At 34.0% G+C, this 72,089-nt stretch overlaps 1 protein-coding gene, 1 long non-coding RNA gene and 1 other non-coding gene across 23 annotated transcripts; all 3 read left to right on the top strand.

Annotated features, from left to right (window-relative positions):
- Positions 1–23,690: 23,690 nt before the first annotated feature.
- On the top strand, positions 23,691–36,655 carry LOC104878355 (uncharacterized). Of its 16 annotated transcripts, XR_009466177.1 has the most exons (9): positions 23,707–23,865; positions 24,134–24,244; positions 24,376–24,413; positions 24,519–24,564; positions 25,133–25,234; positions 25,501–25,689; positions 32,179–32,731; positions 36,050–36,152; positions 36,392–36,655. XR_009466177.1 is itself a non-coding variant. In XM_059738288.1 (5 exons), exons 1-4 carry the CDS (start codon positions 23,757–23,759, stop codon positions 36,150–36,152), a joined length of 447 nt encoding a protein of 148 aa, XP_059594271.1. In that variant the 5' UTR covers positions 23,707–23,756; the 3' UTR covers positions 36,392–36,655. The 16 variants fall into 16 exon arrangements, 3 of the variants coding, with proteins under 3 accessions (XP_059594271.1, XP_059594272.1, XP_059594273.1); XR_009466176.1 differs by lacking the exon at positions 24,134–24,244 and having other exon boundaries at positions 23,693–23,865; positions 25,133–25,228; XR_009466180.1 differs by lacking the exon at positions 24,134–24,244 and having other exon boundaries at positions 23,707–23,842.
- A 9,853-nt stretch (positions 36,656–46,508) lies between these two features.
- LOC132254079 (uncharacterized) lies at positions 46,509–68,575 on the top strand. Of its 6 annotated transcripts, none has more exons than XR_009466170.1 (7): positions 46,509–46,667; positions 47,192–47,229; positions 47,335–47,380; positions 47,966–48,054; positions 48,321–48,509; positions 59,460–59,575; positions 67,765–68,575. It is a non-coding gene; the product is annotated as an uncharacterized LOC132254079 (long non-coding RNA). The 6 variants fall into 6 exon arrangements; XR_009466174.1 differs by lacking the exon at positions 46,509–46,667 and adding an exon at positions 46,674–47,048 and having other exon boundaries at positions 47,966–48,048; XR_009466172.1 differs by lacking the exon at positions 47,192–47,229 and having other exon boundaries at positions 47,966–48,048.
- On the top strand, positions 48,343–48,443 carry MIR535C (microRNA MIR535c). The gene has a single exon (NR_127828.1). It is a non-coding gene; the product is annotated as a microRNA MIR535c (primary transcript).
- Positions 68,576–72,089: the final 3,514 nt, after the last annotated feature.

Raw genomic sequence — 72,089 nt, 5'->3', positions numbered from 1 at the left:
AGGTTGTTAAACCCATCGCGGTACATAGACAACAAGAAGGCCAAGTTGATGAATTGTGGACATTGATGACGACACATGTACGACGGGCAAGGCGGGAGCGGTCAACTTAAAGGTCGAAAAAAGAGGAGGATATGAAAATGGTACCTCATCGCCTCTCATTATAGCGTTTATCCTTCCATTTTTTTTTTCAATTTTTTTAATGTCTTGTCTACCGCTGACTCTTCATTTCCTCTCTAGGTCTTTCCGGTATCTCTGAAATCTCCTGTAATCTTCTTCACAGGTATGGTTAGTACTATGTGATCATGAAGGTGATAATCTCTCTAATTCATGTTGTCCTTGTTGCTGGTTGTTCTTTTTGGGGGGTTTTGGGTGTTTTTTTTTTTATTTTTTTTATTTGTGTTGTTTTGGGTTTTGAGTTTAAAGTTTTGTTGGTGGTAGATCTGGGAATCAGAGTGCATGGTTTTGTTCATTTGATTTGTTTTGGTGTGGCTTTGATGAGTTTTTTCAGGATTTGTGTGCTGTTTTTTGTTCTGTTGAAGTGCATGCCTGACTCTACTTTATCGTGTTTGGTTGCGGAGAAAATGGAGGAAAGGAAAAGAAAAGAAATGAAAAATTGGGTGGTTTTTCATCCTCCGGGACCCTAGAGGAAATGAATCTTTTCCTAGTTGAGGTGACGACATCTAGTTAGCTTAGTTCATGTTTGATTTTTTTCTCTTTTCCTTTTTTGGGAAGCTCAACCCGGATAAAGCATGTGATTTTAGCATTTTATTTTAGTGTTTTTTACTTTCTTTTCTCAGGAACAAAGGGGATGGATACGAGTTTTTGTAGGCATTATGGTGGATAATTGTGATTGACTCCAAAACTTGCAATTTGAGAATGTCCTTGTTGCTTTCATACTGCCATTTGGGTTGTGTATTTGTTTTAACTTATATAATTGTGGAAAATTGTTGAAGCTTCTGGCAGTTTCAGATGATTGTTTTAATACTTTGGTAGCGATTCTTGCTTGGTTTGAAGTTTCATGTGATACTACTTCCTTTTATTTTGCTGTTATCATACATGTGATACCACTTCCTTTTATGTGTTGAAATTTAATCATTGGATTATTTTTCTGTGCTGGCTTTTGTCTTGCTTGTTATTAGTTACAGAGAAATAGGGTGCTAGTTAAGATTTGTATTTTGTTTTTTCTTTTGCCCCTTCATTTTTTGTGACTAGCGCCCTAGTAGAAAAGTCGAAGTTCAATTTTCCAATAGAGCTAAAGTTAGGCTTCTGAAGTTGAGTGTTAGCTTGCTGTATTTCATGTTATCTGGCTCTATTCTGAGGCATTTGTTGTTGGGTTTTTAGAAGTGCTGTTGCTGATTATTTGTTCTTTTGTTGTGGATTCAGATATCTTTTTTAGATTTGAGGCTAGGAAAGACTTTGAGTTAGTGAATGTTCTCTTGCTGCTTCGAAGATGAATAAGGGGGCTTGATCTCTTTGAGGGTAAAGGTGTTCCTACTAATTTTCAAGGACTTTCATATGCTCTCTTTGGTTGCTGTGGATAGTTGGGGAAGAGAAATGGGATGGTGTTTGTTTTTCTGAAAGAAAATTTGCAAGCTTTTGACAGCTTATTGCATTTTGAGATTAGAAAGCATCTTTACCCTCTTTGTCCATCACCTTTGTGAGAAAACTATGGTTGTGGGAAAATTTTCAGTTTAATAATTGTTTGCTAGTATATTTTCTTATTGTGTTTCCTTGCTCCGCAGATCATTAGTTCAAGCAGTGACATGTAATTGCTTGACAACGAGAGAGAGCACGCTAGTCAGCATTCATGCGAGGAACATGACTGTGTACAGGCGTGCTCTCTCTCGCTGTCATACAATCTTCTCATCAAGGCTGTCTTACATATTCACCTTGTTCGTGAGTGTTGGACCTCAAGGCATACTCACTAGCAGGTGATTCTTTCCGCTCTCCTGTAGCTGAAATAAATGGGTTCTTCTTCAAAATGGAAATACGTAGTATTTGATACAATGAAGAACATTTAGGGTGCAGTTTTCCATCAATGGATTCAGTAATTTGGCTCTTCAATTCTGCATTCTTGTGTCAATCATTCGCTATATTCCTGTTATAGAACTTCCTGATATGCCAAAAACCAGTGCTAGAATTTGAATCCTGGAAGTTGAGTGCAATCACCCTTACTTTTTTTTTTTTTAATAATTACATGGCTCCTTTGGGGATGTCTGAAACTACTCTGCATTTATTGACATTATAGTTTACATAATAGATTAAACATCTCTTAAAAATATCATGACCGCAAAAGAATTACTCTCCTAATCTAAGGAGAATCTTGAGCATAGATAGTTGACACTTAAATAGAGTGTTTGGCCTAATGACTTCTGAAAACCATGGCGCAATATGGCCAACACATGGACAGGAAATTACATAAATTGTTCTTTGCAAAAGTGTCAAAACTGATATGTCATTTGCACATTGCTTTGAACTTTGCATTAAGAGAATTCACTTGCATATCCTTATATTGCTACATGGTCATCTCTCCTTGCCAAAACTGGTGCTTATGGCTTTCAGCTAAAAATTGAACTATAGTTTATGCATATGTTGGAGATGCTAGGAAAGTGGAGTGGATTGCACATCAAAAGAATTAGCATAGTGACACAACAATGTATGACTGCAGGAAAAACTGCAACTATAATTGAAGAAACTTTACTCTTCACTTTCCAAGGATCAAGGAGTTTCATATTTAATGGAGAATCCTATAAAAAAAATTGATAGAAAGAGTTCTAATCATTATAAATATCCATATCTTAGGAGGTAGAGCATAAAATCATATAGGTTAAAAGTGGATTTGGAAATTGAAATAAAAACATTAGCTTAAGCCTACAAAAAGACTATCAGAATATCGTATTTGATGGTCAATAAGGGTGAACATTTATGTGTGTATTTTATGTTGAGATTGCTTATTCCAACTTTGTTGAGCTATTCCTGAAGTGAGCATGTGGAGCTAAAATATTGCAAGTAGTTTGGAAAAAAATTATTGGAAAACTTTTTCATTTTGTAAAAGAGGAAAGTAGAAAAAGTGAGTTAAAGTTTGTCCCTTGTCATAAAAGGAGTGAAGGATTTAACACAACTCACAACATACTAAATAATGATGGAAGACTGTAGATGGTTGAACTTACTCAAAGGATTCACTACCTTTATTCTTCTTCCAATATAATTTGGCAAGCACACATGTATATTTAGTCTTAGGGTATTATGAATTGCTGGAATGCAAAATTCAGGAGTTGATGATTATGTTGGTTAGAATTGAGAGAATTTAGGAGTATAGATTTTGAAATGAAATAGATTGTTTTCGCCATTGTTATCTTGCGGATTGGATTATCCAGATGAGCAGTATTTTGTGCACTTTGAGATTTGCTTTTAGATGAGTCACGAAGTACACACTCTAAGATTTACCTTTTGAGATTTGTCGAGAAAGCAGCTTTTGAGACACGGAGAGTTCTTTCAGTTTAGATTTTTAAGAGGTTGGTCATGATGTATCGATTTCTAACCCATTAATCTCAGCGAATGATTGATTTACTGGTTAGTTTTAGCAGTGCGAGCACCTTAGATACTGGGGTATATTTCCCTTCTTAAGCTTAGTAGTCCGACCCTTGGCATTTTGAGTATACGACTTTGAGCCTATTTACTTCCTATTTGCTTTCGAGTTGGTCTTCTTTATCTGTTCCTTTTAGACCCTGAGTCTTGTAGCCCTGAGCTATCCCTCTCCTCTTAGGCCTTGAGCCTCATAGCCCTGAGCTATCCATTCCTTCTAGACCTTGAGTCATATATCCTTGAGCTATCTATTCCTTTTAGGCCCTAAGTCTCATAGCCCTGATCTATCCTTCTCCTCTTAGGCCTTGAGCCTTGTAGGCCTTGAGCCTTGTAGGCCTTGAGCCTCGTAGCCCTGAGCTATCCATTCCTTCTAGACCCTGAGTCTTATAGCCTTGAGCTATCTGTTCCTTTTAAACCTTGAGTCTAATAGCCTTGAGCTATCTGTTCCTTTTAAGCCCTGAGTCTTGTAGCCCTGAGTTGCTCTTCTCCTCTTAGGCCCTAAGCCTCATAGCCTTGAGCTATCCATTCCTTCTAGACCCCGTGTCTTATAGCCTTAAGCTATCTGTTCCTTTTAGGCCCTGAGCCTCATAGCCTTGAGCTATCCATTCCTTCCAGACCCCGAGTCTTATAGCCTTGAGTTATCCGTTCTTTCTAGGCCCTGAGCCTAGTAGCCCTAAGTTATCATTCCCTAAGGACCCAGAGTCTTTCCAGCCCTGAGTTGAGCCTTCGTCATTTGGTTGCCCATGAGTAGCTTGACCTAGAGATTGCGTATCGCAATCTCCTTCTAACCGATCAGTCATAGAGCCTAGAGCTCATAGCCCTAAGCTATTCATCATAACCCTGAGTTACTCATTGCATCATGACCTAGAGTCGTTCATGCCATCCATGGCCCTGAGCTATTCATCGTGACCCGAAGTTACTCATTTCATCCATGACCTAGTGTCATTCATGGCATCCCAAGCCTTGAGCTCACAACCTGGAGTTGTTCGTATCCTTCACATCCCTGAGATGTTTCGTTTTCACCATTCTAACCACTTGCGAGTGGCCTTGACCTAGCACCATAAGCCGGAAAACATTATGATCGACTATCCATTTAGAGCCCTGAGGTCACGACCCTGAGTTGTTATTCTTATTTATGGCCCGGAGTCATTCTTAGCATTTAGATCCCTAAGCTCATGACCCAAAGTCGTTCTTTTCATTCGTGATCCAAAGTCATTCTTAGCATTTAGAGCCCTAAGCTCACGACCCAAAGTCGTTCTTTTCATTCGTGACCTTGAGTCGTTATTCTTATTTGTGACCTAGAGTCATTCTTAACATTTAGAGCCCTAAGCTCTGACCCAGAGTCGTTCTTCTCATTCATGACCCAGAGTTATTCTTAGCATTTAGAGTCGTAAGCTCACAACCCAAAGTTGTTCATTCTCATCCGTGACCTAGAGTCATCCTTAGCATTTAGAGCCCTAAGCTTACGACCCATGGTCATCCATATCATTTAGAGCCCTGAGCTCATGACACAGAGTCATCCATATCATCTAAAGCTTTGAGCTCCTAACCAAGATTCATCTATAGCATTTAAAACCCTAAGCTTCCAACCCAGAGCCATCCATATCATTTAGAGCCTTGAGCTCCCGACCCAAAGTCATCTATAGCATTTGAAACCCTAAGCTTCTAACCTAGAGTCATCCATGCCATCTAGAGCCTTGAGATCCAACCCAAAGTCATCTATAGCATTAAAAATCCTAAGCTTTTGACCCAGAGTCATCCATATCATTTAAATCCCTAAGCTTCCGACCCGGAGTCATCTATAGCTTTTAAAGCCCTGAACTCACGACCCAGAGACGTTCTACTCATCCACGACCCAGAGTCATGCATACCATCTAGAGCCTTGAGCTCCTGACCTAGAGTCATCCGTAGCATTTAAAGCCTTGAGCTTTCAATCCAGAGTCATTCATAGCATATAAAGCCTAGAGTTCCATCACCTAGAGTCATTTTCCCCATCCATGACCTTGAGTCATTCTTTTCATCCCTTTCCATCTTTGTGCTATTTATCACACTTTTCTTCCTTCATTGTCATCCCTCTACATAGAGTCATCCCATCCATGTCATTGCAATCCCATCTTTTGACTTGCAACTTCATGTGCTAGGACAAAACTTTTGGTCTTTTCCTTTTAGTTCTTCGGTACAGTTCACTTCGTTCCACTCATTATTTGTATTTCAACTCACATTCTCTACACTCATGATCTCTACCGAAGAGGGGCATATTTGTAGAACCTCCATGTTGTCTTTCTAGCACATGTCCTATTATGTGTTCGTTTGGTACTTTACAATAATTCCCTGGTGGCCCATTTTTACTAATGTAGTTTATCTTTTATGAGCCACCTTGGAGACTCTGATCAAGAGATTTATCTAACCCCATTGTGACCCTTGGCAGCCATAATTTAGACTTAGGCATTGTCCTAAACATCATAGACACTCTCCTACTTGCACACATTCACCCTAGGTCACTTAGGCATTTTCAGAAAAGGTCACTTGGACACTTGTTTAGGTTTGATTTCTTGATTGCTTGGTTCTTTAGGTTTCGATGAGTATTGGCCTGTTTTTTACTTTTGATTGCATGGGATGGTCTTTTGATACTTAATTATGTGAGTTTGATGTTTCGGTTTTCATTATTATTGATTGCATTAGATTGGCATTTCATTTCTTTTGATTGCATGCGTTTGATACTCATATTCACATTTTTGTTTATTTATTTATTTGTTTATTTAAATTTACATGAAGTTGATTCCTTTATTTTTATTTTTATTTTTATTTTGCATGAATTAATATTTTGATTCTCCTACATATGCATATGATTGTGCAATTTCCAATTTTATTCTTAATTTTATTTTTTTAATTACTATTGCATGATTTCTACACCCCCTTATTATTTTTTTATTTTCGCATTAGGATTTGATCACTTACCAAACAAGACACAGGTTGCATCCTTGAGGAAATCTCCAAGTAAGCCACGCATATATGCACAACCCATATCCCCATGCATTCAAAAAGGAAGCAGAATATTCAATGAGGGAGAGGCTGCCATAGAAGATCCCCACTTCCCATAAGAAGAAGATCTCTACAGACTGGTTGTACTAGGGGCAATTTTGGGGATCCTCACGCAGCCATAGAAGGAGTGGGCTACCATATAAATAAGAATATAAGAACAAGGAAAGGAGGACTCCCAAGAGCATGCATAGATTTTGGAGAGCAGCAGGGGACTTCGGACAGCAGATTCAGTTGCCACTTTGATGCACCAAGAGAGGATTTATGAGAAACACGCATAACAGATTTCTGGGCTGCTACAACATAACACGCATCATTGAGGCTTCTCCAACATCCATGCATTATCAGTTTTGAAGGGCAACATAGCACGTGCCATTATAGATCTTTCTAACACAACACAAAAGATTTTTGAGGGACTCAACACACATAGCCGCATAGAAGAATAATCCCCAGTAGGTAGATTGAAAGTTTAGTTTATGAATATTTTTTTATTTCAAGTTGATGATTGCATGCATATTTTAGTTTTGGATTTATTTCGATTCCATGATTCCAAGTTTCAATATTCTGTTGATTGTGTGATGATATTATAAATTTGAGAATTCGTGATCAATTGACTTTGGTTCCAAGTTTTGATTTTTATTGTGGATTTTGACTATTTTTTATTGATTATCCATGATTCCAAGTTTCATTTTTTTTTCTTTTCTTTTTTTTTTCTAGGTGGATTGATCTTAAATTTAGGAGTTTGATTGATTATGTCGATTATCATTGTTTCTATTCCAGGTTCCAATTGTATTTAGTTTGACTGGTTTTAGACTTAAGAGTTTGACTAAATCTCATCTTAGTCTATTGGTTCTAATTTAGTCGTTATTTTGATCTATCCCATATAATTTATTTTATGCTTCAAAGTCATTAATATTAGTTCTTGATTGATCCTATTTGAATTTGTGAGTTTTTCGGTGGAATTCAATGGCCTTGTAATTGAACTTTTGTGGATACTTTTTTATGGTGAGAATTAGTGGTGAGTTAGTTGAGAAATAGCAGTTGTGTAATGCTTGGTTTAGAGGAGAAATAATGGAGAATTTTGGCTCCATTCTTACCACTTTAGTTTGCTTGATTGTCAAAAAATTTACTTTGTGATTTTGTTTTCTTTTGTTTTGCTTGGTATTTTTGTTTCTTATGTTTTGTTGTTTTCAAATTAATTTCTTTTATTTTAAAATAAAATACTTTTCTCAAAAGATCCCTTTGAAAATATATTTTAAAAATTCATTTAGAGTACTTAGAATCAAAATCTCATTTTCTTAAATAATATACAACCATGTCTTGATCGATTCGTATTTTTCTTTGTTTTCAATAAGAATTCTGGTTTTGAGTGGAATACGAATCCAAGCTTGTGGTACCAAATAAATGGGATAATTCTAGGCTTGATTTGTGTATATCAATTAGGGAATTGGTGAAACCCCTACATAAAATCATTTTTTCAAAACTCTTTCTTGTTGTTAGTTTCCACTCAATCACTGACCCTTTCATTTTAAATTTCGTTTCAGTCAGCCCATTAGCCTCTTAGGGGGTCTGTACAAGCTTTTGGCTAAGGTGTTGACTAATAGGCTGAAGAAGGTTTTAGGAAAGGTGGTTTCCAAGGATCAAAATGCTTTTATGAAGGGTAGACAGATTTTGGACGCTTCGCTTATAGCTAATGAGGGGATTGACTTTTGGCAAAAACGAAAAGAGAAATGGCTGATTTGTAAATTGGACATTGAAAAAGCTTATGACAACATAAATTGGAATTTTCTTATGAAGGTTTTGCATAAGATGGGCTTTGGGTCTTGGTGGATGGAGTGGATTTGGTGGTGTATCTCAACTGCCAAATTCTCTGTTCTGGTCAATGGGGTGCCTACAGGTTTCTTCTCGAGTACCAAGGGGCTGCGTCAAGGAGACCTTGATTACTACCAAAAAGTGCTATTTTGTAGACCTAATTATAATGGTTTTAAGCACCTTTGAGTAGTAATCATATTCATTTAACCCAATGAATTCATTAAGGTCCTTAGTAATTGGTTTTAACCATTTTGTGGCAAGTTTACATGTTTATATCAGCTTGTGAGGAAGATATGGCCTTCGGAAGACAACTGCTCCAGGGGTGTTCGAAATTTTCGCACAACACCTTCCAAATTCGCACACCCCCTTGCATGGTGCGAATTTTCCCCTGTTTCTGCCGACTCCACACGAGATCTTTTCTTTTGGATATTTTTGTATAAATTTCCATTCTTCTCCTTGTAATCCACCAATCATAAGATTTCTTAGCTAGGAAGGTTGGAAAAACTTCTCTATTTATATCCCCTTGCATCCGTTGTAACAAATATTATGGAAATATTGAGATATTGATATATTGATATATAGACTTAGAATTTTTACAGAGCTCTCCCGTTTCTATTTTCTCAGTAGCCAAACAGCCTCTGAGGGTTTTTCCTCAAAGGATGATTGGCTAAAACTTTTAGTTTCTCAAAGTATGGATGTTATGTGATGGCTTGGATGCAATCCCATGGAAATTTCTCGCACCCGAAAGGTAAGGTAGTCGTTTTTCATTAATGGTTCATTAATGCAAAGTTTGACCGTGTACAATTTGGAGCTGAAATGAGGAAGATATGGCCTTTGGAAGACAACTGCTCCAGGGGTGTGCGAAATTTTCGCACAACACCTTCCAAATTCGCACACCCCCTTGCATGGTGCGAATTTTCCCCTGTTTCTGCCGACTCCACACGAGATCTTTTCTTTTGGATATTTTTGTATAAATTTCCATTCTTCTCCTTGTAATCCACCAATCATAAGATTTCTTAGCTAGGAAGGTTGGAAAAACTTCTCTATTTATATCCCCTTGCATCCGTTGTAACAAATATTATGGAAATATTGAGATATTGATATATTGATATATAGACTTAGAATTTTTACAAAGCTCTCCCGTTTCTATTTTCTCAGTAGCCAAACAGCCTCTGAGGGTTTTTCCTCAAAGGATGATTGGCTAAAACTTTTAGTTTCTCAAAGTATGGATGTTATGTGATGGCTTGGATGCAATCCCATGGAAATTTCTCGCACCCGAAAGGTAAGGTAGTCGTTTTTCATTAATGGTTCATTAATGCAAAGTTTGGTTTTTATTTCCTTTTGACAACTTCCAACGGCCAATACTTGATAAGCTTTTGGATTTCTATCCATTAGTTATCTCCTACGAGCTATTGGAAGGTGAGGTTTTCAATTCCAAGTTTTGCATTAATCCGTTAGAACCAATTTCAATGGCCATTGAAAGGTGAGTTTATCACCTGGAATGACTTTGAGTTGCCAATATTTGGTAAGCTTTTGGATTTAGACCATTAGTTATCTCTTACGAGCCATTCAAAGGGAGTCTAAGGTGAATAACCATTGATGAAATATACTACCATCTGTTTTGTCATTTTAAAGGATTAAAACTTGATTTGCTAAATCCATACCGGTTCGGGAAGCAAGCATCACCATAGTTGCAACCCCAACGCGAGGAGCCTATCCTGAGATTTCCAATTTGCATAAGAGTCAGAGCATAGCTATCCTATCTTTGAGAAACTTGTTTTTACACCCTTTCATTTTAGTCTTTAATGTTAGCTTAGATTAGTTTAAATCTTTCTAAAACATTTACATCTTCTTTTAAAGCTAACATCCATAAGAAAATCACCTATTTTCCTAATTTGAATATCACTTGTGTTTGCGAAAACCCTTCCCAGTGAACGATCCTAGAACCACTATGCTATAGTAGCTTGGCTACTTTAGTAATAGTATTCAAGGTATAAATTTTGTTGATACGCCTTTAAAGCTAAGCTACCATGAGTCAAATCAGACATTCTTTCTCTTTACCTTTTTGTTTTGGGAATGGAAGTGCTAAGTGCACTCTTAAGAAAGGCTGCTGATGAGGGGTTCATCTCAGGCTGCAGTTTTCGGGGGAGAGGTAGGATGAAGTTAAATATATCCCATTTACTCTTTACTGATGATACAATCATTTTATGTGAAGCAAGGAAAGAGAATCTAACCTTTTTAAGTTGGATATTGGCTTGGTTTGAGGCTACATCCGGTTTAAGGATCAATCTGGCCAAAACTGAATTAATTCCAATTGAAGAGGTGGAAGAGATTGATGAAATGACAGTGGAGCTAGGGTGCAGGGTGGGGTCTTTGCCCACTGTTTACTTGGGGTTGCCCTTAGGAGCCTATCACAAGGCTCCTTCTATGTGGGATGGGGTGGAAGAGAGAATGAGGAGAAGATTAGCTCTGTGGAAAAGACAATATATTTCCAAAGGTGGGAGAATCACCCTTATTAAGAGCACGCTGGCTAGTATGCCGATTTACCAATTGTCCCTTTTTCGAATGCCCAAGATTGTTACAAAAAGGCTTGAAAAATTACAAAGAGACTTCCTTTGGGAAGGGGGAAGCTTGGAAAGGAATGTCCACTTAATCAATTGGGAGGAGGTGTGTGCTCAAAAGGAGAAGGGTGGTCTAGGCTTAAGGAAGATTATCCTTCTTAACAAGGCCTTGCTGGGAAAATGGATCTAGAGATTTGCCTTTGAAAATGATAATCTATAAAAGAATGTGTTGTTGGTGAAGTATGGCCAAGAGGGTCTTGGGTGGAGGACTAATGAGGTTCGTGGGACATTTGGAGTGGGGGTTTGGAAGGAGATTCTGAATGAGGCAAACTGGTGTTGGGATAACATCTAGTTTAAAGTGGGTAAAGGGACCAAAATCAAGTTCTAGACTGATCATTGGTGTGCCAATGCAGCGCTGTCCCAAATCTTCCCCTAGTTATTCACTTTGGTGGTCCATAGGAATGCAATGGTTAATGTGATGTGGGACTCTAGTTTTGGTCAAGGAGGTTGGAACCTCTATTTCTCTAGAGATTTTAATAACTGGGAATTGGATTTGATCGGTGATTTGTTGATTTTGTTGAGGGAGTTCAGGTTATCTTCAGAGGAGGATTCAGTTTTTTGGAAAGACGGGGGAAGTGGTATTTTTGGGGTTAAGGATGCTTATTTTCTACTGGTTGCTCCCAACAACTTTGCTTTCCCGAAGAAAAACATTTGGGTGGATAAGGTTCCAACCAAAGCTGTTTTTTTTTGCTTGGGAGGTCACTTGAGGGAAGATTCTCACCCTGGATAGGCTTCAAAAATGGGGGTGGCAGCTCCCCAATCGCTGTTTTTTGTTTGGTTATGAAGAAGAAATTGTAAATCATATTCTTTTACACTGTATAGTGGTCAGGGTCCTCTGGGACATCATTCTTACCTTGTTTGGGGTTCTGTGGGTGTTCCCAGAGATAGTTAAAGAGGTGTTATTTAGTTGGAATGACCCTTTTGTGGGGGGAAAAAAGGAAAAAGATTTGGAATTCCATTCCGTTGTGTATTTTTTTGGACGGTTTGGAATGTGAGGAATATATTAGCTTTTGGGGGGGGGTCTTTAGCTATTCAGAAGCTAAAAAAATTCTTTTATTTATAATCTTTGGAGTTGGACTAGAGTGTATATTGGGGAGGAGTCCTCTTCACTCTTAGGCTTTTTGGAGAGGCTAGCGTCCACTTAAGGGCTGGTGAGGTTGCTTGTTTTTTGTGTCTTTTGGTTTAGGCTATTGTGTATACTCCCTGTATGCCTTGTGGCTTTTTTCAGTTTCTTAATCTATTGTGTGCTTATTTATAAAAAAAAAAAAAATTCCAAAACTTTTATGATTTTCCTCACTTCTTAAGCTTGAATTTAAAATTTCGTTTGAGTTAGAAAGCAATTCTGGAATAGAAGATATAAACGAGTCTTTAGGAGGGCTATGTTTTCACCCAATTCTAGACACTTGAAATATTTTTCTAAAAATAAAATAACAGATGACTTTTCAAATTTAATTCAATATTTTTTCTTAATTCTAGACTTCTTGAAATTGATCTTAGACACATAAAATATTAAAAAAAAATGTGCTTTTTCGAGTGAGATATGATTTTTCAAAGTCGTACCTACTATACATGATGGATTTTAGACATCTGATTAACTGGAGTGTTTTAAAAATATTTTTGAGTACTACCCGACCCTGGATTCATTTTTTATGTGATATAGACACTTTGAACAATATGTGTGATTTTTTGTACAATTTTATGTGATCCCTTATTTTTTTAAAAATTCGTTTATACATGTCACTATTTTTTTTACCTAATCTGGACCTTCTGGAACTTTTGGGTGTCTTTGCTACAATTTGTCATGTGAATGAGTGTTTGGCCTTTGGTATCTTGTTCTAGATGTGTAGAAGTTGTTTCCTGAAATTTTTCGTAATTAAATTCAACTCCAAGATATTTTTTTAGACATTGTTTTGTGATGCTCCCTTTTCTAATTGCATGTTGATGATCTTGTACTTTGCTTGAATCGATTATTTATTTTTGGAGTCATTTGACTTACCTTGACTCAATTTTGGCTTTCGTATTGTATATTTGACATAATAAAGATATTATGTAATTTATACTTGTCCTAACCACTCATTGGAGGAATCTTATAAATTATGCATGCTATCTAGGTATGCTCTTTATCACTTACTTTTTGGAATTTTATTAACATGCATGTTGTTGTGAACCATATCTATGTTTGATTCCATCCTTAGGTGCCTAGATGTCTATTCGGTTTGCTCTGATTAAATATATCTCGTGTGCTATATTTTTGTGCTAACTTTAATATCTTATGATAACGATTGAGAAGCAGTCCAAATACATATCCTAACCTTCTTTTGTGATTGTGATTTGATTTCTTTTTGGCATGCTAGTTTTGAAATCACCTTAGTCTACCTAGGTACCTTCAATATATTGATTAATTGCCATTTTTCCCTCGACTTAGTCAATAGAGATCTCTTTAGGGCTTAGAGGGGTGCTACCTCTTAGAGGTACCTTCCCAGTAGGTAACCTGATTCCCGGACCAAAACTCGGGTTTTTCAAGACTTGTTTTTCCAAAACTATAGAGTCACTTCTTTAGGGTTTTCTGTCTTATTTTATTTTTTCTTTTAAAATAAAATAAAATAAGTGGCGACTCCAATTTTTCCAAAACTAATTTTTCACCAATAAAAAATGAGTTTTGCCATTGAGTGGGGACGCACATGAAAAATGCAGGTCCACACCATGACATTAGGAGTCATACAGGTTGTACAAACTATCCAAAGAATAAGGAAGCAACAGAATCAGTTGGACAAATTGCAGGAAGGATTGGAAAGAAAATATTTCTGGGAAAACATTGTTAAACCTGGACTCTCACCTTAGCAGAACAGACCTTGACACTCTCTTTGAACCTGAGTAGCATCTTATTCAATACCTAAGAATAAATGTGGCTTATTTGGAGTCTTTCATGGCTGTTAAAAGTCTAACTCTGCACCTTAAAACCAAGAAGTATTGTGCACAGTGTATGCGAGAAAGGAATATAGAACCCTTCGGTGTTCAAGAACTGTCCCTTACTCCTTGTACAGCCCTACTCAGCTTCATTTTATAAGGTAATAGAAGTTGCTAATAAGCTAACTAGGACTATGCTTATCAATGAGGTTAGAAAAATCTAAGGTGAGGCCTTGATTTTCCCTCAAGAAACCCTAACTACCGCCTAGAACAATAATCTAGCTGAATATTAACTCTACTAACAAACTGGAAAATGACTCAAACACAAAAGATCCACTAAATTAGCAATAAAACAAACAAAAGATACACAAGAACAAACTGAAACCAATCATGAAGGTGGTGATATTCTTAATTCTTTTTATCTTTGGTGTTGGTTTTGTTTTCTTTTTTATGTTTTCAGTTTGAATTTTTGTTGGTGGTATATCTGGGAGTCAGAGTGCATAGTTGTGAATTCCCCAGATTTGCATAGTTGTGCTTTGTTCTGTTGAAGTGCATGCCTGAGTCTACTTAGTTGTATTTGGTTGCAGAGAAAAATGGAGGAAAGGAAAAGGAAAAAAGAATCTGATTATTTATGAGTGGTTTTTCATGGTTTGGAACCTGGGAGGAAATGAATCATATATCCTTTCATAGGTTAGGTGACTACATCTATTTCACTTAGTTGATGTTTGGTTTGCTTTTTGTGAAACTAAAACGGAGTAAAACATGAAGTTTAGCATTTTATTTTCATGTCTTTTACTTAATGCTCTCAGCAACCAGATAGAGGGTTAGAGTTTTCTAGGTATTATGGTAAATGACATTTTCTTATCACATATTCCTTATTTTACTCGTATGGAGTTTGAGCTAGTATTATGCTTTGTAATTTGTCATGCTGATGATTCAGGCCGTGTTCTCAGATTTCATGCTTGGAAGATGTTGGGTTTGCTCCCAGTGGCATTTTTGGTGAGTGAATGTCCTAGGTCCACATTTTTAATGAGAGTGATGGACAAACTTGCAGTTTAATATCTTTGTTGCTTTTATACCAATATTTGGGTTGTGTATTTGTTTAAAAATCCACAAATGTAGAAAATTTTATTGAAGCCTCTGGCATGTTTCAGATGGTTGTTTTAATCTTTGGGTAGTGGTTCTTGCTAGATTTGAGGTTTCATGGTTCAGAGATCTATCTTCTGTCTTGCTTGTTTTTGAGATAGTATATATCAGATTTAAGTTTTTTGCCTTCAAATTCTGTCTATACTTTGATAAACCAAGGTATGAAGCTTAACTGTTCAATCATATGCTTATTTGGTAAAGATTCATCTCATAGTTCAGTCTTACCATGCATATTAAGGTTAAGGTTTGTATGTTCTTTTTCTTCGTTTTTTTTTTCCCTCTAGTAGAAAAGTTGAAGTTTAATTTTCCAAAAGAGAGCTCTAAAACGAGGCTTCTGAAATTTAGTGTTAAGCCTATTGTGCTGTCCATGCATTTGGACTGGTATCATTTTGTAAGTGTGCTGTTGCTTCTTAGAAAATTTTTTTGCAAACAGTGACGATTATGTTAAACTCTTTATTGATGAGCAATCTGTTTATTATTTGGAATTTCTTGCTGGAAAAATCTGGGTGTCATTGGGCTTTACTGATTGTCTACATTTGTTCAGTACTTATTTTTTGTTATATGACGTATTACTACAAATATTATCAAAGCACTTTTTTATTTATATCCAAACAGTAAGAGATCTTCCTTAAAAGAATTTCTAATAGAAGCATTAGTAACAAAAGCCGAAAATATTAAAAATGTTTTCATTAGAACCACTCCGAAACATGCTTTTAGTAACATTTCCATTATATATGTTCTTACAAGTAAATAGTTAATAATTGAATTAAAAAAAAAAAATGTCTTAAAAGTGCTTTTTGATAATCAAGTTAGGTTGGTTAGGTTTACTGCTCTCTGACAATCAAGTTAGTTATGGAGAAATAAAAGGGTCAATAGATAGACGTGCAAATGTGTTCACCTGCTTTTTGGAGAGCATCGCTTTATTTTTATAGCTTCTTCATTAGATAGAATCATGTTCCCTAAATTGTTATCCATCACTGACCATATGAATGTCTAGCTGTTACGTAATCAATGTAGAGTTTGTTTGTCACAACATAAGTACACAATATGACTGTAAAAGGCAAGAAGAAACTATTCAAACAAAATCCAAGGGGTACTAAAATAGATGCTAAACATGGATGCATATCTATGTATAAGCGAATAAGATGAGAAAGCTAGGAAATGACTTATCTTGTGCTTTCGTTCTCAATTCCAAGGAAAATTGATTACTTAAGTAGATTGTGTGAAGAATATTATGTTAAGTCACTATGCTAAAATGAATTGCAATACACATGTTATATTTTCTTTTAATTTTTTAAGAACTAGCAAAGTTCAACTAGGATGATTGGAGCCCAAATATGTGCTCTAATCACAAATAAATAATTGAATGTATGTAATAAAAAAAGGTTTAAATCACTCAATTTAATTTGAGTTGGTGTTAAGACCATAGATATGGATCTAATAAATATCTTGAGTTTAATTTCAAGGTAAAGAGATGAAAAGAATGCAAAGTGAAAAAGTGATCTTCAACCAATATAGAGAAAGAGGATCAATCAACCATTCAAAATGAGATTTGAGATTTGTGGGGCATGATGAGAGCTTAAGAAAAGGCATGACAAACAAGGAATGATTATGATAGATGAGAACTTAAGGTTATGGAGGGATTTTGGATAGCAAGCAAACATGAGGGAGAAGGCTTGAAGTCGTGATTAAAAGCTCAAATGGAGATTCAAACTCAATAAGAGAATGTGCATACATACCTGAATTTGAACTAATTTATGGGATGTTTTCCAAGGAATTTTTGTAAGACATGCCACATATGGTTTTGAAGATTAAGAAGTTAGAAATTCAATACTTTAAATGGTTCATGAATCAAAGTAGAAATAAGGGAGATATGACAAAAAATGTGGAAAATGGAAAAAGTTGAGTTCGAAATTGACATGCGATTTTGAACTAGACTTCCCTCAATTGGAGTTGGCCTTTTTAAAATTGAACTAAGCTTCCAAATTTCAAACAAAGCTCCTCCAAGCTTTCCTACTTCAAATTTGAGGCCTTATAAGCACCAACTCACCTCAAAGTCAAACAAGCCTGGTGTGCAAAATATCCTTAGGTTAGATCTTTATTATTTAAACTCATTCATTCTTAGGTTTCAAAGGATAGAGACGTAATGAGAGATACTAAACTCTTGTTTTTCAACTTTTTTTTTTGATAAATTTTAATTTTCTTTTCTTTTCCATTCTTTCCATTCTATTTTCATAGCAACAAAACATGGGTTTTATAGAGAAGTCCTCCACCATGTTTGGTTAATTTTATGTGATATGGAGATGCTCACATAAAGGTGAAGAATTCAAAGGAGTATTAAAAAATAATAATTTATTGTTTTGGCTTATTTACGTTTTTATGTTTGACTCGGTAGGAATAAAAAATCCTCTTTGTTAGTTCTCTTAGATAAGGTACAAAAGATTCTTACCGAGGTACTAGGTGATTCTTGTAAAGTCCTTGATTGCAAATTAACTTGATTTATTCCTTTATTAACAAATCTATATCAAAATCTACAAGATGGTTATGAGCTTAATTTTGATTGGATAAACTTAAAACTAAGTTAACTAATATATTTAATTGGTGTAAGCAATCCATTTTCCATATTTTAAAACCTAGTTCTAAATGTGTATTGGTCTTAAGATTCAAATTCAATCTCAAGTAGATTTTGATTCTAAAACCTAGATTACATAATGCTCTGCTTGTCGAATCGATTCAAAAATGGATTGTGAAACTTTATTTTATTTTATTTATTTCATTATACATTTTAGATTTTTTCTTCATCATTTATTTTAGATTAGATTTTTATTCAATTTAATCAAACACTTAATATTTTTAGCTTAAAACAAATAGATATGTTAGTGTTGATCCCAAAGGATGAAAAACTAAATATTACAAAACGCAATAATCCTACTTCTAGTGTTTCTTGATTAAAGTTATTACATATATTAGGTTTTAATATTTTAATTACAACAAAGATTTGTAGTCAACCATTGGATTAAACTTGAAGCTTTATTATTTAAACTCGTGTTCATATTAGAAATTGATAGCCAAGAGAGTTAGTAGTGCCTCTTAAAATTTCAAAACTTTTTATATTGGGAAGTGTTTATTTCTTAGGAAAATTGTAGGTTTTGAGTTAAAAAAAAATATGTCTAAATGAGAAATTCTTCAACAAAATATGTTGATTGATTTTTCATGTCCATCTCTTCTCTTGTTTTTCATCAATTGATATAAAACCTAAATATCTTCATATGTGAATATCAAGAAGAGGAGAAGATTGTGTTTAGAGGGCTTTCAAAGGGGTTCCAGATGAATATAGTGGGTGATTGAGATTCTTAAGGTATCAAACTAGTTGCCCATAAGAGGATTAGAGGTTTTAGATTGGGTAAAACCTTATATTCAGTATTTTCTTGATAGTGGATGTTATAATTTTGATTACTTAGTAGTTTTTTATCTCTTCAAAAAATATCTAGGTTATATCATTGAGTGTGTCTCTCATTTCCCTTACTTCTCTTTTATATTTTTATTTTGGTTTATTTTATGACTTAAACATAGTCCGAAATACCATTTATAACGACCCACTCCCAACCATATAAATATTACACCAAAACAAATTCCTACTTTGGAATCCGAGATCAACTTCAATACCATTTATAATTACTCATACCCAATCATGTATATATTGGTCGATCTAGATCTAAATAGACTTTCACAGCTTTAAAATGCATCTACAAGGTTAAAAGGAGCTCATACGTATATACGACACTTTTTTCCCTATCCAATGTGGGATATCACAACCACCCTCCATGTAAATATAAACATCCTCATTGTGTCCTATGGGATTGCAAGGCTAAATAAATAGACACCCATTATGGGGTCAAAAAAAACTTCCACATGGGATTAGGGATCGACTCTAATATCATTTGTAATGATCTATTCTTAATTATATAGATATTGTTTGTTCTACACTCAATGAGAAATCTCAACTTTAAAACGCATCTACATGCTTAAAAAGAATTCATGTATATAATGTTAGAAAATATTTCCCCTATTTAATGTGAAATATCACAATCATTGTCAATGCAGGCACGGTATCCTCATTGTGTCTCATGTAGTTGTGGGACCAAACAAATAGACACCCCTTGTGAAGCCAAACAAACTCTCTCAATGGGATTGAGGATCGATTTTGATATTATTTGTAATAACTCGCTTTCAACCATGTAAACATTATCCACTTTAGGCCCGGAGAGGCTTTCACAATTTTAAAGCACGTCTACAAGGTTAAGAAGATCTCATACACATAGTACTAAACACTTTCTCTACTATCTAAAGTGGGATATCTCAATATTATATTTGATTCCAAAAGGTTTAAAGAAAATAGTTAGAGAGGAACAAAAGAAGAATAGAAAATATAAGAAAAAGTTAAAAATATTTTATTTTATTTTATTGTAAGTGGTATGTCCACAACATGGGAATACCCAAAACAACTATCATGTGTAATATCTCATTGATGAACTACCATTTCTATTTTGTTTCTTATTGAAAGTGCATATCCACTTAATAACAGAATGACTTCCTCTTGAATGGTCAAGAAGGAAACAAATAAAACAAATGAGAAAAATGATATATTCCTCTTTGTCCATATAAAATTTTCATAAAAATCAGTTGATTGAAATATAAAATTTGAAAGAAAATTAAATTTATGAATAGCACATTTTTCATAAACTGTGTCAACCTTTATTTTAAGGAAAAAAAATCTTTTAGGATTTTACTCCTCTTTTATCTTACTATTCTTACCCTTTATATATATAATATTTAATAAAAAATAATTTAAAAAATAATAATTTTTCTTTCTTTTATATTTTTTATAACCAAACATATGCTTAATATATACATTTTTTTTACCCTAATGATACTTCCACTAAGCTGCGGAATTTGAAATAAGAAAAGCAACATGTTATTTGGGATATGGGTCGAATAAGAAAAGCAATATGAATGACTCCATCGCTTGGGAAATGGGTCTTGATCAACCAATCAAGCTTTTCCAACCATGTCCCACCAAAGAAATTACACTTGATAGCCTGCTTTAACTCAGCCAATCAATCAGCTAAATGTGGAGCAAAATTATCATATTAGCAATACCAAAATGACCTAATCACATTGCATCATATTACCACACTAGAATATTTGTCACATCTATGATGATTTCAAAATCAAATTTGGTGGCTTTAAACTCGAAAAAGAAAAATCCAACGCAAGTCACAAAAGAAGACGGATTTCATCTACTTCTTGATGCTCAACAAGTTCACTCAGATGTGGTATATATGTCTTCATCATGTTTTTACCTTATGCTCATAGGGCACTCCTATAAAGGATTCCATCATCACTCAGCTACAATTATTTTTGTAGTAGTACTTTTGGATTATATATAATTTACCTTATGCCTCATAGGGCACTCCTAGAAAAGCTTCTATCATCATTCTCCTATAAAAGGTTCTATCATCACTAAGCCACACTTATTTTGTAGTTGTACAATTGCGTTATTCATCCTTCACTACAATATAAATAAAGTGAGTCATTACAAAAAAAAAAAAAAAATTGTAAATAATTATGGGTATTCCCACTTATATCTCATAATTTTGTAATCGTATAAGTCTAACAGCATTACTAGAAATTTTGTTAGAAACTAAATATGGTTATATATCAATCTCATCTACATGCATGTCTACTAAAACCATATTTCATGATCATACTATTAAGGTTCTATAGCTATCTCTCCTACTTGTGTCATAATATTGTCTATCTACTCAATCATATTATTAGGTTTATGTTAAAATATCAATTTAATCTACAAGTTAAGAGTCTGTTGCGATATATTTCTAGATTAAAAAAAAAAATAGAAACATGTATATAAATATAGAGCATCTTATATAAAAAGTATAAATTTAACTTGTATCTTCAAAAATCATTTTCAAAAAACTTAAAATTTAAGGTAACAATTTTTTTTTTAATATTGTAATTTTTTTTAAATAACTTTTTGAATCATCGCTTTTTCTCAATGTTAATCTTCAAGAATTCTTGTATCTTATACTAAAGCTACTATTATTTTTTTATTTTAAAAATAAAAAATAAAAAGTGTGTACAAATTGTTCACTAAGTTATTATATTTTCAAATTAAGATAAATAAAAAATTGTTGTTGAAGTTGATAAGTCACTCAACTAAGTATGATAGAATCCACTGTACATAGGTTTGGGATAAGAATGTTGAGTGTGAATATATATCGAGGTGTTTAATTTTTTATATTTCAAATTTTAGGATATAAGAATGGGTTGAAAAATGATATTTGACATAATCAAGAAAAAAATATATTTAGAAGTTAATTAGAAGTAAAAAGATAACATAATCTTAATAAATAAAAAACCCTCTCATTATTTTCTCATTTCCCCTAACTTTTAAAAATGAAAAAGAAATCAAAATAACCAATATTAGAGGGCAAGCATTATAGTAACCTTATATAGAGATGATAATGAATAAATAAAGAGCAATAATAGGAAATTTGGGAGAAGAAGATTGCAAACTCTTTTATAGTAGTTCAACAAATCGCTTATATCCACTATTCTCAAACTCTTAACCAAGTAAGGGCTTTAAGACTTATACCACAAACCTTCAATGTTTGTTGTTGGATTTCAAGGTTCCAATAACCTTTACTACTCTTCAACTAATCAGCCAATTACTTCTCTCATAGATGAGGGTGAATTTATGAACTCTAATCCTTATGGCAAATTTGACTTACAATACAAGAAAAAATTAGGAAGGACTTGAAGGCACACAAAGGGAATTTGTAATAAGAATTAAATGCACTTTCTAAGAGCTTTGAATGAAAGGAAATGGAGGTTTTTAAATTGAATAGAGTAGTTCTCATGCTCATAAATGCTCTAAAACACTTCAATTTATAGATTTTGATCTTAAGGAGCCTAAAACCCTCGAAAGGGTTTGATTGATAAAACAATTGGTTCAGACTCTTTGCTAGTTGAGCATAAGTTATTAGATGAGGTAGAGTGTGCAAAGTGTACCTTGATCGATTAAGCCCAATCAACTCAACCAATTACTCTCTACCCTAACTACTTACGTTATAAAATGTTCAATAATCCTGATGAAACTTCTAACAACTTATGTTCAATATCTTCGAATTTTTTAAGACAAGTTTAGAAAGGATTTGCCTTAAGATTTTAATTAAAAACAAGAAACCAACCAAATTTTGGTGAAATTTAATCTTTTTATGTTCAAAGATGGATGATTTTAAAATTTTTAATTGCATGAACAAGATGTAAACTCAAGTGCATTAATAAATACCATTTTTATAATAAATTTTAGATTATTTTAAGTCTTCATGGATCCCAATTGTTCTTGGTATTGATCTTTTTTCAAGGTTGTTTGAGTTTTCTTTGAATTTTCAAGGGTGAACCTGAAATAATTAACTTGATTTGAACCATTAGTAACCTTAACCTATTTTGCTATCACCAAAACTCGATTAAAAAAGCCTTATGACTAACAAATTCTTTTTTCATATTTTAAAACTTCTTCTTTAAGCCTAGTAGACCGGGTCATCTATCTATCTAACAAAAAAGTAGTCACTTATTCAAATACCAACATATATCATAAATACATGAAAAAAATAAATAAATAAACAAGAAAATTTCTCTCCTATTTTTCTCTTTGATTAAAGCCTTTGCATTGTTGATAGTATATTCTTCATATGTCATTGTGGTAAAGCTTTATCACTCAATAAGAAAAGTACTAAATTCATTATATTGTAAAAATAAATCATTAAAAAGTTGTATAAATTTCTAAATTGAGTCACTTAAAATTTATATTATGAAAATATATAAATCTATGTTTAAACACTTTTTGGAGGTTTTTTTTTTTCGATTAATATTATACTTTTCCTCTTATTTGTTTGATTTCATAATTAAAATATCATACTCATTTAGGGAAGACAAAAAAAACTCATTGAAGTGGATGCCAACAAGGATTATCCTAATGCGATGGGAATAGGAAATAATAATTGAGATTGAGGTTAGGGATGAGAAAATTTTGGGGACAAGGTGGGGGATGATGACCCTATTCCCACCAATAATTGTTAAAAAAAGTAGAATTAAAAAAACCCTAAATCCCTAACCCACTTAGTTGAATTACATCCTTTCTTACCATTAATGTTTTGAAATCCAAAATATAGGGAAATACGGACACACGCCGTCGCAGCAATTGTGTGGTGGAATCGCTGCTGTGAAGTCCACATCTCAACCCCACAACTACAAGTACATTAAATAAAATCATAATAATTATTATTATAGTAATATTTAGATAAAAAGACAGTAAATTCGTACTTTGTTGTTTTCTTGTTGAGAAACTCGCCGGTCCATTAGGTTGTTAAACCCATCGCGGTACATAGACAACAAGAAGGCCAAGTTGATGAATTGTGGACGTTGATGATGACACATGTACGGTGGGCAAGGTGGGAGCGGTCAACTTAAAGGTCGAAAAAAGAGGAGGATATGAAAATGGTACCTCATCGCCTCTCATTATAGCGTTTATCCTTTCATTTATTTCTTTTTTCAATTTTTTTAATGTCTTGTCTGCCGCTGACTCTTCATTTCCTCTCTAGGTCTTTCCGGAATCTCTGGAATCTCCTGAAATCTTCTTCACGAGTATGGTTAGTACTATGTGATCATGAAGGTGATAATCTCTCTAATTCGTGTTGTCCTTGTTGTTCTTTTTGGGGGGGTTTTGGGTGTTTTTTTTTTTCTTTTTTTTTTTTATTTGTGTTGTTGTGGGTTTTGAGTTTAAAGTTTTGCTGGTAGTAGATCTGGGAATCAGAGTGCATGGTTTTGTTTATTTGATTTGTTTTGGTGTGGCTTTGATGAGTTTTTTCGAGATTTGTGTGCTGTTTTTTGTTCTGTTGAAGTGCATGCCTGACTCTACTTTATCGTGTTTGGTTGCGGAGAAAATGGAGGAAAGGAAAAGAAAAGAAATGAAAAATTGTTTGATTGTATATAATATGGGTGGTTTTTCATTCTCCGGGACTCTAGAGGAAATGAATCTTTTCCTAGTTGAGGTGATGACATCTAGTTGGCTTAGTTCATGTTTGATTTGCTTTTTGTTTTTTTTTTTTTCTCTTTTCCTTTTTTGGGAAGCTAAAACCGGATAAAGCATTTTATTTTATTGTTTTTTACTTTCTTTTCTCAGGAACGAAAGGGACGGATAGGGGGTTTTTAGGCATTATGGTGGATAAGCTTTTTTTCTCTCTCTCTCTCTTTTCTTCAAACCCTTCTGATTATATCAAGTGCTTCCTCATTTCAAACCCTTCTGATTCAAGCTGTGTTTTTCAGATTTCATGCTTGGAAGATGTTGGATTTACTGCCAGTGGCGTTTTGGGTGAGTGAATGTTCTGGTGTTACATTTTCAATGAGTGATTGACTCCAAAACTTGCAGTTTGAGAATGTCCTTGTTGCTTTCATACTGCCATTTGGGTTGTGTATTTGTTTTAACATATATAATTGTGGAAAATTGTTGAAGCTTCTGGCAGTTTCAGATGATTGTTTTAATACTTTGGTAGTGATTCTTGCTTGGTTTGAAGTTTCATGTGATACTACTTTTATTTTGCTGTTATCATGCATGTGATACCACTTCCTTTTATGTGTTGAAATTTAATCATTGGATTATTTTTCTGTGCTGGCTTTTGTCTTGCTTGTTATTAGTTGCAGAGAAATAGGGTGCTAGTTAAGATTTGTATTTTGTTTTTATCTTTTGCCCCTTCATTTTTTGTGACTAGCGCCCTAGTAGAAAAGTCGAAGTTCAATTTTCCAAAAGAGCTAAAGTTAGGCTTCTGAAATTGAGTGTTAGCTTGTTGTATTTCATGTTATCTGGCTCTATTCTGAGGCATTTGTTGTCGGGTTTTTAGAATTGCTGTTGCTGATTATTTGTTCTTTTGTTGTGGATTCAGATATCTTTTTTAGATTTGAGGCTAGGAAAGACTTTGAGTTAGTGAATGTTCTCTTGCTGCTTCAAAGATGAATAAGGGGGCTCGATCTCTTTGAGGGTAAAGGTGTTCCTACTAATTTTCAAGGACTTTTGTATGCTCTCTTTCGTTGCTGTGGATAGTTGGGGATTTTGGGGAAGAGAAATGGGATGGTGTTTGTTTTTCTGAAAGAAAATTTGCAAGCTTTTGACAGCTTATTGCATTTTGAGATTAGAAAGCATCTTTACCCTCTTTGTCCATCACCTTTGTGAGAAAACTATGGTTGTGGGAAAATTTTCAGTTTAATAATTGTTTGCTAGTATATTTTCTTATTGTGTTTCCTTGCTCCGCAGATCATTAGTTCAAGCAGTGACATGTAATTGCTTGACAACGAGAGAGAGCACGCTAGTCAGCATTCATGCGAGGAACATGACTGTGTACAGGCGTGCTCTCTCTCGCTGTCATACAATCTTCTCATCAAGGCTGTCTTACATATTCACCTTGTTCGTGAGCGTTGGACCTCAAGGCATACAGACCAGCAGGTGACCTTTCCTGTAGCTGAAATAAATGGGTTCGTCTTCAAAATGGAAATATGTAGTATTTGATACAGTGAAGAACATCATTTAGGGTGCAGTTTTCCATCAATGGATTCAGTAATTTGGCTCTTCAATTCTGCATTCTTGTGTCAATCATTCGCTATATTCCTGTTATAGAACTTCCTGATATGCCAAAAACCAGTGCTAGAATTTGAATCCTGGAAGTTGAGTGCAGTCACCCTTACGTTTTTTTTATAATTACATGGCTCCTTTGGGGATGTCTGAAACTACTCTGCATTTATTGACATTATAGTTTGGCCTAATGACTTCTGAAAACCATGGCGCAATATGGCCAACGCATGGACAGGAAATTACATAAATTGTTCTTTGCAAAAGTGTCAAAACTGATTTGTCATTTGCACATTGCTTTGAACTTTGCATTAAGAGAATTCACTTGCATATCCTTATATTGCTACATGGTCATCTCTCCTTGCCAAAACTGGTGCTTATGGCTTTCAGCTAAAAATTGAACTATAGTTTATGCATATGTTGGAGATGCTAGGAAAGTGGAGTGGATTGCACATCAAAAGAATTAGCATAGTGACACAACAATGTATGACTGCAGGAAAAACTGCAACTATAATTGAAGAAACTTTAATCTTCACTTTCCAAGGATCAAGGAGTTTCATATTTAATGGAGATTCCTATAAAAGAAAAATTGATAGAAAGAGTTCTAATCATTAGAAATATCCATATCTTAGGAAGTAGAGCATAAAATCATATAGGTTAAAAGTGGATTTGGAAATTGAAATAAAAACATTAGCTTAAGCCTACAAAAAGACTATCAGAATATGGTATTGGATGGTCAATAAGGGTGAACATTTATGTGTGTATTTTATGTTGAGATTGCTTATTCCAACTTTGTTGAGTTGTTCCTGAAGTGAGCATGTGGAGCTAAAATATTGCAAGTAGTTTGGAAAAAAATGATTGGAAAACTTTTCGTTTTGTAAAAGAGGAAAGTAGAAAAAGTGAGTTAAAGTTCATCCCTTGTCATAAAAGGAGTGAAGGATTTAACACAACTCACAACATACTAAATAATGATGGAAGACTGTAGATGGTTGAACTTACTCGAAGGATTCACTACCTTTATTCTTCTTCCAATATAATTTGGCAAGCACACGTGTATATTTAGTCTTAGGGTATCATCAATTGTTGGAATGCAAAATTCAAGAGTTGATGATTATGTTGGTTAGAATTGAGAGAATTTAGGAGTAAAGATTTTGAAATGAAATAGATTGTTTTCGCCATTGTTATCTTGCGGATTGGATTATCTAGATGAGCAGTATTTTGTGCACTTTGAGATTTGCTTTTAGATGAGTCACGAAGTACACACTCTGAGATTTACCTTTTGAGATTCGTCGAGAAAGCATCTTTTGAGACACAGAGAGTTCTTTCAGTTTAGATTTTTCAGAAGTTGGTCATGATGCATCGATTTCTAACCCACTGATCTCAGCGAATGATTGATTTACTGGTTGTTTTAGCAGTGCGAGCACCCTAGATATTGGGGCATATTTCCCTTCCTAAGCTCAGTAGTCCAACCCTTGGCATTTTGAGTATAGGACTTTGAGCCCATTTACTTCCTATCCGCTTTCGAGTTGGTCTTCTTTATCTGTTCCTTTTAAGCCCTGAGTCTCGTAGCCCTGAGCTATCCCTCTCCTCTTAGGCCTTGAGCCTCGTAGCCCTGAGTTATCCATTCCTTCTAAACCTTGAGTCTTATAGCCTTAAGCTATCTGTTCCTTTTAGGCCCCAAGTCTCGTAGCCCTGAGCTATCCTTATCCTCTTATGCCTTGAGTCTCGTAGGCCTTGAACCTCATAGCCCTGAACTATCCATTCCTTCTAGACCCTGAGTCTTATAGCCTTGAGCTATCTGTTCCTTCTAAACCTTGAGTCTAATAGCCTTGAGCTATCTGTTCCTTTTAGGCCCTGAGTCTTGTAACCCTGAGTTGCCCTTCTCCTCTTAGGCCCTGAGCCTCATAGTCCTGAGCTATCCATTCCTTCTAGACCTCGTGTCTTATAGCCTTGAGCTACCTGTTCCTTTTAGGCCCTAAGCCTCGTAGCCTTGAGCTATCCATTCCTTCCAAACCCTAAGTCTTATAGCCTTGAGCTATCCATTCTTTCTAGGCCTTGAATCTGGTAGCCCTAAGCTATCATTCCCTAAGGACCTAGAGTCTTTCCAGCCTTGAGCTAAGCCTTCATCATTTGGTTGCCCATGAGTGGGTTGACTAGAGATTGCATATCACACTCTCCTTCTAATCGATCAGTCATAGAGCCTGGAGCTCATAGCCCTAAGCTATTCATCATAACCCTGAGTTACTCATTGCATCATGACCTAGAGTCGTTCATGCCATCCATGGCCCTGAGTTATTCATCGTGACCCAAAGTTACTCATTTCATCCATGACCTAGTGTCATTCATGGCATCCCAAGCCCTGAGCTCATGACCCGAAGTAGTTCGTATCCTTCACATCCCTGAGATGTTTCGTTTTCACCATTCTAGCCACTTGCGAGGGGCCTGATTACTACCAAAAAGTGCTATTTTGTAGACTTAATTATAATGGTTTTAAGCACCTTTGAGTAGTAATCATATTCATTTAACCCAATTAATTCATTAAAGTCCTTAGTAATTGGTTTTAACCATTTTGTGGCAAGTTTACATGTTTTTATCAGCTTATGAATCAATTCAAGAATGCCAAATGATGGAGGAGCTACTTGGACAAGTTATGGCAAAGCTTTTGGAAGCTCAAATTCATGAAGAACCAAGCTTTGGAGCTTCATAGCCCTTTGCCTTAGTCGTTCAAAGTATGCAAGGAAAGAGCACTGGAGAGAGGAAAAACAGAGTGAAGAAAACAGAGGACAGCAGCTGCAGTCTTCATGCGCACTTTTGGAGTACTTTCCGAAGTCCATTTTCTACATTCTATATACCATTTGAAAGCTCAGGAATTCAAGAATCCAATGCTTCATATGGTGCACGATTCGGAGTTGAAATGAAGGAGTTACAGCCATTGCAAGACGATCACTCCAAACTGAAGGAAGCATTTTGCAAAGTGTTGCGGAATCAGCCTTTTGTTGCGAGAATTTCGCAGCCTTTTTGCACAGTGTTGTGGATTTCCTTCTGAAGGTGCCCGATATATGCCGCAAGCTGGAAGCTGAGAACCTCAAGGTGGAAGCCAACTTCGCAGCCCTACAAGAATAGCTTGATGTTGCGAAGTGATTTCGCAGCCCTCTTGAGTGTCTGCGAAATCTCGCAGACACCATTTTCTCTTGCGAAATGGTTCCTGGAGCTTCCTGATATTTATGCACCGACTCTTTTAGATCTTTTCTTCAGATATTTTTGTATAAATTTCCATTTTCTCCTTGTATTCAGCCACTCATGTAATTCCTTAGCTAGGAAGTATCCAAGGAAGGGTAAATTACCTTCCTATATAAACTCTCTTGTAAACACTAACAAGGGGATGCTCGGAGAGATGTAATCCATCGATCAATATATAGAATATACAGAGTCTTGCTCTGTTTTTCCTTCTCTTTCATTTTTCATTTCTTTTTTATTTCTAGCCAACCAAACTCTGAGGATTTTTCCACAGAGGATGAGAGACTAAGCTTTTTGTCTCTTGGAGTGAGGAAATCCGGGTAAGTTTCCACATGTATAATTTGGAAGTTTTGTTGTTTTAGTTTTTAATAAAGAGAAAGTGTGACTCGTTAATGGTTTTTATCTTTTTAGTTAACTTAAAACGCCTTTAATTCACCTGGGCCAACACTTGGTAAGGCAAGTGATTTCCGTCCATGGAGATGCACTAGTTTACCCCTTGCGAGCCTCTGGGAGGTGACTTGAAGGTAGGATTTTCTAGAATAGCCAACACTTGGTAAGCTTTTGGACTCTAAGGAGACATCCATTAGTTATCTCTTGCGAGCTTTTGACGGGTAATCCAAGGTTAAAGATCACCTTGAATGGCAAGTGCTAGGTGAGAGGCATGAGTCATTGCAAGATGCATCAGTGAGAGGGATTTAGAGTTTGAACCCATTAATGGGAAGCATCTGTACAACACCAGTTAGGGAATTAACTATATGTTAATTCTCTAATGCGAGGAAAAGAAACAAGTGACCGGAACTCCCTTTTTGTATGAGGAATCTGAGCCTAGTGATCTGAACTCCAAGAAACATATTTTTTTGTAAGTAAAATCAGTTACTATTTGTGGTTAGTTTAAAACCAAACCTTTTTCATTCAAACATCTTTATGTTTTCTTTTAAAGCTAACCTTGAAATGAAAATGCACCAATTCAATTTTGAATTAATATCATTTGCAAAGTGAAAACTCATCCCAGTGAACGATCCTAGAGCCACTATACTATAGTAGCTTTGTCTTTGCTACCCTAGTATATGGTGTAATAGGTTATAAATTTTGTTGATTACTCCCTCAATCAAGGAGCACCAGCTGGACACGAATCAGCTGAGACACCAATTGGGCACGAATCAAATGGCGCCGCTGCCGGGGATCGAACCCCGAATCAAATGGTGCCATTGCCACTGCCGCTGCTAGGGACGAATCATGGCCTTGATGTGGCACCATAAGTCGGAAAACATTCTGATCGACTATCCATTTAGAGCCCTGAGCTCGCGATCCTAAGTTGTTATTCTTATTTATGACCCAGAGTCATTCTTAGCATTTAGATCCCTGAGCTCACGACCTAGAGTCGTTCTTTTCATTCGTGACCCAAAGTCATTCTTAGCATTTAAAGCCCTAAGCTCATGACCCATAGTCGTTCTTTTCATTCGTGACCTTGAGTCGTTATTCTTATTTTTGACCTACAGTCATTCTTAACATTTAGAGCCCTAAGCCTTAAGCTCTGACCCAGAGTCGTTCTTCTCATTTGTGACCCAGAGTTATTCTTAGCATTTAGCACCTTAAGCTCACAACCCAAATTTGTTCATTCTCATATGTGACCCAAAGTCATCCTTAGCATTTAGAGCCCTGAGCTTACAACCCAGGGTCATCCATATCATTTAGAGCCCTGAGTTCACGACCCAGAGTCATCCGTATCATTTAGAGCCTTGAGCTCCAGACCAAGAGTCATCTATAGCATTTAAAACCTCGAGCTTCTGACCTAGAGTCATCCATATCATCTAAAGCCTTGAGCTCCCAACCCAAAGTTATCTATAGCATTTAAAACCCCGAGCTTCTGACCTAGAGTCATCCATGCCATCTAAAGCCTTGAGCTCCCGACCCAAAGTCATCTATAGCATTAAAAACCCTAAGCTTCTGACCCAGAGTTGTTTATATCATTTAAAGCCCTGAGCTTCTGACCCAGAGTCATCTATAGCATTTAAAGCCCTAAACTCACAACCCAGAGATGTTCTACTCATCCACGACCTAGAGTCATGCATACCATCTAGAGCCTTGAGCTCTTGACCTAGAGTCATTCGTAGCATTTAAAGCCTTGAGCTTTCGACCCAGAGTCATTCATAGCATATAAAGCCTAGAGTTCCATGACCCAGAGTCATTTACCCCATCCATGACCTTGAGTCATTCTTTTCATCCCTTTCCATCTTTGTGCTATTTATCACACTTTTCTCCCTTCATTGTCATCCCTCCACATAGAGTCATCCCATCCATGTCATTGTAACCCCATCTTTTGACCTTGCCACTTCATGTGCTAGGACAAAATTTTTGGTCTTTTCCTTTTAGTTCTTCGGTACAGTTCACTTCGTTCCACTCATTATTTGTATTTCAACTCACATTCTCTACACATGATCTCTATTGAAGAGGGGCATATTTGTAGAACCTTCATGTTGTCCTTCTAGCACATGTCCTATTATGTGTTCGTTTGGTACTTTACAATAATTCCCTGGTGGCCCATTATTACTCATGTAGTTTATCTTTTATGAGCCACCTTGGAGACTCTGATTGAGAGATTTATCTAACCCCATTGTGACCCTTGGTAGCCCTAATTTAGACTTAGGCATTGTCCTAAACATCCTAGACACTTTCCAGCTTGCACACATTCATCCTAGGTCACTTAGGCATTTTTAGAATAGGTCACTTGGACACTTGTTTAGGTTTGATTTCCTGATTGCTTGGTTCTTTAGGTTGATGAGTATTGGCCTGTTTTTGACTTTTGATTGCATGAGATGGTCTTTTGATACTTAATTATGTGAGTTTGATGTTTCGATTTTCATTATTATCGATTGCATTAGATTGGCATTTCATTTCTTTTGATTGCATGCGTTTGATACTTGTATTCACATTTTTGTTTGTTTATTTAAATTTTCATGAAGTTGATTCCTTTATTTTTGTTTTTATTTTTATTTTGCATGAATTAATATTTTGATTCTCCTATATAGCATATGATTGTGCAATTTCCAATTTTATTCCTAATTTTATTTTTTAATTACTATTGCATGATTTCTACGCCCCCTTATTATTTTTTTATTTTCGCATTAGGATTTGATCACTTACCAAACAAGACACGGGTTGCATCCTTGAGGAAATCTCCAAGTAAGCCACGCATATATGCACTTCCCATATCCACATGCATTCAAAAAGGAAGCATAATATTCAATGAGGGAGAGGCTGCCATAGAAGATCCCCACTTCCCATAAGAAGAAGATCTCTATAGGCTGGTTGTACTAAGGGGAATTTTAGGGATCCTCACGCAGCCATAGAAGGAATGGGCTGCCATATAAAAAAGAATATAAGAACAGGGAACGGAGGACTCCCGAGAGCATGCATAGATTTTGGAGAGCAGCAGGGGACTTCGGACAGCAGATTCGGTTGCCTCTTTGACGCACCAAGAGAGGATTTTCTGAGAAACACACATAACAGATTTCTGGGCTGCTACAACATAACATGCATCATTGAGGCTTCTCCAACAGGCATGCATTATCAGTTTTGAAGGGCAACATAGCACATGCCATGCTAGATCTATCTAACACAACACGAAAGATTTTTGGGGGACAGAACACACACAGCTGCATAGAAGAATAATCCCCAATAGGTAGATTGAAAGTTTAGTTTATGAATATTTTTTTATTTCAAGTTGATGATTGCATGCATATTTTAGTTTTGGATTTATTTCGATTCCATGATTCCAAGTTTCAATATTCTGTTGATTGTGTGATGATATTATAAATTTGAGAATTCGTGATCAATTGACTTTGGTTCCAAGTTCTGATTTTTATTGTGGATTTTGATTAATTTTTATTGATTATCCATGATTCCAAGTTTCATTTTTTTTTTCTAGGTGGATTGATCTTAAATTTAGGAGTTTGATTGATTATGTCGATTATCGTTGTTTCGATTCCAGGTTCCAATTGTATTTAGTTTGATTGGTTTTAGACTTAAGAGTTTGACTGAATCTCATCTTAGTCTATTGGTTCTAATTTAGTCGTTATTTTGATCGATCCCATATAATTTATTTTATGCTTCAAAGTCATTAATATTAGTTCTTGATTAATCCTATTTGAATTTGTGAGTTTTTCGGTGGAATTCAGTGGCCTTGTAATTGAACTTTTGTGGATACTTTTTTACGGTGAGAATTAGTGGTGAGTTAGTGGGGCAATAGCAACTATGTAATGCTTGGTTTAGAGGAGAAAAATGGAGAATTTTGGCTCCATTCTTACCACTTTAGTTTGCTTGATTGTCAAAAATTTTACTTTGTGATTTTGTTTTGTTTTGTTTTGCTTTGTATTTTTGTTTCTTATGTTTTGTTGTTTTCAAATTATTTTATTTTATTTTAAAATAAAATACTTTTCTCAAAAGATCCCTTTGAAAATTTATTTTAAAAATTCATTTAGAGTCCCTATAATCAAAATCTTATTTTCTTAAATAATATGCAACCATGTCTTGATCGATTCGCTTTTTTCTCAGTTTTCAATAAAAATTCTGGTTTTGAGTGGAATACGAATCCAAGCTTGTGGTACCAAATAAATAGGATAATTCTAGGCTAGATTTGTGTATATCAATTAGGGAATTGGTGAAACCCCAACATAAAATCATTTTTTCAAAACTCTTTCTTGCTATTAGTTTCCACTCAATCACCGACCCTTTCATTTTAAAATTCGTTTCAGCAATTTCAGAATATTTTTAAAAAATTTCCAAAACTTTTATGATTTTCCTCACTTCTTGAACTTGAATTTAAAATTTCATTTTGAGTTAGAAAGCAATTCTGGAATAGAAGATATAAACGAGTCTTTAGGAGGGCTCTGTTTTCACCCAGTTCTAGACACCCGAAATCTTTTTCTAAAAATAAAATAACAGATGACTTTTCAAATTTAATTCAATATTTTTTCTTAATTCTAAACTTCTTGAAATTGATCTTAGATACATAAAATATTTAAAAATTTTGCTTATTCGAGGGAGATACGATTTTTCAAAGTCGTACCTACTATACATGATGGATTCTGGACATCTGATTAGCTAAAGTGTTTTAAAAATATTTTTGAGTATTACCCGACCCTAGATTCATTTTTTATGTGATATAGACACTTTGAACAATATGTATGATTTTTCGTACAATTTTATGTGATCCCTTATTTTTTAAAACATTTGTTTATACATGTCACTATTTTTTTTACCTAATCTGGACCTTCTGAAACTTTTGGTGTCTTTGTTGCAATTTGTCATGTGAATGAGTGTTTGCCCTTTGGTATCTTGTTCTAGATGTGTAAGAGTGGTTTCCTGAAATTTTTCGTAATTAAATTCAACTCCAAGATATTTTTTTAGAAATTGTTTTGTGATTCTCCCTTTTCTAATTGGATGTTGATGATCTTGTACTTTACTTGAATCGATTATTTATTTTTGGAGTCATTTGACATACCTTGACTCAATTTTGGCTTTAGAATTGTATATTAGACATAATAAAGATATTATGCAATTTATACTTGTCCTAACCACTCATTGGAGGAATCTTATAAATTATGCATGCTATCCAGGTATGCTTTCTATCACTTACTTTTTGGAATTTTATTAACATGCATGTTGTTGTGAGCCATATCTATGTTTGATTCCATCCTTAGGTGCCTAGATGTCTATTCGATTTGCTCTGATTAAATATATGTCGTGTGCTATATTTTTGCGCTAACTTTAATGTCTTATGATAGCGCTTGAGAAGCAGTCCAAGTACATATCCTAACCTTCTTTTACGATTGTGATTTGATTTCTTTTTGGCATGCTAGTTCTGAAATCACCTTAGCCTACCTAGGTACCTCAATCAATTGATTAATTGCCACTTTTCCCTCGACATCGTCAATAGAGACCTCTTTAGGGCTTAGAGGGGTGCTACTTCTTAGAGGTACCTTCCCAGTAGGTAACTTGATTCCCGGACCAAGACTCGAGTTTTTCAAGACTTGTTTTTCCAAAACTATGGAGTCACTTCTTTAGGGTTTTCTTTCTTATTTTATTTTCCCTTTTAAAATAAAATAAAATAAGTGGCAACTCCAATATTTCCAAAACTAATTTTTCACCAATAAAAAATGAGTCTTGCCATTGAGTGGGGACACACATGAAAAATGCAAGTCCACACCGTGACATTAGGAGTCATATAGGTTGTACAAACTATCCAAAGAATAAGGAAGCAACAGAATCAGTTGGACAGGATGCAGGAAGGATTGGAAAGAAAATATTTCTGGGAAAACATTGTTGAACCTGGACTCTCACCTTAGCAGAAGAGACCTTGACACTCTCTTTGAACCTGAGTAGCATCTTATTCAATTCCTAAGACTAAATGTGGCTTATTTGGAGTCTTTCATGGCTGTTAAAAGTCTAACTCTGCACCTTAAAACCAAGAAGTATCGTGCACAGTGTATGCGAGAAAGGAATATAGAACCCTTCGGTGTTCAAGAACTGTCCCTTACTCCTTGTACAGCCCTACTCAGCTTCATTTTATAAGGTAATAGAAGTTGCTAATAAGCTAACTTGGACTACGCTTATCAATGAGGTTAGAAAAATCTAAGGTGAGGCCTTGATTTTCCCTCAAGACACCCTAACTACTGCCTAGAACAATAATCTAGCTGAGTATTAACTCTACTAACAAACTGGAAAATGACTCGAACACAAAAGATCCACTAAATTAGCAATAAAACAAACAAAAGATACACAAGAACAAACTGAAAACAATCATGAAGGTGATGATATTCTTAATTCTTTTTATCTTTGGTGTTGTTTTTCTTTTCTTTTTTATGTTTTCAGTTTGATTTTTTGTTGGTGGTAGATCTGGGAGTCAGAGTGCATAGTTGTGAATTCCCCAGATTTACATAGTTGTGCTTGGTTCTGTTGAAGTGCATGCCTGAGTCTACTTAGTTGTATTTGGTTGCAGAGAAAAATGGAGGAAAGGAAAAGGAAAAAAGAATCTGATTATTTATGAGTGGTTTTTCATGGTTTGGAACCTGGGAGGAAATGAATCATATATCCTTTCATAGGTGAGGTGACTACATTTATTTCACTTAGTTGATGTTTGGTTTGCTTTTTGCGAAACTAAAACGGAGTAAAACATGTCATTTAGCATTTTATTTTCATGTCTTTTACTTAATGCTCTCAGCAACCAGACAGAGGGTTAGAGTTTTCTGGGTATTATGGTAAATGACATTTTCTTATGGAGTTTGAGCTAGTTATTATGCTTTGTAATTTGTCATGCTGATGAGTCAGGCCGTGTTTTCAGATTTCATGCTTGGAAGATGTTGGGTTTGCTCCCAGTGGCATTTTTGGTGAGTGAATGTCCTAGGTCCACATTTTTAATGAGAGTGATGGACAAACTTGCAGTTTAATATCTTTGTTGCTTTTATACCAATATTTGGGTTGTGTATTTGTTTAAAAATCCACGAATGTAGAAAATTTTATTGAAGCCTCTGGCATGTTTCAGATGGTTGTTTTAATCTTTTGGTAGTGGTTCTTGCTAGATTTGAGGTTTCATGGTTCAGAGATCTATCTTCTGTCTTGCTTGTTTTTGAGATAGTATATATCAGATTTAAGTTTTTTACCTTCAAATTCTGTCTATACTTTGATAAACCAAGGTATGAAGCTTAACTGTTCAATCATATGCTTATTTGGGAAAGATTCATCTCATAGTTCAGTCTTACCATGCATATTAAGGTTAAGGTTTGTATGTTCTTTTTCTTCGTTTTTTTTTTTCCTCTAGTAGAAAAGTTGAAGTTTAATTTTCCAAAAGAGAGCTAAAACAAGGCTTCTGAAATTTAGTGTTAAGCCCATTGTGCTGTCCATGCATTTGGAGTGATATCATTTTGTAAGTGTGCTGTTGCTTCTTAGAAAAAATTTTTGCATACAGTGACGATTATGTTAAACTCTTTATTGATGAGCTATCTGTTTATTATTTGGAATTTCTTGCTGGAAAAATCTGGGTGTCATTGGGTTTTACTGATTGTCTACATTTGTTCAGTACTTTTTTTTATTCTTTTGTTGTCGATACAGATATGATTTGTGAATTTGAGTCTAGAAAGACTTCGGGTTTGTGGATGTTCTTTTTGACAGGATTAGAAATATTTCATAATGCTTAGAAGCATTTTCCGACATATATTAGGTATTTGGAAAAATTTTGATAATCACTTGAAGTAATTCTTAAGTAAACACCTTATTTTTTGTTATATGACGTATTACTACAAATATTATCAAAGCACTTTTTTATTTATATCCAAACAGTAAGAGATCTTCCTTAAAAGAATTTCTAATAGAAGCATTAGTAACAAAAGCTGTAAATATTAAAAATGTTTTAATTAGAACCACTCCCAAACATGCTTTTAGTAACATTTCCATTGTATATGTTTTTACAAAAAAATAGTTAATAATTGAATTAAAAAAGAAAAAGTGTCTTAAAAGTGCTTTTTGATAATCAAGTTAGGTTGGTTAGGTTTATTGCTCTCTGACAATCAAGTTAGTTATGGAGAAATAAAAGGGTCAATGGGTAGATGTGCAAATGTGTTCACCTGCTTTTTGGAGAGCATTGCTTTATTTTTATAGCTTCTTCATTAGATAGAATCATGTTTCCCTAAATTGTTATCCATCACTAGCCATATGAATGTCTAGTTGTTACGTAATCAATGTAGAGTTTGTTTGTCACAACATAAATACACAATATGATTATAAAAGATGAACCTAGAAGAAACTATTCAAAGAAAATCCAAGGGGTACTAAAATAGATGCTAAACATGGATGCATATCTATGTATAAACGAATAAGATGAGAAAGCTAGGAAATGACTTATCTTGTGCTTTTGTTCTCAATTCCAAGGAAAATTGATTACTTAAGTAGATTTTGTGAAGGATATTATATTAAGTCACTATGCTAAAAGGAATTGCATTACACATGTTATATTTTCTTTTAATTTTCTAAGAACTAGCAAAGTTCAACTAGGATGATTGGAGCCCAAATATGTGCTCCAATCACAAATAAATAATAAAATGTATGTAATAAAGAAGGCTTAAATCATTCAATTTAACCCGAATTGGTGTTAAGACCTTAGTTAGATATGGATCTAATAAATATTCAAGGTAAAGAGATGAAAAGAATGCAAAGTGAAAAAGTGATCTTCAACCAAGATAGAGAAAGATAGAGGATCAATCAACTATTCAAAATGAGATTTGAGACTTGTGGGGCATGAGGAGAGCTTAAGAAAAGGCATGAGGACCAAGGAATGAGTGTGATAGGTGAGAACTTAAGGTTATGGAGGGATTTTAGAAAGCAAGCAAACATTAGGGAGAAGGCTTGAAGTTGTGGTTAAAAGCACAAATGGAGATTCAAACTCAATAAGAGAATGTGCATACATACCTGAATTTGAACTAATTTATGGGATGTTTTCCAAGGGATTTTTTTAGGACATGCCACATATAGTTTTGAAGAAATTCAATGCTTTAAATGGTTCATGAATCAAAGTTGAAATAAGGGAGATATGACTAAAAATGTGGAAAATGGGAAAAGTTGAGTTCAAAATTGACATGTGATTTTCAACTAGACTTCCCCCAATTGAAGTTGGCCTTTTTAACCTTGAACTAAGCTTCCAAATTTCGAACAAAGCTCCTCCAAGCTTTCCTACTTCAAATTTGAGGCCTTACAAGCACCAACTCACCTCAAAGTCAAACAAGCTTTGGTGTGCAAAATATCCTTAGGTTAGATCTTTATTATTTAAACTCATTCATTCTTAGGTTTCAAGGGATAGAGACGTAGCGGGAGATACTAAACTCTTGTTTTTCAACTTTCTTTTTGATAAATTTTATTTTTTTTTCTTTTCCATTCTTTCCATTCTATTTTCATAGCAACCAAACATGGGTTTTCTAGAGAAGTCCTCCACCATGTTTGTTTAATTTTATGTGATATGGAGATGCTCACATGAAGGTGAAGAATTCAAAGGTAAAAAATAATAATTTATTTTTTTGGTTTATTTATGTTTTTATGTTTGAATTGGTAGGAATAAAAAATCCTCTTTGTTAGTTCTCTTAGTACAAAAGATTCTTACCGAGGTACTAGGTGATTCTTGTAAAGTCCTTGATTGCAAATTAACTTGATTTATTCCTTTATTAACAAATCTATAGCAAAATCTACAAGATGGTTATGAGCTTAATTTTGATTGGATAAACTTAAAACTAAGTTAACCAATATATTTAATTGGTGTAAGAGATCCATTTTCCATATTTTAAAACCTAGTTCTAAATGTGTATTGGTCTTAAGATTCAAATTCAATCTCAAGTAGATTTTGATTCTAAAACCTAGATTACATAATGCTCTGCTTGTCGAATTGATTCAAAAATTGATTGTGAAACTTTATTTTATTTTATTTATTTCATTAAACATTTTAGATTTGTTTTTTCATCATTTATTTTAGATTAGATTTTTATTCAGTTTAATCGAACAATTAATATTTTTAGCCTAAAACAAATAGATGCATTAGTGTTGATCCCAGAGGATGAAAAACTAAATATTACAAAACGCAATAATCCTACTTCTAGTGTTTCTTGATTAAAGTTATTACATATATTAGGTTTTAATATTTTACTTACAACAAAGATTTGTAGTTAACCATTGGATTAAACTTGAAGTTTTATTATTTAAACTCATGTTCATATTATAAATTGATAGCCAAGAGAGTTAGTAGTGCCTCTTAAAATTTCAAAACTTTTTATATTGGGAAGTGTTTATTTCTTAGGAAAATTTTAGGTTTTGAGTTAAAAAAATATGTCTAAATGAGAAATTCTTCCACAAAATATGTTGATTGATTTTTCATGTCCATCTCTTCTCTTGTTTTTCATCGATTGATATAAAACCTAAATATCTTCGTATGTGAATATCAAGAAGACGTGAAGATTGTGTTTAGAGGGCATTCAAAGGGATTCCACATGAAGATAGTGGGTGATTGAGATTCTTAAGGTATCAAACTAGTTGCCTAGAAGAGGATTAGAGGTTTTAGATTGGGTAAAACCTCATATTCAGTATTTTCTTGATAGTGGATGTTACAATTTTGATTAGTCAGTAGTTTTTTATCTCTTCAAAAAAATTATAGGTTATATCACTCAATTTTGATTAGTCAGTGGTTTTTTATCTCTTAAAAAAAAGTCTAGGTTATATCATTGAGTGTCTCTCGTTTCCCTTACTTCTCTTTTATATTTTTACTTTGGTTTATTTTATGACTTAAATATCATCCAGAATACCATTTGTAATGACTCACTCCCAACTATATAAATATTACACCAAAACAAACTCCTACATTGGAATCCAAGATCAACTTCGATACCATTTATAATTACCCATACCCAATCATGGGTCGATCTAGACCTCAACAAACTTTCACACCTTTAAAATGTATCTACAAAGTTAAAAGGAGGTCATACATATATACAACACTTTTTTTCCTATCCAATGTGGGAACAAAACAAAGTACATAGTACTAAATACTTTCTCTACTATCTAAAGTGGGATATCTCAATGTTATATTTGATTCCAGAAAGTTTAAAGAAAATAGTTAGAGAGGAACAAAAGAAGAATAGAAAAGATAAGAAAAAGTTATAAAGATTTTATTTTATTTAATTGTAAATGGTATGCCAACAACATGAGACTCACCTAAGACAACTATCATGTGTAATATCTTATATGAACCACCATTTCTATTTTGTTTCTCATTGAAAGTGCATATCCACTTAATAACAGAATGACTTCCTCTTTCTCTTTGAATAGTCAAGAAGGAAACAAATATAACAAATGAGAAAAATGATATATTCCTTTTTGTCCATATAAAATTTTTATAAAAATCAGTTGATTGAAATATAAAATTTGAAAGAAAATTTTAATTTATAAATAGCATGTTTTTCATAAACTATGTCAACCTTTATTTTAAGGAAAAAAAAAATCTTTTAGGATTTTACTCCTCTATTATCTTACCATTCTTACCCTTTATATATATAAAATTTAATAAAAAATAATTTAAAAATAATAATTTTTCTTTCTTTTATATTTTTTTATAACCAAACATATGCTTAATATATATATATATATATCTATATATTACCCTAATGATACTTCCACTCAGCTGCGGAATTTGAAATAAGAAAAGCATGTTATTTGGGATATGGGTCGAATAAGAAAAGCAATATGAATGACTCCATCGCTTGGGAAATGGGTCTTGATCAACCAATCAAGCTTTTCCAACCATGTCCCACCAAAGAAATTATACTTGATGGCCTGCTTTAACTCAGCCAATTAATCAGCTAAATGTGGAGCAAAATTATCATGTTAGCAATACCAAAATGTCCTATTCACATTGCATCATATTACCACAATAGAATATTTCTGTCAAATCTATGATGATTTCAAAATCAAATTTGGTGGCTTTAAACTCGAAAAAGAAAAATCCAACGCAAGTCACAAAAGAAGACGGATTTCATCTACTTCTTGATGCTCAACAAGTTAACTCATATGTGGTATATTTGTCTTCATCATGTTTTTACCTCATGCCTCATAGGGCATTCCTATAAAGGGTCATCATCACTCAGCTACAATTATTTTTGTAGTTGTACTTCTGGATTGTTCATCCTTCACTATTATATATATATATATATATCTCCTAGAAAAGATTCTATCATCACTAAGCCACACTTATTTTGTAGTTTTACTTTTGCATTATTCATCCTTCACTACAATATACATAAAGTGGGTCATTACAAAAAAAAAAAATTAAATAATTATGGGTATTCCCACTTATATCTCATAATTTTGTAATCGTATCAATCTAACAGCATTACTAGAAATTGTGTTAGAAACTAAATATGGTTGTATACCAATCTCATCTACATGCATGTCTACTAAAACCATATTTCATAATCATACTATTAGGGTTCTATATCAATTTCATCTACTTGTGTCATAATATTATCTTTCATACTCGATCATATTGTTAGGATCATGTTAAAATATCAATTTAATCTAAAAGTTAAGAGTCCATTGCGGTATATTTCTTGATTTTTTTTTAAAATAGAAACATGTATATAAATATAGAGCATCTTATATAAAAAGTATAAATTTAACTTGTATCTTCAAAAATCAATTTCAAATAAACTTAAAATTTAAGGTAATAATTTTTTTTAATATTGTAATTTTTTTAAATAACTTTTTGAATCATCATTTTTTTCTCAATGTCAATCTTCAAGAGTTCTTGTACCTTATACTAAAGCTACTATAATTTTTTTATTTTAAAAATAAAAAATAGAAAGTGTATAAAAATTGGACACTAAGTTATGATATGTTAAAATTAAGATAAAAAAAAAAAAAATTGTTGTTGAAGCTGATAAGTCACTCAACTAAGTATAATAGAATCCACGTTACATAGGTTTGGGATAAGAATGTTGAGTGTAAATATATATCGAGGTGTTTAATTTTTTATATTTCAAATTTAAGGATATAAGAATAGGCTGAAAATGATATTTGACATAATCAAGAAAAAAAATATTTAGAAGTACTTAATTAGAAGTAGAAAAGATAACATAATCTTAATAAATAAAAAACCCTCTCATTATTTTCTCTTTTTCCTTAACTTTTAAAAATGAAGAAGGAATCAAAATAACCAATATTAGAGGGCAAGAATTATAGTAACCTTATATGGAGATGATAATGAATAAATAAAAAGCAATAATAGGAATTTTGGGAGAAGAAGATTGCTAACTCTTTTATAGTAGTTCAACAAATCGCTTATATCCACTATTCTCAAACTCCTGACCAAGTAAGGGCTTTAAGACCTATACCACAAACCTTCAATGTTTGTAGTTGGATTTTGAGGTTCCAATAACCTTTACCACTCTTCAACTAATCAACCAATAACTTCTCTCACAATTAGTAGATGAGAGTGAATTTATGAACTCTAATCCTTATGACAAATTTGACTTACAATTCAAGAAAAAATTAGGAAGGACTTGAAGGCAAACAAAGGGAATTTGTAAATTAAGAATTAAATGCACTTTTTAATAGTTTTGAATGAAAGGAATGAGAGGTTTTTTAATTGAATAGAGTAGTTCTCATGCTCATAAATGCTCTAAAACACTTCAATTTATAGATTTGCATCTTAAGGAGCCTAAAACCCTCAAAAGGGCTTGATTGATAAAGCAACTGGTTTGATCGTTTTATTAGTTGTTGTGCATTTCATCCATTGGTAGGTGACCATTAAGGTTCAAACTCTTTGCTAGTTGAGCATAACCTATTATATGAGGTAGAGTGTGCAAAGTGTACTTGGACTGATTAAGCCCAATCAGCTCAACCAATTACTCTCTACCCTAACTACTTAGGTTATAAAATATTCGATAATCCTGATGAAACTTCTAACAACTTGTGTTCAACATTTTCGAATTTTTTAAGATAAGTTTAGAAAGGATTTGGCTCAAGGTTTTAATTAAAAACAAGAAACCATCAAAATATCGATGAAATTTAATATTTTTATGTTCAAAGATTGATAATTTTAAAAAATTTAATTGCATGAACAAGATGTAAACTCAAGTGCATTAATAAATACCATTTTTATAATAAGTTTTAGGTTACTTTAAGTCTTCATGGATCCCAATTGTTCATGGTATTGATTTTTTTTCAAGGTTGTTTGAGTTTACGTTGAATTTTCAAGGGTGAACTTGAAATAACTAACTTGATTTGAACCATTAGTAACCTTAATCCTATTTTGTGATCATCAAAACTCGATTAAAAAAGGTCTTAGGGCTAACAAATTATTTTTTTATATGTTAAAAATTCTTCTTTTAACCTAATAGACCGGTCATCTATCTATCCAACAAAAAATTAGTCATTTATTCAAATGGCAACATATATCATAAATACATGAAAAAAAAAACAAGAAATATTCTCTCCTATTTTTCTCTTTGTTTACAACCTTTGCATTGTCGGCAGTATATTCTTCCTATGTCATTGTGGTAAAGTTTTATCACTCAATAAGGAAAGTACTAAATTCATTACATTGTAAAAGAAAAAAATTCATTAAAAAGTTATATAAATTTCTATATTGAGTCACTTAGGATTTATATTATGAAAATTATAAATCTATGTTTAAACACTTTTTGGAGCTTTTTTTGTTTGTTTATTTCTATTAATATTATACTTTTCATTTTATTTGTTTGACTTCATAATTAAAATATCATTCTCATTTAGGGAAGACAAAAAAACTCATTGAAGTGGATGCCCACAAGGATCATCCTAATGGGATGGGAATAAGAAATAATAATTGAGGTTGAGGTTTGGGAAAAGAGAAATTTGGGGACAAAGGGGGAGCGGGGGACTCATTGAAGTGGATGCCCACTAGGATATTCATTACATTGTAAAAAAAAAGTTCATTAAAAAATTATATAAATTTATTGAGTTACTTAGGATTTATATTATGAAAATGTATAAATCTATGTTTAAAATTTTTTTGAAGCTTTTTTATTTATTTATTTATTTATATTAATATTATACTTTTCCTCTTATTTGTTTGACTTCATAATTAAAATATCATTCTCATTTAGGGAAGACAAAAGAACTCATTGAAGTGGATGTCCACAAGGATCATCATAATGGGATGGGAATAAGAAATAATAATTAAGGTTGAGGTTAGGGAAGAGAGAAATTTGGGGACCAAGAGGAGGGGGGGCTCATTGAAGTGGATGCCCACAAGGATCATCCTATTGGTTAGGGATGAGAGAAATTTGGGGACAAGGTGGGGGGGACTCATTGAAGTGGATGCCCACAAGGTTCATCCTAATGGGATGAAAATAGGAAATAATAATTGAGCTTGAGGTTAGGGATGAGAGAAATTTGGGGACAAGGTGGGGGTGGGTGGAGGAGCTCATTGAAGTGGATGCCCACAAGGATCATCCTAATGGGATGAGAATAGGAAATTATAATTGAGGTTGAGGTTAGGGATGAGAGAAATTTGGGGACAAGGTGGGGTGGGGGGAGGGGCAATGACCCTATTCCCCACCCCAATTTGTCAAAAATCCCTACCCCACCTAGTTCAATATTGGGAATGAGAGAAGAATTACATCCTTCTTATCATTAACTTTTTGAAATACAAAATCTCTGATATCTCAAATTGTGTAAGGCTATTTCCTTAACATTGCATTCTTCAAGGAGATGTTATTCGGTTTGAATGAGTAAAAGAAAGTATTAAAATTCTTTTATCTCTTACACAATTACTAAGGGCTTCTATTTGTTTATGAAATATGTTTAAGAGATTTACAACTTGGTTAAAAGTGATGGAGTGATAAATGACATACAACAAAAATTACAAACTAATCTCCAAAAAATCAAATTTGATGATTTTTTCCATTAAGGTTCGTTTTGTTGTTGTGTCCTCAATATATCAAAAATCACCAATATATATTGTTGATATGTCGGCCTTGATGAAATTCAATGTGTCCATTAGTGTATATATTTTACCTATATATCCTATCCATCTTCTCTAATACATGATATATTGATGATATTTTCGTCATTGGTTGCATGTAAACCGAGCAATAATATAATGGAACAAGAAGCCTCCAAGAGTTTGAAATCATTCAAAAATCAAATTTTGAAGTAGAGTTACATTTGGTAATTAAGTAATTAAAACAAAATTTTAATTTAAAAAAATATATTTTCTTAATATCAGTGTGAAATATATATATATATATATATATATATATATATATATATATATATATATATATAATTTGTGGACTATTACCTAATTACCTTGTTTAACCGAATTTGTAATATTGAGATCTTTTTCCAGTTATAGAAATTTCATAAATAAGTAATAAAATTGTGATTATTTAAAATAAAGAAATGACATATTTAGTTTTTGAAAAGAAAAAATGCAAAAAAAACAACATTTTTTCTTATATTTGGATATCATTGTCTAAAGAAAAAAAAAACCAAGGAAATAAAATAAAATTTAAAAATTATATATATATTTTAATTTTAATTTGCTTCGACCCGGGAAATACGGACACACGCCGTCGCATCGGCAATTGTGTGGTGGAATCGCTGCTGTGACGTCCACCTCTCAACCCCACAAGTACATTAAATAAAATCATAATAATTATTATAATGGTAATATTTTGGTAAAAAAAATTGGTACTTTGTTGTTTTCTTGTTGAGAAACTCGCCGGTCCATTAGGTTGTTAAACCCATCGCGGTACATAGACAACAAGAAGGCCAAGTTGATGAATTGTGGACGTTGATGATGACACATGTACGGCGGGCAAGGTGGGAGCGGTCAACTTAAAGGTCGAAAAAAGAGGAGGATATGAAAATGGTACCTCATCGCCTCTCATTATAGCGTTTATCCTTTCATTTATTTATTTTTTCAATTTTTTTAATGTCTTGTCTGCCGCTGACTCTTCATTTCCTCTCTAGGTCTTTCCGGTATCTCTGAAATCTCCTGAAATCTTCTTCACGAGTATGGTTAGTACTATGTGATCATGAAGGTGATAATCTCTCTAATTCTTGTTGTCCTTGTTCTTTTTGGGGGGTTTTGGGCTTTTTTTTTTTTTGTTTTTTCATTTTGTTTTATTTGTATTGTTTTGGGTTTTGAGTTTGAAGTTTTGCTGGTAGTAGATCTGGGAATCAGAGTGCATGGTTTTGTTTATTTGATTTGTTTTGGTGTGGCTTTGATGAGTTTTCTCGGGATTTGTGTGCTGTTTTTTGTTCTGTTGAAGTGCATGCCTGACTCTACTTTATCGTGTTTGGTTGCGGAGAAAATGGAGGAAAGGAAAAGAAAAGAAATGAAAAATTGTTTGATTGTATATAATATGGGTGGTTTTTCATCCTCCGGGACTCTAGAGGAAATGAATCTTTTCCTAGTTGAGGTGATTACATCTAGTTGGCTTAGTTCATGTTTGATTTGCTTTTTTTTTTTTTTTTCTCTCTTTTCCTTTTTTGGGAAGCTAAAACTGGATAAAGCATGTGATTTTAGCATTTTATTTTAGTGTTTTTTACTTTCTTTTCTCAGGAACGAAGGGGACGGATAGGGGTTTTTTAGGCATTATGGTGGATAAGCTTTTTTTTTCTCTCTCTCTCTCTTTTTCAAACCCTTCTGATTATATCAAGTGCTTCCTCATTTCAAACCCTTCTGATTCAAGCTGTGTTTTTCAGATTTCATGCTTGGAAGATGTTGGATTTACTGCCAGTGGCGTTTTGGGTGAGTGAATGTTCTGGTGTTACATTTTTAATGAGTGATTGACTCCAAAACTTGCAGTTTGAGAATGTCCTTGTTGCTTTCATACTGCCATTTGGGTTGTGTATTTGTTTTAACATATATAATTGTGGAAAATTGTTGAAGCTTCTGGCAGTTTCAGATGATTGTTTTAATACTTTGGTAGTGATTCTTGCTTGGTTTGAAGTTTCATGTGATACTACTTCCTTTTATTTTGCTGTTATCATGCATGTGATACCACTTCCTTTTATGTGTTGAAATTTAATCATTGGATTATTTTTCTGTGCTGGCTTTTGTCTTGCTTGTTATTAGTTGCAGAGAAATAGGGTGCTAGTTAAGATTTGTATTTTGTTTTTATCTTTTGCCCCTTCATTTTTTGTGACTAGCGCCCTATTAGAAAAGTCGAAGTTCAATTTTCCAAAAGAGCTAAAGTTAGGCTTCTGAAATTGAGTGTTAGCTTGTTGTATTTCATGTTATCTGGCTCTATTCTGAGGCATTTGTTGTTGGGTTTTTAGAAGTGCTGTTGCTGATTATTTGTTCTTTTGTTGTGGATTCAAATATCTTTTTTAGATTTGAGGCTAGGAAAGACTTTGAGTTAGTGAATGTTCTCTTGCTGCTTCGAAGATGAATAAGGGGGCTTGATCTCTTTGAGGGTAAAGGTGTTCCTACTAATTTTCGAGGACTTTCATATACTCTCTTTGGTTGCTGTGGATAGTTGGGGATTTTGGGGAAGAGAAATGGGATGCTGTTTGTTTTTCTGAAAGAAAATTTGCTAGCTTTTGACAGCTTATTGCATTTTGAGATTAGAAAGCATCTTTACCCTCTTTGTCCATCACCTTTGTGAGAAAACTATGGTTGTGGAAAAATTTTCAGTTTAATAATTGTTTGCTAGTATATTTTCTTATTGTGTTTCCTTGCTCTACAGATCATTAGTTCAAGCAGTGACATGTAATTGCTTGACAACGAGAGAGAGCACGCTAGTCTGCATTCATGCGAGGAACATGACTGTGTACAGGCGTGCTCTCTGTCGCTGTCATACAATCTTCTCATCAAGGCTGTCTTACATATTCACCTTGTTCGTGAGCATTGGACCTCAAGGCATACAGACTAGCAGGTGATTCTTTCCCCTTTCCTGTAGCTGAAATAAATGGGTTCGTCTTCAAAATGGAAATTTGTAGTATTTGATACAGTGAAGAACATCATTTAGGGTGCAGTTTTCCATCAATGGATTCAGTAATTTGGCTCTTCAATTCTGCTTTCTTGTGTCAATCATTAGCTATATTCCTGTTATAGAACTTCCTGATATGCCAAAAACCAGTGCTAGAATTTGAATCCTGGAAGTTGAGTGCAGTCACCCTTACTTTTTTTTGATAATTACATGGCTCCTTTGGGGATGTCTGAAACTACTCTGCATTTATTGACATTATAGTTTACGTAATAGATTAAACATCTCTTAAAAATATCATGGCCGCAAAAGAATTACTCTCCTAATCTAAGAAGAATCTTGAGCATAGATCATTGACACTTAAATAGAGTGTTTGGCCTAATGACTTCTGAAAACCATGGCGCGATATGGCCAACGCATGGACGGGAAATTACATAAATTGTTCTTTGCAAAAGTGTCAAAACTGATTTGTCATTTGCACATTGCTTTGAACTTTGCATTAAGAGAATTCACTTGCATATCCTTATATTGCTACATGGTCCTAGATCTCTCCTTGCCAAAACTGGTGCTTATGGCTTTCATCTAAAAATTGAACTATAGTTTATGCATATGTTGGAGATGCTAGGAAAGTGGAGTGCATTGCACATCAAAAGAATCAGCATGGTGACACAACAATGTGAATGACTGCAGGAAAAACTGCAACTATAATTGAAGAAACTTTAATCTTCACTTTCCAAGGATCAAGGAGTTTCATATTTAATGGAGAATCCTATAAAAAAATTTGATAGAAAGAGTTCTAATCATTAGAAATATCCATATCTTAGGAAGTAGAGCATAAAATAGTATAGGTTAAAAGTGGATTTGGAAATTGAAATAAAAACATTAGCTTAACCCTACAAAACGACTATAAGAATATGGTATTGGATGGTCAATAAGGGTGAACATTTATGTGTGTATTTTATGTTGAGATTGCTTATTCCAACTTTGTTGAGCTATTCCTGAAGTGAGCATGTGGAGCTAAAATATTGGTAGTAGTTTGGAAAAAAATAATTGGAAAACTTTTTAGTTTTGTAAAAGAGGAAAGTAGAAAAGGTGAGTTAATGTTCGTCCCTTGTCATAAAAGGAGTGGAGGATTTAACACAACTCACAACATACTAAATAATGATGGAAGACTGTAGGTGGTTGAACTTATTTGGAGGATTCAATACCTTTATTCCTCTTCCAATATAATTTGGCAAGCACACATGTATATGTAGCCTTAGGGTATTATGAATTGTTGGAATGCAAAATTCAGGAGATGATGATTATGTTGGTTAGAATTGAGAGAATTTAGGAGTAAAGATTTCAAAATGAGAGAAAGGACTTGATCAAGCAAATAGAAATGTCTAGATTATATTTAATTGATCAAAAGATGCAACACCTTGAAAGCTTTGAGAATGATTGCAAAAATTTGAGGAAGAACCCTTTATTTGAACTATTTTTATAGTGAAAAGCTTTCAATTATTGTATTTTTGTTGAAAATTTTGAAGCAAGAAATCAAAAGAGATCTAATTGCTATTTACCCTAAAGGCTTAAGTAAGCATAGGATGATTTAGTTTGTGGTATGCATTTGTAGCCTGGTTCAGGACAGATTTAAAATAGTGGAGTATGATACAACTATTTGTTCTTGAAATGAGACTAGGTTGATGGAGGCATATCATATGTGTGCATTTTCATACCATGTTGAAAGTTCTAGCCTTCCAAGTTTGCTATGCTTTTAATACATGCCATATTGAAAAGTTATAGTCTTCCTTAGTTCATCATCATCCCTCTCAAGAGGAAAAGGAAGTTGATGAGGTAATATAGAAGAAGAAAGAAAAAGAAGAACTAATATAGAAGAAGAAGAAAGAAAAAGAAGAACTAATATAGAAGAAGAAGAACTAAAGAAGAACTTAAAGAAGAAGAAGAACTCAAGAAGAAGATGGAACTAAAGAAAAAGGAAGAAAAAGAACTAATATAGAAGAAGAAGAAAGAAAAAGAAGAACTAATATAGAAGAAGAAGAACTAAAGAAGAACTTAAAGAAGAAGAAGAACTCAAGAAGAAGATGGAACTAAAGAAAAAGGAAGAAAAAGAACTAATATAGAAGAAGAGCTAAAAAAGAAGAAGAAGAAGAACTAACATCGAAGAATGATATCTATGAATGAAACATAGATGGAGTAAGTGAACATCAAATCTTGAATATACTTCAAGAAATGATCATGGCCTCTATAGGCTATAAACCCAGAGGAAATTCAAACCATTTGATTAGTGTACACCTGATTGTAGGGTTCACTGGCCAGCTCAAATGATGGTGGGACAATGCTCTTACCGAAGAAGAAAAAATCTTAGTTCAAACTAGCCTTGATGAACGAGGAAATCAAAACTCAGTGCATACTTTGATATATGCCATAACCAAACACTTTCTTGGAGAACCAACGGTTTTCCAACAACGTGCTTCAGAAATCCTTCAAAATCTCAAATGTAGGAAACTAGGAGACTTTAGATGGTATAAGGACGTATACCTCTCAAAAGTCTATACTAGACTTGATGCAAACCAATCCTATTGGAAAGAAAGATTCCTTAATGGGTTACCCAAGTCCTTAGCTGAAAGAGTTCAGCTTAGGATCAAGGCAAAATATAATGGTATCATACCATATGATTTCTTGACATACAAACAATTAATAAACTTTATAATCTAAGAAGCATTAAACCTTTCTTCATTGATCAAAGAAAATATTGCGTCTTTTCTAAATTTCTATCTAGAATTGAGTGGACAATTAGATCTTGATTGATGACAATATCCTTACATTCCAAATGAGAAGATTTTCATCTATAAGATATTGGAGCACCACCATGCTTTCTCGTGTCTTCCTGTACACACAAGACCCTTTTCTATAAATGTCTAGTTGCATCATATAAATGGTAACATCAAGATAGCCATTCGAGAAAGTTATCTTGATTTCTTGTTGTCATATCTTATAATTGAGATGTATCATCATGAATATGGGTACTCTGATGGATTTGAGTATGACTATTAGTGAAAAACTTTCCCATGGTTGAAACAATGTTTCGAGCTATAAGCTTTAGCTACAACCTTGGCCATATAAGTCTCAACCTTTCCATCAACTCCTTTATTCCTCTTGTAGACCAACCTACGCTTATGAGTTTTATCACTTCAAGTACTTCTAAAAGAATTTAAACTATCTTAGAACACAAAGATTCTTACTTTCTCTTCATAGCTATGTGCCAAATATGAGCACCAACGTTGCTCATTACTTTATCGTAATCCATGGGATGCAAACCTTCCATTATGATGGGACACTTGTGTACAAGAAGTATTAAGAATGAAATATGCTTATATTTTTTTATCCACTATATCATATGCAATGTGGGACTATCTTCTAATGTTTTCCATTCTATATACTCTTTGTCTTATTACTTATCATATGGTCTGCATTGGAAATTTGACATTTATACCAATAGATACCGTCTAATCATCCTGACTATAAATTAATAACCCTTGAAACCCTCTTTGATATCCTACAAAATGATGTACCTCTTAGCTAAATGAGATAAGACAGTCTCCAAGGCATATCACCAAAAGAAGATGGTAAGTGATGAGAAACCAATCACTAATCTCATTATGTATATTAAACTTTGATTTCTACTTTCCATTACTCCATTTTGCAATGGAGTCTCGAGTGCACACATTTGGAATATAATACCATGCTCCTAAGGAAAAAATTGAACCTACTAAACACACTACCTTGATTTAATCAAAGTGCCTTGATATGTTTACCTAATAGGTTATTCGATTTTGTCTTAAATTCAATGAATTTGTCCAAGGCCTCAATCTAATCAAAGTGCCTTAATATGTTTTCCTAATGGGTTATCTTGATTTCTGAGGCAACGAATTTCCTATGTACCATGTATACATATCCAAACCTAATGTATTCATCAACAAAATTGATGAAGTACTCATACTCTCCATATGCAAGAACACTAAAAGCTCCATACATATCAGTATGTATTAATTTCAAACATTCCTTGTCTCTAAGTCCTTTAACAATAAAGGGACCTCTTGGTCATTTTACTATCTATGTAGGTTCTACAAATTGGAATACCCTTTAGAATGAAATTGCCCAAACTTAACTAGTCTTTGGATCTTGTTTAGATTAAAATGACCTAAGCGTTAGGAGTCCAACGTTTGATTAGTACTAGGTTCTTTCATTTCAATGAGATTTTTTATTCTCATTGGAATATCTAGACTAATACCAATCCAACCCATTTCATGAATAAAATGTGACCAATTAACCAACTAACAAAACTACTTGTTACAAATAACATTTTGTTGTTGCATTGAAACATATAAATGTTGACCAATTTGGCTAACATTGAACTTGATAAAATGAATTGGTTTAATAAATGATGGATAGATAAGTGGAAAATCAAGTCTAACTTTGTTATATCCCAACACAGAGAGTGAAACTCAAGGGAACGTGAGGTTTTTTTCTCGTAGGAAGAGGTTTCTCGACCTTGTCTTGCTGAGGTGGGTACAAAGCTCTTGGTCCATATGGTTTCACTAAGGCTTTTTGACAACATTGTTGGGATATTGTTAAGCTTGAGGGGATGAGCTTTTTCAATGAGTTTTATGAGCAAAGCTCTTTTGTGAGAAGTTTGAACATCACGTTCTTGGTTTTGATACCAAGTCAAGAACCTGAAAGATTTCATACCCATTAGTTTGGTAGGATGGTTGTATAAGCTTCTAGCCAAAGTGTAGATTAACAAGCTTAAGAGAATTGTGAAAAATGTTAGTCTTTGAGTTTTAACATGCTTTTGTTGATAGGAGGCATATTTTAAACCTCATTGCAAATGAGGTCATTGATTAAGACTAAACAATCTCTCTCTCATAGTTATTTGTAAGCTTGAAATAGAGAAGACTTATGATCATGTTAATTGGAATTTCTTGTTGATTTTACGAAGAAAATGGGCTCTAGGTAGAAATGGGTGGGTTGGATGAAGCAGTGTGTGCCATCGGTCTTTTTTTTCGATTTTGGTGAATGGGACTCCTGATTTCTTTCTGAATTTCAAGTACAAGGGGACTCCCTCTCCTTGTATTTATTTGTTTTGGCAATGGAGGCTCTTAGTAACTTATTAATGAAGGCCACAAAAATGCGTTTCATCTATTGTTTCTTGTTGGGAAGGGGTGAGTAAGGGAGAGTTGATGTGTCTCATATAAATCATCTTTTTTATTGATGATAATATCGCTTTTTTTGAGGTTGATGTACAACAGGTGAAATATTTGAATTGGACTCTCATGTGGCTTTAAGTCATTTCCATGTTAAAAGTCAATATGGAGAAAAGTGAGCTCATTCTAATTAGGAGGGTAGAAAATTTGGATGAGATGTTACTCGTTCCAAACTAAGTAGCATTTGTTTGATTGATGACCGCATTACCTAGATCAACCTAAACAAAGAAAAAACCAATTGCATAGGATTCCTATTGTAACACAATGGAGAAACATGTGATCAACAAATTCCTCTTCCTTTTTACACATAACATCTATTTGATGGAGACACTCTTCTTCTCAATTGATTAAGAGTCAGAATCCTTTCCTATGTTGCTTCCCATACAAAAAAGCTCACCCTTATCAAGATCCATAAGTTCCAAATGACTAGTTGGGAAAACCTATAAGTTGCTAAACACTAACAGAGAATAGAAGTTTTAAATTGAGAACCTTCAACTCATTAACTCCAACCAAGCTAGTCAATCCTCTAAGTCCTATCTTACTGATTACTTTTGAAGAGTTCATAGGAAAGCCTCCGCCACCTCTAACTCTCAATCATGGAATTACCTACAGAAATAAGGGCTCTATTAACCCCTACCCCATCTTGCTCTCACATATCAAAATCACATAAGTCCTTTGAACTAGCAATGGAAAGTAAAGTAGGAAAATTAGTGAATTTTAGTAGAACCTCTCGGTTTATGGTTAGTTAGCTTACCATGCAACTTCCAACAAATGTCTTTGGTGTGTCCAGATTTTCTGCAATGATCACACCATGGTCTTCCTTCCCTAGTCGATTACTGTTGAGAGAAGGATTAGTTTCACTGGTTGCTAGAGCTGATCCTTCATTTGAGTTTAATGGAACTTGGTTTTAATCTTCTTTCTAATTTCCTTTCTACTAACCTCAGGAAAAAAAAAACTTCTCTGATCGAAGGAAGAGGCTTAATTTTGAGGATTCTTCCTCTTATGTCATCCAGATTTTTGTTAAGCCCAAAGAAGAATTTAAAGATTCTTTCTTTCTCAACAATCTTATTATACTTGAGACTACATTCCAGACAACCAAGTTTAGCATTATCAAAGAGGTCCATTCGCCACCGATATCTATTTAGAGTATTGAATTATTGAGTGATAGTAAGTTCTCCTTGACGGAGATCATTTAGGATACTTTTTACCTCAAATAGTGCAGATGTGCTATCATTATTTGAGTAGGTTTCCTTTATAGCATCCCAAATTTCCTTAGCCGACTTGTAGTGCATGAAATCTTCTCCAATTTCTTTGGGCATGTAATTGATTAAACATGACACCACCATGTTGTTTTCAGATTTCCAGGCCTTGTACTTTGGATCCTCTATTAACAGAGCGATGGTTGCCCTGATGAGAAAATCATCTTTTCCAGATTCCCACAGATGAAAAGCATTATTGAATGGCTCCGTTGAAGGTTATTATTTTCACTTAGCTTATGCCTAATAATCAACATTGCCAAACTTTTTGATCTGCCATTGATGTTGAAAGAAGTAGCCTTTTGGCTGGAGGTCACATTTGACGTGGAGGCTGTGTTTGGAGTGGCCATTTCGTATTTCACCATTTGGATAGTGATATGTAAAGATTTGGCTCTAATACCATATTGAGATCTAGGGAGGAAAACTCTATTTTTTTCTTATCACACAAATGGTATAAATGGTAGAATATATAGGAGAAGCATGACAATAGACCTATCATTGAATCCCCTCAATTCTATTAACAAACAATCAATCCCTTAAAATAAGGTATATATGATGACAAAATTAAAATAGAGATTTTGGATACAATCATCCTTATCTCTTTATTTAAAACAGGAAATAAAATCAAAATCTAATCAAAATTCCCAAAAGACTAGGAAACAAATTCCTAAAAGTTAGGAATTAAATTGGAAATTTACAACTATTGCACAATAGGATTATATATTTGGAGGCGATACTTCACTTTTTGTTGGTAGCAGAATGATGTGACATGCATCTTTTTCATTGTTCCATTGAATTATTTTTTGAATATGATGAAATAAATTATCATAGCAATTGATGGGGACACAATATGAAACATAAACTTGAATAGCACACTCATCTGCTGGCTACTTGGGAGCTTTCATTTGTTGCAGTGATACCTTGAGCATGACTCACAAACGTAATTTCAATGTTTTGGACACTTTCGGTAAGATGTATGGGCTCAAAGAGTGCTATTTTCTGAAAACTATTGTTTGAATATGTTGGTTTGATCACTGCTCCTTTATCAATTGGTGTTTTTCCCATGGTTTCATAATCTTTTTTTCCTGATCCGTGGGAAGAGATTTTCCTCAAATTTACAATACTAAAGTGTGATATGATGTTGGAGGTGATTCTCTAGCAATTGTTGGAAATACTTCTAGATGATGAAAAGGATTTGATCCCCAATAATGAAAACCCAAATGATCAAGATTCTTTAATTTTAATCAAGTGGTAATTCATACTTTGATGAGGTTGGATTGGTCTTCTAATTAGGAGTTAACTGCTTTATTTCTTTGATTTGTTTTTTGTTGTTCTCTGTTATGGTGGTTCATTTTCCATTCTTAAAATGCTTTGATGATTTGTCTCTTTACAGTTTAGGGCCCAAACTTTTGAAAATTTTGTAATTTTGAACCTGGTCATAAGATTTGAGTCAGTTGACATTAAAGTTTGAAATCATGGGAAATCTGAAGAGAGATCATATAGGTTTCAAGATCTGACATCTAGGATTAAATCTACAAATGGTTTTTCTGCTAGAAGAAACTAAGTCTATTTGTCTGAATTGGTCATTCTTGTTAGATATGTGCTTTAAGTCGATACCATAGGCTTTACACGCCAGAAAGGAAAATACATGTCACTTGTGTTCAGATTGTTAGATAGGCTTTACCTGCTAGAAAGGAAAAAACATGTCACTTGTGTTTAGATCGTTAGATAGGCTTCATCTGCTAGAGACTAGGATGCATGTCTCCTATGTGCAGGGAGACTAGTAAGGAGTGCTGGCTCTATTTGACTTGTCCAGGAGAAGAATGTTCTTGCGAAGTGGTAGCTGAAATACCCACACGCCCATTGAATGAATACTTTTCTTCTCATCAAAGCATAAGCATTTCCAAATTGTTTTAATTAATGACTATAGTAAGTTTTGCTTTCTTCTTCTTTGCACCCATTGGAGCATTACTCATCATAAGCATTTCAACATTGTTTTAATTAATGACTCTAGTAAGGAAAGGACTTTTCAAGTCTTCTTCTTCTTTCCATGTAGTTTTAATTAATGACTGTAGTAAGGTTTGCTTTCTTTTTCTTCACCCATTGGAGGATTACTCATCATAAGCATTTCTAAGTTGTTTCAATTAATGACTAGCAACAGAACGATTTTTTAAGTCTTCACACCCATTGAAGAATTACTCTTTTTCTCATCAAATCATAAGCATTTTCAAGTTGTTTTAAATGATGAGTAAAATGAGCTACACCTACTTTAAACAAAACAAAACAAAAATTTAACATCCATTAATCTATATTTAATTTTTTTAATTAATTGTTATAGCATGAACAATAGCTTCATTAGATTAATAATGTAGCATTATTTACTAGGATTAGCACAAACATAAGTTGTAAAATGAGCTCAACTCATTTGAAACAAAAAATTTAATATTCATTATTTTATATTTAACTTTTTAATTAATTGTTATAGCTTGAACAATAGCTTAATTATACTAATGATGTAGCATTACTCACTAAGGTTAGCAGAAACATATTATTATTCTTCTGTTAATCTATATTTAATTTTTTAATTAATTTTTGTAGTTTGAACAATAGCTTAATTAGATTAATAATGTAGTATTATTCACTAGGGTTAGCAGAAACATATTCTTTTTCTTTTTCTTCTACTCTTACCTGTAACAATTAATCTTCTTTTTCTTCTACCTATAAAAGTTAATCTTTTTCTTCTTCTTCTTCTAAATATAACAATTTTCAGAAAAAAAAAATTAACATCCACTAATCTGTATTTGATTCTTCTTCTTCTTCTCATAGCTATAACATTTAGCTTAACTTGTTTCAAACAAAAATTTTAATATTCACTAATCCATATTTAATTTTTTTAATTAATAGTTATGGCTTGAACAGTAGCTTAATTAGATTAATAATGTAGTATTACTCACTAGGGTTAGCACAAACATCTTCTTCTTCTATTAAGGAAAGGAGTTTTTAAGTTGCAAACTGAGCTCAACTTATTTCAAACAAAAAATTAAACATCCATTATTCTATATTTAATTTTTTAAAAAAATTGTTATAGCTTGAACAAAAGATGAATTAGATTAATAATATAGTGTTATTCATTAGGGCTAGCACAAACATATTCTTAGTTATCATCCTCTGTCTATGTGTGTTCTCTCCGACTGTGTGTGGGTGTGTGGGGATGTGTGTGCATGCCTATGATCCTGTGGGTGTGTGTGTGTGTGTGTGTGCACGTGATCCTGTCTATGTGTGTGTCTAAATATTTACCTTCTTTGTGCTGCCTCCCTCATCATCCAAACATAACCTGTCATGAATGTAATAGCTCTTTCCATGTTTGATCTCATAAAGGAGGAAAAATTAACATTCTTGTACCGTGTTTAGAGCTTTGCAGCCATCTCATTGCAGTGGCTTCTGCAGAGCTTAAATTGGCTCATCCTCCAATATATTTTGGAAGAACGAACTAAATTGAATTGTTGTTTAAGGATTTCTTACTCTTGTACTTAAAATTTGCATGACCTTCAGGTATGCGTCCTTGTAAATATCACTTGTTAGAAGTCTTTGCACAATCTGTTGCACACGAAAAGGAAATTCTAGCTCTCTCTCTCTCTCACAAACACACACACACATAAACACAAACACACACACATAGAGGAGAGAGAGAGAGAGAGGACTTGAGTTTCCTTATTTCTTTTTTGGATCGAAGTTCACTGATCAAGTAAGACTAGGTTCTTAATTTTAAACCGTGTTCTCTTTGATTCTTAACAAAAGTTTCACTTTTTAAATTTTTTCCAGTAGTAACCTTAAAATGAATTGACCTTATGCTTTATACAATCAAGAGCATTTTATTTTATTTTATTTTTTACCTTATTTTAAAATTATTTATTTATTTATTTTATTGTGGTGGAATATATATGAAATGCATTATGGCTGACAAATCATTGTCAAGAAATACATCGATTAATTTTGATTCTGTTGTTGGATGCTGAAGTTTCCAATTTGTATTGTAATTCCAAATGCTGAAGGTTGTCTCATTTCCATGCTACCATCATCATTATTGTTATCACATTCACAACAAATACCATCATTGTTACTGCTGCTGCAATTTTTGTATTACTTACAGTGCACCTGTTAACACCATCACTACCACCTCCACTGCCTGCTCCACCGGCTGTCCCTTATAACATTGACTGTGTTGCTTCCATCAACTGTAGCATCAAAGAAAGTGAACATAATTCTATCAAATATTATATTATTCTATGAAAATTTCAAATTTAGTTATCACTAGATTTGAATTTTTGTCTTGCTTAGTCACTGTTTCCTATGGCCTCAACCAAGGTTTTAAAAAGACTCTTGCAGGATCATCTTGAGACAGAATGGTTCAGATGAGCCTTGAAATTTAATCTTGAAGTTAAGCAGGGCTTTCATTTGGCATGTGCCTTGCAAGCATTAGCATAGTCAAAAGGTGCAATTCTTTTATCTCTCTACTCCTTAGCTGTTTAAACATGTGCCTTCTTCGACCTATTGTTTAACCTTCTCTTTTAGTTTTTCAAAATGTTAGGAACCATGCCTTTTTTTTTTTGGTTGTTTAGTGTACATAGATATTAATTCTTTCATTATGTGTTTTTAATATTTTTAATATTCACCATGGATGGGGTGGAAGAGAAAGTGAGGAGGAGATTAGCGCGGTGGAAACGTCAATATATTTCAAAAGGGGGGAGAATCACTCTTATAAGAAGTGTTTTGGCTAGCATGCCAATCTATCACATGTCTTTTTTCCGAATGCCTAAGTCAGTGGCTAGGAGATTAGATAAAGTTCAAAGAGATTTCCTATGGGGAGGGGGAAGTGAGGAAAGGAAAGCTCATCTAATTAAGTGGGAGGCAATTTGTGAGGATAAGAGCAAGGGAGGACTAGGCTTAAGGAAGCTGGTGCTCCTGAACAAAGCTCTGCTTGGTAAATGGATCTGGAGATTTGCTTATGATAAAGATGATTTGTGGAAGCAAGTGATAACAACGAAATATGGGCAAGAGGGTCATGGATGGAGAGCAAAGAGGGCTCATGGGACTATCGGCGTGGGGGTTTGGAAGGAAATATGGAAGGAATCTGATTGGTGCTGGGATAACATGGGGTTCATAGTTGGGAAGGGAAGCAAAATCAACTTTTGGACTGATGCTTGGTGTAAGGGTACAAGGCTGTCCCAAAACTTCCCCCACCTATATGCTATGGCTTCGCTTAGGAATGCGACTGTGGAGGAGATGTGGGATCAGAATTTTGGCCAAGGGGGGGTGGAATCTAAGATTTTTGAGGGACTTTAATGATTGGGAGTTGGAGATGATAGGGAATTTGCTGCATGTTTTGAGGGATTACAAGCCTTCTATGGAGGAAGATTCAGTCTGTTGGAAGGGAGGAAGGAATGGTAAATTTAGGGTGAAAGAAGCCTATAGATTGGTGACCAGCCCCAATGATATTGTTTTTCCTTCTAGATGCATTTGGGTGGATTCAGTTCCAACCAAGGTTGCATTCTATGCTTGGGAGGCTACTTGGGGGAGGGTGCTCACTCTTGATAGACTTCAGAAAAGAGGATGACAGCTTCCTAATTGTTGTTTTCTATGTGGTTGTGAAGAAGAAACTGTAAATCACATTCTTATTCATTGTATAGTTGTCAGAGTTTTGTGGGATATTGTTCTTGGGTTATCAGGTGTGCAGTGGGTCTTTCCAGAAACTGTAAAGGAAGTTTTAACTAGCTGGAGGGGCCCTTTTGTGGGAAAGAAAAGGAAAAAGATATGGAAATCCATTCCGTTGTGTATTTTTTGGACGGTTTGGAAGGAAAAAAATAGGCTAGCTTTTAGGGGAGGAGAGTTAGATATCCAAAAGCTTAAGAATTCTTTTGTGTGTAGTTTGTGGAGCTGGGCTAGATTGTATATTGGTAAGGAGCGTATGTCCCTTATAGGGTTCCTAGAATGGTTGGCGTCCAACTAAGGAATAGTGAGGCTTGCTGTTTTTTTTGGCTTTTTGAGGGGTTTGTTGCTTTGTATACCCCCTGTATACTTGTAACTCTTTGCCCCTTCAATAATATATCTTGCTTTACTTATCAAAAAAAATATATTTTTAATATTCACCATGTTCCTCCAATGTATTGTGTTTACGAACTTTGGTATGTAGATGTGTTATCCTAAATTACAACAGCGAGGGAATAAAGAATATGAACTTTGGTCTTCCTTTAACTATATATGTTAGCATAATCCAAAATTTTCATGCAAATAGCTATATAACCTTTATTTATTTGTTCTTTAATATTTCTCTATCTTATTATTTCAGTTATCTGATTTTTTTTGACATAAAAAACAGTGTCTAAAGGCTTGCACTTTGTGCTTTGAGCTGCTTGGCTTGAAAGGAGCAAAAATCATCTTCTTACCCTTTTGCCTGCAAGAGCATTAGACTCAATTCCAAGCATTTAAACATTTAATTCCTTTGAAAATTTATATTTTAATTTTCTGGGAGCAATGACATATAAATTATAGATATGGATGAATCTTATTACCAAATATGTATTTGCAAAGGAACCTGATACCTTGAGCATGACTCAGAAACTGAACTTCGATATCCATTGAGATCCCTTTGTGGCAAGATGTGTGATCTGGTGCCCCAAGAGTACTATTTTCTATGAGAAAAAAAGTACTGTTTGAAGTTGTTGGTTTGATCCCTACTCATTTTTCTATGGAAGGTTCTTCTAGAGTTTCATAATCTTTTGTGCACTTCCTAGTTTCTTCATCAGTGGGAAGAGGGATTTTCTCCAATTTCGTAATTCTAATGCATAATAAAGTTTTGGAGGCGATTCTCTGTCCATCATTTGAAATCCCTCATAATGATAGAAAGCATTTGGTCCCCAATAATGAAAACCTAAAGCAGTTAAGATTCTATTATTTTAACCAAGTGATAATTCATAGCGTGATGTGGTTGGTTTGGCCTTTTAGGTATTAACTGCTTCATTTCTTCAAGTGGTTTTTTGGTGTTCTTTATCGTGTTGGTTTCTTTGCCATTATGTAATTTCTTATTGATGATGATGACAAAATCTTTTGGTCCCTCAATAGTTTATGATCTAAGAATTTGAAAATTTTGTAGTTTGGACCCTGGACATGAGATTTGAGTCAGTTTACATTGATGTTTGGAATATTGGAAAACCTGAAGAAAGAGAAAAGATACAGCTTTAAAGGTCTGTCATGTAGGTTTATCTGAACCAGTCATCCTTGTTACATACAGGCTTTAAGGCATTACATAGGCCTTTTACCTGCATGTCTCCTGCATGCAGGGAGATTAATTTAAGGGATGCTGGCTCTATTTGAGTTGACCAGGAGAAGAGTGTTCTTGAAAGCATAAGCAATTACAAAATCTGTCTTAGACTCATAATAGTAACTCCTTAAAATAAGAAATTTTGGAAAGGAAAGGATCTTTTAATTTGAAAATGAGCTCAATTAGTTCAAAACAAAAAATTCTACAAATTCTATTAGCCAATATTAGATTTTGTTTCTTAATTGTTACTGCTTGAACAGTAGCTTAATTAGATTAATAATATCCTATTATTAATATTCATTGGGTTAGCAGAAACATCTTAGTTATTTTCTCACACCACCCCACCCCTGCCCTCCTCTCGCCCTTTCCCTCCCCACCTGCCCCTCTCCTTGTGTTAGTATGTTTAAATATGCATATTCATATTTCAACAGTATTTTTGTGTTGTCTAAATATGCAAGTATTTTATCTTCTATGTGTGTCTAAATATGTACATGGTTACATATTTCAACCCAGTGAATTGTGTTCTTCTTTTGTGTGCCCTCATCATCAAGTATATTACTTTCTCTCCATCACTTCTTCTGTATCTGTGCCGATGTGTATGCGGGTTCATGTTTCTAAATGTGTACGTACTTAAATATTTCAACCATGTAAGTTGTATTCTTGTGCTGCCCTCAACATCCAAACTGTTTTGTGATTACATGAAGTTCAGTGATAGCTGAAAATCATCATTCTTTGACAGTGTCAACAATAATATCCCCTTGCATATTAAGTTTCTCTTGTCTTGTGGAATAACAACATTGTATCAAGAAATTTGCAAAAGTAGAAAATTTTTCTTTAGTGTAATTGTCTTTTCTTGAGCAAATTTTTTCTTTTATGTAAAACATTGTAATTACAGTAAGTATAATATATCATATGTTCCCCATAAATGTGGAATAATGGCTTTTTTTTCTTGAAACAAGGGTATATTTGGATATATAGGCTGTTTTATACTATGCTCTTGGAACCTTTTTATTCTTGTTCTTGTCAACTAATAGCAACTGTTTAACATATGCATTAGATTTTCTGTAGCGAATCTCTCAATTTATGTGATTTACCATAACAGTTGTGATAGTTTAGTGTGTGTTCTTCATTAGTCATAAACTTGGTGCTCACTGTAAGAGCAAGGCATTTCTGGGCCTTCTCCAATATTCTTTTCAAATTCAAACCCAAAATCCTTCAAATCCCTCAATCAAAAACAAATGATCTCTTGGTTGCAGAAATCCAAACACATTCACCAATCCCAATCCATGCTCAGCTCTCATAAAAAATGGCCATTCTCAAGACCCTTCCATATTCTTTGAGCTCCTTGGCTCTGCTCCAAGTGCCATTCCATTTACTCTGTCTCCATGATTTTTTAATATACTCACAACCCAAACATATTCCTCTGCACTCCTCTCATTGATGAATTTTGTCATCAGGAATCTCTTGTTCACATTCAGCTGTATTCTAGAATGCTCCATGAATCTATTGTGCCTGATACTTGATGGCCTCAATTTTGAAAGCTTGTGGATCGTAATTGGCTTTGAGGGAAGGAGAGAGGTCCACAGCCAGGCTTTGAAGCTGGGGTTCAGCTCAAACTGGTTGTTGAAGTTGAGTATCACAGAGCTACAAGGAAAATGCAGGGAATTAGGAAATTCACAAAGGATGTTTGATGCAGTGCCTGAAGACATAGTCTCCATTGTGACAAACCCTTCTTTTATTGATCAGGGACTGGTTGCATAAGTGGGTTCTATTTTTTTGTGGGCTTAGACCTGCTGCATGCATGCAGTCCTGGAGGTTTGGCTCATTTGGATTCAAGGTATTTTCCTCCATGGCAAGAGTATACGAGGTTGAACCACAGATTGAGCACACTATGGATGCATGGTTGATCTTCTTGTCTGAGTTGGTTGCCTTGGAGTGGCTTATGACTTAATTTGAACAATGGAGATGGCACCAGACCATATTATATTAGGGACTTTGCTAAGTGCTTGTAAGATTCATATAAACATTGAATTTTGTTTGGTTGTTGCTTGTGCATACTTCACCTGGGTAATGAAAAGAGGCTGCACAAGTGAGAGCAAGAATGAAGGAGGGTGGAATGCAGAAAGAACTGTTAGCAGTTCGGTTGAAGTGACCAATGAGATACATGATTTCCTTTTGGGAGACCTAAGATAGTCTCAGAAGGAAGAAATCTATGTAAAGTTGGAGGAGTTGAACTGACTACTGAGATTGGAAGGATACCATCCAGTGAATAAGGAGGTAGTTTTGCAGGATATTGAAAATGGCGAGTATGTTATGGCTTAATTTCAACTAAACCATGTACCACATTTGGGTCATGAAGAATCTAAGTGTATGCCATGACTACCACTCAACAATCAAGCTCGTTGCTGAAATTACCAGGAGAAAGATTGTGGTGAAAGATTGGAATGGGTTCCACTATTTTTAAAATGGGGCTTGTTCTTGTGGAGATTATTGGGGAAATGAAATGCTTTATTAGTTCCTTTCAATCTCTGAGAATTGTCTATTTGTTTCACCCATTTGATAGAAAAATAATCCAGAGGAAGATTATATTATTTGTATTGGATCTGGCCATCACCATGTTTTAGTATCCTCCTGGAGCTCTGACAAAGGGAAATACAAGTTCCTACAATGAATCCTCCAGCCCAGGCATTTTCTAAAATGTAGCCCTCATAAGAACAAAATATGATGGAAGCTGTTGGAGAGAAAAGTATGTGATTGCCATGAAGGTGAGTGAATACACCGGAATTGCAGCATATTTGAAATGATCCTCAAGCATCAAGAAGTTCCATGAGCAGAAGCATAACAACATGACGACCATGGATATAAAGAGAGTGGTTAAACCGAATAAAAGATTATGTGACAAGTTCTTACTGAAATCTTTATATTGGTATTTGGAGGTGAGAAGGGTGAAAAATATGAGCAAAGAGATGAAAGAAGAGCAAAGAGCAACTAGCGATGAAAGTGCAAAAAATCTGAAAGCCAAATGGTATTAGAAAATTGGTTTCCTAGTGTCTTTGTTGACCCCGCCTGGTATGGTGGCTGATGAGGCAAAGGCGACTGTAGCTATTAGGGCTGCAATGAAAAAGCAGGAATTGCATGTGTTGTTGGATTCTCTGAAGATCTGCTCTGGTTTCTTGCCTTATTTTAACAACTATAGAGATATAGTGGCAAGGAGTTTTTCACATACTGAAATATTGAGTTTCTGAATTTGAGAGAACTACAAACAACAAGTTTAAAAGTAAAGCCAAGGATTTAGAGTTGATTGCACATATATAGCTCAAACCACTTGACTTCCCACTGCAATTGCAACATGCTGGTGGGAATAGGCCAGCTTTCACAATTCTGTCATGTTGCAGCTATATGAAATGTGTCATTCGAGTTCTTATCAATCTCACGAAATGCAACAACTTTATTAAAAACATTACTAGTCCTAAATAAGAAGTGATATATATTGGATTGTCTATTTTCCACTGCTGACAGCACTATGTTCTTCCCCTCCTGATCCCTGTCAAGAATGGTCATAGAAAAAACTTGGTAGGATTTTTTCTACCATTTCCCCAATACCATTCTTTGCTGCAACAAGCATTGGTGTCTCATCAACTGCAAAGAGATTAAAATTCATTCTTCATCTATAAGAGAAAAGCCCAATTGAGCCAAAAATATGAAAACAATGGTTAAAATTTAAAGAATTTGAATTGTGATTAATTCAGAAAAACCTGAATTACTTTGCACCAGATCTGCCTCTCCTATTAGTTACAGATGGAGCAAGTGATTGAATAACTTTGCTCCTCATTTCTGCATACAAACCTACGAATTTATTTGTAAGAAATAGAGTTGACAAAGAAGTTACTTTCCCTTCTTCTGGAGTATCCATAGTAGGATAACAAGAAGTTACCTTCCCTTCTTCTGAATTATCGATAGTATGAATCACAATATCGACTTGTCTCATTGTTTTCAAGATTTATTTCTTATGTACCTCTCGCAGCTCGTTCAAGTAGTTTGTTCATGATCTGAAGAGAGTCAAGAGTTCATATGTGCATCTGTTTTTTTCTCTCTTCACTTCCTTATCTCACTTGATCCTTGACATGTATCCACTAAGAAACAAAAACATACTTAAAATCCATATTGTTTGGGAAATTAAGAAGAGAAATTTAAGATGGTAATATTATGGTGTTATAGTATTATCCACTATTGAGAAGATAACCAGCAATGCTTTGGATACAATAGGCTTGATGAACCTCTGGCATCTGCCATATCTTGAGGGGAATCCTTGATGTCCTTGAGTAGCATTGCTTGAATGGTGACCTATAGAAAGGTATGGAAATCAATGTTTAATTCCTTGAAGTTGCTTTTAGGAACTTATAAGCTTAGACCAAGTAGATCCTCACTGAACACGATGTTCATTAATACCTTGCCCCGCTTCAAAATTCTCTGTATCCAACTGCTTTGTTTAATTTTCAACCAGTTTTTCCACTAGTCACCAAAACTGTGTAAACATATAGCAATGATTTATAGTGTAAGAAATCAATCAATGAATCATGCCATTCATGTTTATTCAATTGTACAAACAAATTTTTTTATTTTAAATGATTAATCTCAAAACCCCACCTGGTAATTTCATCATCTTCCATAGAACTTGAAAGAAGTTGATACATGTTTGATAGTTGCTTGGATACCAGTAGCTCTTGAGCTTCTTTTTCTCTTTGAAAGTCTCTGGGATGGGATTTTCAACATATATACCTTGTAAGTTATCAATGGGAATTTTAAGAAATTTTTGGCCTTTGTGGGACATAAGATACAAACTAATTCATTGGTCTCCATGCTTAATTTTGTATGATGAGTTTAAATACTGACCCAAAACTACCAGTGAAGGTTTCTAATTATTTGATTTTTTTTTATTGAAATATGGTTTTTATATGATAGAAATATTAGAAATATCTTTATAAATATTAACAAAAAAGTGTCAATGTGATTGAAATAGATGTGTAGAGTCTGGTTATATAGATGTGAGGAGCAGTTAGAGACAATGGAACATGACTTGGGTTCCAGATATAGATATACTAGGAGTAGGAAAAAATTAGATTGTTCTGAGGTTTATGAGTAGTAGTTGTAATTTTATTTTTTTTCCTTTCCATGAGTTGTGTGTGATATTAGTGAATTGATGGTATCATTGTGCGCCAACACATTACATTTAAAGCTTCCAATATGACATGATAAGTTGTGTGTGATATAACTGAATTGATGGTCATTTAGGTTTATTGGAAAAGTACTACAATGATAAATGATGTCAAAGAAGCTGAGAAACATTCCACTTCTGAATGCAGTAGGCTTTGCAGCTAGCATATGCAGAGGGGAGTTTCCATCATAACAGAATCCATGAGACCATCCAGCCTATCAATAATTTGTAACGCCAGATCTGTGGAGCACAACTATTGTGATGAGGTCACATTACAGGTGAGTAGTACTGTCGATTCTATTGATATGTGATTTATATTATGAGAAGCAAGACACCTAAGGCATCTACCATGGACTATGGAGAAGAGTCCAACCCCTTACCCAAGTGTCCTCCTTCAATGGCACTGTGAAGAGCAGTGCCATCAAGCCTGGCATGGGAGTAGTCATGGGCTTGGGTGGGGCTGTCTCACATTTCATAGACCGAAAGGGAAGTGTCTTTATCACCTAGGAAAGCAGCGAAGAAAAGAGGTGATATATATTGGATTGTCTATTTTCCACTGCTAACAGCACTATGTTCTTGTCCTCCTGATCCCTGTCAAGAATGGTCATAGGAAAAACTTGTAGGATTTTTTCTACCATTTCCACAATACCGTTCCTTGCTGCAGCAAGCATTGGTGCCTCATCAGCTGCAAGGAGAACAAAACCCATTCTTCTGCCTCTCCTTAATATTACTTTCCACCAGATCTGCCTCTCCTTAATATTAGTTACAGATGGAGCAAGTGGTTGAATAACTTTTCTTCACATTTATGTATACAAACCTACGAATTTATTTGTAAGAAACAGAGTTGACAAAGAAGTTTCCTTCCCTTCTTCTGAAGTATCCATATTATGAATAACAATATCGACCTGTCTCATCGTTTTCAAGATTCATTTAATATATACGTCTTGCATCATGTTCAAGTAGTTTGTTCATAATCTGAAGAGACGATATATGCATCTGTTTTTTCTCTTTTAGCTTCCTTATCTCACTTGATCCTTGACATATATCCACAAAGAAACAAAAATTTGGAAACTAAGACGAAAACTTGAGATGGTAATATCATGGTCTTATAGTTTACCCAGTGTTACTGAGAAGATAACCAGCAATGCTGTGGGTACAATAAGCTTGATGAACCTCTAGCATCTGCCATATCTCGAGGGGAATCCTTGATGTCCTCGAGTAGCATTGCTTGAATGTTGACCTATAGAAAGGTATGAAAATCAGTGTTTAATCCCTTGAAGTTGCTTCTATGACGTTATAGGCTTAGAGGCTTAGATCAAGTAGATCCTACACTGGCCATGATGATCGTTAATACCTTGCCCTTCTCCAAGATTCTCTGTATCCAACTGCTTGTTTAATTTTCGACTAGTTTTTCCACTACTCTCCAAAACTGTGTAAAATGTATAGCAATGATTTATGGTGTAAGAAATCAAGCAATGAATCATGCTATTCATGTTTATGCAATTGTAGCTACAAATTTTTTTTATTTTAAATGATTAATCCCAACGCCCACCTGGTAATTTACTCATCTTCCATATGAAACCAAAAATTTGTATTATTTTTCATATTGAAACCTAACACGAGAATCATTTTCCTTAATTTTTTTTTTCTTAATGTTTTCGGGAACCAAATATAACCCAAACAAATCCAAGAGATGTTATTAAGGCCCTTTTTAGTAATCGTCTTCTAAAATAGTTTTAAAAAACAGTTTTTTAAAATAAAATTTTAAAATTGCTTTTTAATGTTTTATAGAACAAAAATTTGTTTGGAACTTGAAATGTTTTAAAACTTGTTTTTAATGTTCTTGAGTATGTGTGGACCCCAGATTTCACTCGATGCGTTCCCACTCGAAAGTGAAACTTGCTTTTTGTTTTATTTATTTGGTGAAAATTGATTTTTAGAAAAGACTTGGAATCGTCACTTATTTTAATTTTTTTTTAAAAGGGAAAACAAAATAAGAAAAGAAAACCCTATGTGACTCCTTATTTGGAAAAGACATGTATGCAAAAACAGAATATGGGTTCGGAGTCAGGTTAATTATTGGGAAGGTACGGTAGTGAGCCGTAGCATCTCTCTAAGCCTGTATACATACGGTCTCTACTAAACTAATTGAGGGAATTGTGGCAATTAATTGGTTAATTATGGATACAAAAAAAATAATCATGCAAATGAGTATATACAAATCATGGTGAAAACCAATATATACAAAAATAATGATGAAATCCAATTACAAAAATACACAAAATAAATAATAAGAGAATTATGCAAAATGATTTATTGAACTAAATAAAAAAAGATATTAAAAAAATAGTTTTCAAGAAATTTCAAAGGATTTTATTAAAAATGATTTTGAATTAATAATTTCAATTTATTTATTTACATAAAAGAATCAATTTATTTTCTTAATTTCATTTGTATTCAATTTTCAAAAAAGTTATTTACATTTATTGTATTAAAAGAATTTATTACAAAATTTCAATTTTTCTAAAAAAATTATTTTTACTTGCTTTTAATAGAAAAGAATGAATTTTTATAATTTTATTTATAAAAGTATTTCAATTTGTTTTTATTTAAGAAAAGTAATTTGTACAAATTATTAAAAAAAAGTAACTTTATTTGCAAAAGAATTTTTAATTAAAAAGAAAAAAAATTCAATCTCTTATTTCTAAAAATTACTTCTAATCATATTTTAATTAAGGAAAAAGAATTTATTTAAAAACACATTTTTCGGACAATTTTATTAAAAATTATTTTTTTGGGACAACTTTATTTACAAAACAATTTTTGGACAATTTTTATTAAACAAAGAAATTTTTAGACAATTTTATTAAAAACAATTTTTCAAATTCTATTAAAAACAATTCCTTTGGATTTTTCTAAATGCATTTTTCTAAATTTTTATAAATAAAACAAAATTCTTTTATTAAAAATAATATTTTAAAATTATTGTTTTATCAAAACACATTTACTGAATTCTTCCTCTCATTTAAACAAAATTTCTAGTTTGTTCGATGTTCAATTTTGTACACACAAGTAAATATACACAGATAAATATTTACAGAAATAAAATTAAATAAGAGTGAGAAATAAAATATGTACCTAAACAAGCTTACAAAAAACTTAATGTCTTTCTACAGCTTTCCGAGTCTCACTTTCTTCTATGAAATTCTGTGCTCCACGTGTCATAGATTCGTACTCGGTCAACAAAATTGCAGAATGGTCCATGCAAAAAAAAAAAAAAAAAAAAGCACAAATGTAAATATCCAGAGATGTATAAAATCCCAAACAAATATTCAAACCCAAATTCCAATTTCAAATTAGTCCCATAAATTTCGTCAATTAAAATGAGCCCAAATTACTATATGTCTTAACCCAGAACATCCAAATTAATAACCAAAAATACAAACACAATCAACCAAACCTAAAATTGGATAAATTAAAATAAATTCTACTAGACCTAAATTTAATATTTCATAATCTACGCCTAGTTTAATATACACTATAATTGTCTCATGTCCAAATTAAACAATTCAAATGGGCCAAGCCCATATCAAATATTCAAATAATCCAACAAATCTCACCCACATTATAGGCCCCAAAATTCACATCAATTAACAAGTCCACATAAAAAAAATACATGGTCAAGAGAAATAACATTTCAAACCCAATCTAATAAGCCCAAACAAATAACAACTTAACAGTAGACCAAAGCCCAAATAAACAATATGCAATTGATATAATCCAAATATCCTCCAAGTTAATCACCAAATACAATATACCCACAAACCCAAATTAACAAATTTCAAATTAATTCACTAACAATAAATTAAACCAAATTGCATATTAATCTACCAACAATAAATTAACCCCAAATTTCATATTATTTCAACAATTCAAATATCACAAACAACAATTACTATTATAATCAAATCGAGAAAAATGAATAATAATAATGGGAAACGGATGAGATGGGAAGGGGGTCGCCGGCCGGCAATAGCTCGCCGGCGGTGGCCCTACCGACGACAGTGAGGGTGGACGGGTTTTAGGAAGCAAAATAAAATAAAATAAAAATTAAAATAAAATGGGAGGAAGAAAATGGGGATGGAAGGACGCCGGAAAAGGCGCCAGCGGGAGTAGGCGTTAGGGTCATGCTGCTGGAAGGGAGGTATGGCGGAGTGCTGTAAGGGAGGAAGGAAGAAAGAAAAATAAATAAATAAAATAAATCTCGAGGCCGGCGTGTGGGAGTTCGGGGGGAGAAGAGAAAAGGAAAATAATGGGAAGATTTCAAGGTAAGGTGCCGACCGTGTGAGAGGAAGCCCCTGGAGAGGGAAAAATGGGGAAAACTCTAAAAAAATGAGGTGGCTGTTCTCCGAGTTGGGGGCGAGCGGAAAGAGGAGAGAGGTGAGAGGAAGGAAAAAATGGGGGAGGGGGGAA

This window comes from Vitis vinifera, chromosome 7, assembly GCF_030704535.1.
Source record: "Vitis vinifera cultivar Pinot Noir 40024 chromosome 7, ASM3070453v1".
Taxonomy (NCBI): domain Eukaryota; kingdom Viridiplantae; phylum Streptophyta; class Magnoliopsida; order Vitales; family Vitaceae; genus Vitis; species Vitis vinifera.
The sequence above is the reverse complement of the archived record's forward strand: the minus strand, read 5'-3'. Positions and strand labels throughout refer to the sequence as shown.

What these genes read in the sequence shown, in the direction of transcription:
- LOC104878355 (XM_059738288.1), top strand. Translation starts at nt 23,757, where the DNA reads ATGTCTTGTCTGCCGCTGACTCTTCATTTCCTCTCTAGGTCTTTCCGG. An exon ending in AGTACTATGTGATCATGAAG is followed by an intron (nt 23,866 to 24,518) that starts GTGATAATCTCT and finishes TGTGTTTTTCAG; the next exon opens with ATTTCATGCTTGGAAGATGT. An exon ending in CAAGGCATACAGACCAGCAG is followed by an intron (nt 25,690 to 36,049) that starts GTGACCTTTCCT and finishes ATTTGGTTGCAG; the next exon opens with AGAAAAATGGAGGAAAGGAA.